General features: G+C 42.3%; 5 protein-coding genes across 6 annotated transcripts; 2 read left to right on the top strand and 3 right to left on the bottom strand.

The window, feature by feature from the left end:
- The first annotated feature begins 13311 nt into the window (after nt 1–13311).
- On the top strand, nt 13312–14136 carry LOC127775212 (ethylene-responsive transcription factor ABI4). Its single transcript, XM_052301539.1, has one exon. It carries the CDS (start codon nt 13312–13314, stop codon nt 14134–14136), a length of 825 nt encoding a protein of 274 aa, XP_052157499.1.
- A 22122-nt stretch (nt 14137–36258) lies between these two features.
- Nucleotides 36259–37544, top strand: LOC127774686 (transcription factor MYB77-like). Its single transcript, XM_052300970.1, has one exon. The coding sequence runs from the start codon at nt 36399–36401 to the stop codon at nt 37308–37310; it is 912 nt and encodes a 303-aa protein (XP_052156930.1). The 5' UTR covers nt 36259–36398; the 3' UTR covers nt 37311–37544.
- A 4259-nt stretch (nt 37545–41803) lies between these two features.
- On the bottom strand, nt 41804–53247 carry LOC127773191 (uncharacterized). Of its 2 annotated transcripts, none has more exons than XM_052299216.1 (16): nt 53050–53247; nt 51169–51699; nt 50635–50887; nt 49954–50252; nt 49516–49692; nt 48625–49362; nt 48462–48556; nt 48330–48383; nt 48158–48246; nt 47996–48061; nt 47220–47771; nt 46294–46368; nt 45872–45942; nt 45734–45791; nt 43003–43198; nt 41804–42810 (listed from the first exon to the last, which is right to left on the bottom strand). In XM_052299216.1, the coding sequence occupies exons 2-16, from the start codon at nt 51564–51566 to the stop codon at nt 42176–42178; spliced, it is 3756 nt and encodes a 1251-aa protein (XP_052155176.1). In that variant the 5' UTR covers nt 51567–51699; nt 53050–53247; the 3' UTR covers nt 41804–42175. The 2 variants fall into 2 exon arrangements, with proteins under 2 accessions (XP_052155176.1, XP_052155178.1); XM_052299218.1 differs by lacking the exon at nt 53050–53247 and adding an exon at nt 52615–52781.
- Nucleotides 53248–57484: 4237 nt separating this feature from the next.
- LOC127774866 (ran-binding protein 1 homolog c-like) lies at nt 57485–60231 on the bottom strand. Its single transcript, XM_052301158.1, has 4 exons — nt 59952–60231; nt 59687–59838; nt 59372–59497; nt 57485–58113 (listed from the first exon to the last, which is right to left on the bottom strand). The coding sequence occupies exons 1-4, from the start codon at nt 60128–60130 to the stop codon at nt 57905–57907; spliced, it is 666 nt and encodes a 221-aa protein (XP_052157118.1). The 5' UTR covers nt 60131–60231; the 3' UTR covers nt 57485–57904.
- A 4021-nt stretch (nt 60232–64252) lies between these two features.
- On the bottom strand, nt 64253–67782 carry LOC127774798 (ERBB-3 BINDING PROTEIN 1). The gene is made up of 10 exons (XM_052301089.1): nt 67636–67782; nt 67410–67506; nt 66331–66415; nt 66086–66235; nt 65856–66009; nt 65384–65599; nt 65164–65300; nt 64997–65088; nt 64599–64781; nt 64253–64492 (listed from the first exon to the last, which is right to left on the bottom strand). Exons 2-10 carry the CDS (start codon nt 67504–67506, stop codon nt 64425–64427), a joined length of 1182 nt encoding a protein of 393 aa, XP_052157049.1. The 5' UTR covers nt 67636–67782; the 3' UTR covers nt 64253–64424.
- Between the last annotated feature and the right edge of the window lie 4307 nt (nt 67783–72089).

The raw sequence follows: 72089 nt of genomic DNA, 5'->3' as shown, positions 1-72089 counted from the left end.
TTATTTCTTCCGTTTTATATTATAAGCCGTACGTTTTATTTTTTCTATTTAAACCTTTTTAAGTTTGACAAAAAAATATAATAGTATTTCTAACAAAAACAAACATATTCTCAAATATATTAAATGACAGATTTAATGAAACTAATTTAACGTAAACTTGATCAAATTCAAAAAGTTTAACTAAGAGAAAAAAAAGTCATATTAATAGAGGGTTCGGCATCAAGCTATTGCTGTCGCAACCGCATCAATAAAAAATCGCTATAACACTTGTTGAAAAACCATTTTTTCCAGACGACGGCATTTTTTTCCCAGGCGGGAATGCTTCTCGGAGCTAAATAGCCGTGTGCGAAAATGACAACCGTGAGGCGAGATTGTTGTCCGCCTACGAAAATATATTTTTGCAGACGGACCAAAACTACCTTTATTTTTTGCAGGCGCGGTCCGCCTACGAAATTTCCATAGGCGGTACCTTAAGCAAGGTCCACTTGCAAAAAGGTTAAATATGTTAAAACCACCACCTACCCACCAAAATGCTAAGTCAGAGCACTTCGCCCTCACACCTCTCCCTCCCTTCCCCTCTCACCTCACCTCACCTCACCTCTCCTCTCCTCTCCTCTTCCGCGTGGGATCCAGTCGGAGGGCGGTGGCGGCGGCGGCGCTTCCCCTCCCTCCTCCAGATTTGGCAGGAGAGGGTAGAGGGGAGGGCGGCGATGGTAGTGCGGTGGGTGGAGGAGGCGGCGGCGACTCCACCAGGAGGGGTAGGGTGGCGGTGCCAGTTCCCCTCCCTCCTATCAAATATGGCGGGAGGGGGTAGAGGGGAGGGCGGGGGCGGTGGCGGTGCGGAGGGTGGAGGAGGCGGTGGTGGCTCCGCTGGGATAGGGGAGGGCAGTGGCAGCGGCGGTTCCCCTCCCTCCTCCCAAATCTGGCAAGGGGGTAGAGGAGAGGGCGGCGGCGACTACTGGCTGTGGTAGCGTGGAGGGTGGAGGCAGTGGCGGCGGCGGCTCCAGGCGGTGGCGGCTTCCTTCCCTGGCACGGCTTCCCTCGCCTCCCTCCCTCCCGACAGTGGCGGCGCGGCTCTAGGTGCTGGCGGATCCCCTCCTCCCTCCCAGATTTGGCCAGAGGGGGGAGGGGCGACGGTGATGGTGCGGCCAGAGGTGGGTGGGTAGGGCAGGGGGTGGGGTGGCGATTTTGTTTTATTCGCCTAAAGTATTTTCACAGGTAGGTGGATACGACGCCAGTGAAGATAGAGGTGCCACCTGTGAAAAGATTTTCGCAAGCGGACCATTGGGCCGCCTGTGAATCAACTATGTGCGTAGGCTTATGCGTACAGGCTGGCCTCCCCCCCTACTCCGGCGCCGCCTGAGAAAATGATTTTTGGCCGTAGTATAAGCTGCAGCCACCGCGCTGCAGCAAAACTTGCATCCGAACACGTCAAAAATATTATGATATGAAATAGAGGGAACACGTAATAATTCTTAAAAAAAAAACTAATCGACAAGCATTTGGTTCATCGTCAACTAGACACACGTTTGCTCGTTCCCGATGCTTCTGTCTCATTGTCTATTTGTCCCTGCATACGAGCCTTTTGCTATGTCCACAAACACCGGTCACATATAACTCAAAACAGTCAACTCATTCGTTACAAACAAACTTGTTTTGGCCTAGCAAGCACAAACTCTCCATATATAGGTTGTCACATCAGATGAACGTACTCTTGCTTCAATTTAGCGAAGAACATACAGTATATTCTTAAACAAATGTTTGATGGGATAATATTTTAACTGCATGATACATTTGTTTTCAGAAAGCTAGCTAGGTCATCTTGGTTAGTGGCTGGCTTGACTGGCCGTATCCCTGACTCGGTTTCACTACTAGCTAGAGGGATGTAATCGCTGCAACTTAGTTGCAGTGTTGTACTCAAACTCTCTCCCAAATCTTAATAAAATAAACCAGCGTGCAGGTCATCTCATTTTCTGTTATTATAAATATCACACTGGTCTAAGGTTGTCTAACACTATAAAAAATGAGTTTCAAGCGTGACAACAAGCAAACTGAACAATGACTCAACTCGTAGTGTGGTTAATTCTTATTATAATTCAATTTGATTTTATCTTGGTTTTACTTGTTCTCGATTGCTTGCAGGAATATGATTGATCTGCATTGGCTATTAAGATCAAATACCCTCAAAGAGGTGTATCGATTGCTATGATTAGGTGTATCGATTGCTATGATATAATCAGTGGATGATTCAGAAAATCGATTCGTTGGTGTCATAACGTATCTATCGGTGTCATAGTATGCTAATTATGCTTAGATTATGGTGTTATAATATATGGATAAACAGTTTTGTTATAGGTTTTATCAAAAATCGTCGATGTATATTGTAGATCCACCCCTGGATATAATGAAATGTCTTATATAGTTGCAGTCCTATTATCACAAATTATAGTTATATTCACTAACTAAAAGACCGGGTCGGCCTTGCTTACATCAAGTATATATGTATATAGCTTGACTATAAGAGATTTACCCTGTCCTCTAGGAAAAGTTTCAAAAGAGTTGGCAATAAGAACAGTAGTCATCTATCCTTTTACCTTACTCTGCAAGATGGTTTACTGGTTTCCTCCTACTCCCTCCGGTTCCATATTAATTGACGTTTTGGACAAGGTTGAGGTCAAACTTTTATAACTTTGACTATCAATAACTTTAAAAATATTTAGTTTAAAAGAACTATAACAACATATATATAGATTTATCTTTTAAAGAACTATAATAAAAGTAAACATGCATTTATTTATTATATATATTATAGTAGAAAATAAGGTCAAATATATATCTTGTAGACCGTGTCATTGTCTAAAACGTCAATTAAAATGAAACTAGAGGGAGTACTACCTTTGTGCACAAAACACTTTAGGATTGCTCAGTGCAGTACCCGATGCTCAAACTTTTGCAGGCCAATAGGAAGAGATTATATAAAACAGAGAAAATAAGTAAGTTGTATTTTAATGAACTCAGTATTAGAAACAAAATGAATTCACAGAGGAAACTAGACAATATTAATACCTATAGTTACAAACGTTACATACAACTTTAAGCATTACTCTATTTTTCCCTAAAGTAGGCACATATATAGTTAGCGTCGTATCCTCAAAATGGATAATCTACAGTGGTTCAAGAACCCTAGGCAATTGCTTGGTCTTACCAATGGCAAAACAGTGGGATGCAAGCACGAGTGCATCTCCACATGTGACACCACCGAAAGATAGCGATAATGGGTTTCCGCAGGCTAATAATAAGAGGATTGAAATTGTTTTTTAGAAATATACAAAAGATTATTAGCCTAATAAGGATCAAAAAATCACATTACTATCCTCAAAAGAAAATTCACAATACCATAGGAGCATGTACTAACTTAATACGGAGTAATATACTCAATGTGGAGTATCCCGGGTGGACATAGCGTGTGTCGGACGGGGGAATATTTCCCACAATGGACGTCAGAGAGATGCCAAAGTGGCCTGTTTTGGTCATTTGGTCTGTCCATATGTGCATCTGCGCTTTTTTGGAGTATTCCAGCAGCAGAAAAGCATAGCTGTGTGGAGCATGTACGTACAGGGTTTGACAACGTTCGACTTCCCTTTCTAGGCAATATTAGAGCATTGGACTCTCTCAGTCTTTTCTACTCGTTATCTAAACAACGTTTGGGACATTCTTACGGTTTAGTAGTCATAAAAAAAATATAGTTCACAGTATCGTTTTTCCTTGATGAACTCTACTAGATTATCGTTTTAATTCATATGGTATTGCACATATTTGGCTCTTGTTTGAAAGTTTGATTACATGCTCTAAGATGACGCCCCTAGTTAGGAGGAAGTGTAATATGCTCATTATTAAAGTGCATGTACGGATCACGGAACAGTTGAAATAAATTTTGTTGATTTCATCGATGAGAATGATCCTTCAAGTTAGAGACAGGTACTCTGTAGAAATCTTGAAAAACAGAAAGCACGTGCAAGTTTCAAGATGTGAAGATGAGGATGGATCATGTACATTTTGCATCTTTGCTTCTTTGGAGTTGAGAGTGAGAAGCACATATTGTAATTAAACTATACTCCCTCCGTTAAAAAAAAGAATCTACCACTGGATATAATAAAATAAATTTGGACATACGTATGTCCAGATTCGTAGTATTAGGATATATCACATCCAGTACTAGGTTGGTTTTTCATGGTATGGAGGGAGTATATAAGAGAAGTTGTCAATGTTATAGATAAGACATACCATATTTTTGTGTTAGAATTGGTGGGGCTCACCATATAGCAAGTCTTGTACGGAATCATATATACCTCATATATGGAATGTGTTCTGATAAGGAAGGAGAAGAAAAGTTTTACTCTAGCACTGAAGAACTACTCGGATCGTATCCATACTTGGTTCCCTAGTTCTACTTGGACAAGGGATCATCCGATGGTATAAATATAAGACCTCCTAAGAGGAAAGGGGACATACTAACAGAGCAAAGACAAGCCAATACAGATGTAGAGAAACCTAATGTAAGAGCCACAAAGACCGACATGAGAGATCTAGACCTCCATACCGTCAAGCCAATAGAGACTAGAGTAGGTCATCCTAAATATTATACTCATGTGATACTGATATATAAAAAGTAACACCGGTTTCGACCAACAGGAGTAGGGCTATTACATGTTAGTTAAGGTGCCCGAATCTATATAAAAATCTCTGTCTCCCTTCTATTTTACCTCAATCTCGCGTATGCCCTGGTTCTAACATCTGAATTTGTATGTGACAATAAAAGAGTACTCTCTCTAGAGCTGTCCTCAGCATTCGGAGTATGGTACCCTTCCTAGCCCCCAGTTGTTTTTATGGAAAAGTCATTTTCCACAAAGGTAGCTTAAATCATATAACAAACCAAGCTGAAACTGACGAAATCCTAGCCCCCCGGTCGTGAGGTTGGGAAAATCAATTCCCGATTGCACGGCTTAGTTAATACACATCTAGGGAGTACTCTGAGATGGTCGTTTGGCTCTGAAGTATCTGACGAGGCCTTATCAGCTCTGGGTGTCCCCAGCCGAAATTCCCTTAGGTTTCTCGGAGGCTTTGTCAGAATAGCTTAAAGGAACAATAGGATCGACTTCAAGACAGGGTGATATAAGAAAAGAGGATCAACAGACAAATATTGCATATATAAACTCTTACATAAGTTGACGAATGGGATGATGAGATGACTACCACACAAGGTGAAGACCGAGTGTGTAGTTGTTCTCGATCACTTTGCAGAAGCAGTGGGAGAATCGTTGTGACTACTGGTCAAGAACCAGGTATATTGCCATATTCTAACCATTCAAAAACGTGGGTTCTAGAAATGTTACACCATTAGTCGAAGACCAAGCGTAGTCGTTCCTTGACCACTCGAGAACGTGGGTATCTAGGATCGCTACGCCGTTGGTCGAAGACCAGGCGTAGTCGTTCCTCGACCACTCGAGAATGTGGGTACCTAGGATCGCTACGCCGTTGGTCAAAGACCAGGCGTAGTCGTTCCTCGACCAGTCGAGAATGTGGGTAACTAGGACCGCTACGCTGTTGGTCGTAGACCAGGCATAGTCATTCCTCGACCACTTGAAGTTGAGGTGCGAGAGATCGCTACAACAGACTGGTGGACAACCAGGAGTAGGCATCTCTCGACCATGAGAAGTTAAGGTGTGAGAGATCGCTACAACCGACTGGTGGACAACCAAGAGTAGGCATCTCTTGACCGTTAGAAATTGAGGTGCGAGAGATCACTACATCCAACTGGTGGAAAACCAGAAGTAGGCATAACTCGACCATGAGAAGTCAAGGTGCGAGAGATCGCTACATCCGTCTGGTGGACAACCATGAGTAGGCATCTCTCGACCGTTGGAATTTGAGGTGCGAGAGATCACTACATCCGACTGGTGGACAACCAGGATTAGGCATCTCTCAACCATCAGAAGTTGAGGTGCGAGAGATCGCTACATCTGACTGGTGAACAACCAGGAGTAAGCATCTCTCGACCATTAGAAATTGAGGTGCGAGAGATCATTACATCCGACTGGTGGACAACCAGGAGTAGGCATCTCTCGACCACTCGAAGAGAATTCAGAGAGATAGAGGGATGGCGTCCTCTTGACCTGCGAGAACCGCCTCCTAACGACGATGATGATGTTGTGAGATTATCATAGTCGGGGGTTTGGCTCCTGGACCTATAGCCTCGTCCTCGGGCCCTCTGCAAGTCTGGGGATCTTGAGTTCCGTCGTCGTCGGGTGTTGTCGTGATGTTGTTAAACTCGTCCATTGTCACCTGATGTCGTCAGTCCTAGACGTTGTCGTCCTGGTGACTACGGTGACCCTGTCAGTCTCGGTTGTCGTTTCACAACCACGTCAGTTTGTCGTGTTAGGCGTCGAGAGATCACTATAATCGGCTGGTCATTAACCAGGAGTAGGCATCCCTCGATCGCCTGAAGGCAACTGATAGGTGGATTGCTACAATTGATTGGTCGAGAACCAGGAGTAGGCATCTCTCGATGACCTGAAGACTATTGATAGTTGGCGAGAGATAGCTACAATCGACTGGTCGAGAACCAAGAGTAGACATCTCTCAATCACCTAAAGGCAATTGATAGGTGGCGAGAGATCGCTACAATTGACTGGCCGAGAACCGGAAGTAGGCATCTCTCGATCACCTGAAGGCAATTAATAGGTGGCGAGAGATCGCTACAACAGTCTAGCCGAGAACGATAGGTGGTGAGAGATCGCTACAATTGACTGGTCGAGAACCGGGAGTAGGCATCTCTCGATCACCTGAAGGCAATAAATAGGTGGCGAGAGATCGCTACAACTGTCTAGTCGAGAACCAGGAGTAGGCATTTCTCGATCACCTGAAGGGGCGCTAGAGTTGGTTATTACATGTGCACCTCATGTGGCTAGCATGACTCTCACATACCCAACTTGTAGCATATCTGGATGTACGTTGGCAATTATGTCGGGTGATCAAGCCGACAGCGTTTGCGAGGAGTTATCCATTAACAACCTATTCTCAAATAGTCCAGCCGTGGCCGGCGCTATACATGAGATAACTTGGCCTTTGTTGGTCTTTGTTGGTAGGTCTGATCCGACAACTCGGCCTTTGTCGAGAACGTTCTCGATAATGGGGTGTACTTGACCACAACCTACTTGAGTGCTCAATTGTTCCTGAAAAATATTTTCTAGAATACAAGACATATATAGCAGAGAATATCGAGTATATACTCAAAAAAAATTGCATGAATCTTCTAGTATTATCAGGATATGGCGAGCGGGTTAAATATCGGGTATTATGTAAATCGTAAACAAGCATGATTTATATAATAGAAACAGAGCGAACCCCTAGTATTAAACCGTAGTCAGCCTAACAACGGAAACACTCGCACAATAGATATTGTATAAAAAACATGATCTAGGTAAAGAAAATAAATTACAGATCTGAGAATATTGTATAGATCTGAAAAATAGGTACGGTAAATTGCATATAAAATATTGCATACTTTTGTAGATACATGCCGGATGTATCTATGAAATTAGTAGATTAATTTAAAAAAACTAATCTACCAATTACCTTAACGCCTACCCGTTCAACATCATATATATTTGAAATCTTCTGGTGCGCAGCATGTTTTGGAGTTTGGATGATCTCGATGGATCAAATTGTTCACGATGATGATTCAGATCTCGTCGGAGGATGTACTCTGGTAGGGTTAGATCTCCTAGGGCCAAAGTAGTTGAAGTATCCCTCGTCGAAAAATCCACAGCGACAATGACTTGACGAAGCTTGATGTGATGAGGATCCCGATCCATCGGAAAATGCACATCGTTCGGGTCGGATCCCCCTACAGCCGAAGTCGACAAGTAGTTTGTTGTCGGAGAATTCATCTCTTAGACCCATCTTGTTGAAACCTTGAAGCACCAAAATCCCCTACGACTATGGTATTTGCATGGTATGAGGATCGTTGGTACCAGGGTTTATGCGAGATTGAAGTAAAAGAGATAGAGACAATGATTTTTATACAGGTTTGGGCCCCTACTTCATCATAATCATGTAATAGCCCTACTTCTGTTGGCCGAAGCCGGTGTTGCTCTTATTCATCAGAATTACACAAGTACAATATCTGGGATAACCTATCTAGCTGTCGTCGACATGGCGGCATGAATACCAACACGTAGCCGACGACAAGGTAGTCTTCCTCCTCGAATATGAACTCGGCGAGATCAGAGATGGTGCTAGATCCCTCTTGTTAGCCTCCGCAGGCACTAGATTGGGTATGTCTAAGCTGATCTTTGATGTCGATGAGTGGCGGCATGTATTGGTGTCTATTCTGACTATTCCGTGTCTTTTCCACCTCCGAGGGGGTATTGTATCTATACCCATAGATGTCCCCTTATCCAAGTAGAATTAAGGAGACCAATATGGATACAATACGAGTAGTCCTTATAGTTTCCATGTAGAACTATGCTTATCCTTCCTTATCCGAAACTGCTTCTATATACGACGTATAATTCCGTATAAAACTTGGTATATGGTGGGCCCCGCCAAGCTTAGTCAATCACTATTGGGTATAGGCCATAACCTTGACAGATTCCCATACTCTACAAATACCATAGGTGGGTATAGGCCATCAACAGAAGTAGCTTATGAAAGGATAGTTTGATGCCTAGAGGGCTTGGATAGGCCATATTAAAACTTAATGTGAAAGCGCAAAGCGAAAACTGGTCCAATTGAGTGCCACTACTACAGAGCACCACATATGTCACGTCTTAAACCAGCGCATGAGTGCATTTCAAGCCGCTAAGGGATCAAAGTTGAGAAACGACACATATACCCCTCATAGACGATGTCGGTTCTAAAGAAAAACCAGCACATATATAATATATTATTTTTTAAATAATATGTAATAAATATTATATGGGCAAGTTTTTTGCTGGCCCGACGGATGGGAAGGGTAGGAGGGGGAGGAGGAGGAAGGGGAGGTGGGGGAGGAGAGAAGGAAGGGGAGGAGGTGGAGAAGGGGGGTGAGGAAGAGAGGGTAGATCTGATCTGTAGGAGTGGAGGAGGAGAAGGGGGAGAGATTCGATTTGTGAGTTGCGATTGTGGAGGAGAGGATAAGTGATAGGGATTATATACTATGCGTTCAATTTTAGTCCTGATTGGTAATACCAACCGGGACTAAAGTGGTGATCTTGTCACCAACCGGGACTAAAGATCCTCGGCCTCCTGACATACATCTGACAGTTGGGAACCCCAACTGGGACTAAAGATCATAAAATGGCGGTAGGGTTTTCAACCGGGACTAAAGATCGTTTTTAGTCCCGGTTCTTTTTGGAACCGGGACTATTGTGGTTTTGAGTCGACCAGCAAAGATCATTTCTCTACCAGTGATATGTGGGCACACGTATGTGCTGCCAGTTCTTAATTAAAATCGGCACATATCAAATCACATGTGCTGGTTGATAATAAAAAAAACAACATATATGATGACGCCACTCGTATATGTGTTTTTACCTTTTATTATATGAAGTCGTATGAAGAGATAAACGTTATATGAGATTTGTAGAGGTTGACAGACTTCTTATTTGTGGTCATTTAGTTTTCCAAAAATGCATTATAAGTTCTCAGATTTATTTGGATAAGCAAATTTTTAAAATTTTCAAACACCTTTCGGATGAAGAAAAAAAACTATATAAAAGTTTTAGATCTTAACGAGATCTACAACAATATGGTTGACAACATTTTCATTTGGCCTTATCTATGGTGTCGAATATATATTATAATTTTTGAATGAGAGTAGGCAAAAGAATAGTATTTGATTCTAAGACAAGCACACTAACTATAGGTAAGGAGACTTTGGGTGGAAAGAGAGTTCCTGAGTTTGAGTCTTATAAACCACATGCGCATATATTGCGTGAACAATCAAGTGAGTTATGGGAACCAAAGTGTAACCTCAAATAGATGCATAGTAAAATATGATTTTCTTTTTTTTTGGTTTTTTACGCCTGTAAGAAAAGGGTACACCCCTATATTTGATGACTCTAAACTAGAATCGGCACCAATGATACCCTTATTAGTGTCAGTTGTACAATTGACACGAATGACTACCCTTCTCATTAATTCCACTATTATGGTGCTGGTTCCAAAACTAGCCTATGATGGGTTTGGAATCAGCACTAATAAGGGTGTTTGTACTAGTTTATTGGATATTCTGATCTAGTGTTAGGTATTCGTCTCACTCACTAGAACAGATCTAACATTTATGATGAAATTCTAATGATGACCAGCTAAAATGTCATTGGTGAATGATATTTTTATAGAAAATGTCATAAAGGTTAGCCTCGAGCGAGGAATTGAAATGAGCATAAAAAGGTCATGACGGATATTCTGATACAACTGTAGCGCAAACAAGCCAGCCACAATCTAAATCAACAGATTACGGGCCCGTTTGGTATAGCTCCAGCTCCATCCCCATCTTTCCTGGAGCTAGAACTCAACCAAATAATTGTGTCATCGGCTAAGCCCAAGGGATTAGGGATGGAAACGGTTTGGGTCAGGCACGAGTAGAGCAAAACCATGCCCGATCGACCCATTGCCCGATGCTGCCCGCTAGGGTTAGCGGGCAAAACTTCATGCCCATAGCCATGCCCGATGGGTACTTGTCGGTCTCACATGCATAATATCTCGATAGATATATAATTTAATAAAGAGAAACAAAATCAATAAGTTGCCAAATTATTAGTTGTCAACAATAATTTGAATTGCATAACAAGTTATTACCAGCTAGCATCACAAATGAGCCAAGAGAAAGGATATGAGAATTAACGAGAATTAACTATTAAGATATGGACCAAAATCTACTAATGGGTCATTTGGTTGGGGGGAGTTTTTAGGAAGGATTGGGAGTTTAGAGAGATGAGGCTATTAATTATTTCGTTTGGTTGGAAGACATGGGAGTTTTGGTGGGATGAGGATGAGGAATTGAGAGAGGAACTCCATCCTTTCAATATATGGGCCGAGGGTGGTAATTGGGAGGGAATTAATCCTTTACTTTGCCTAAACAATTCTGAACCATCCGTTTTCATTTAAGATCTAATCTCGAACTAAATTCCCTATCAATTCCCACCATCTCTACCAAACAAAAGATTGGAACTAAAAATAAAATTCCCATGTTAATCTCACTATCATTTCCTACTCCAAACTCCCAATCCTCTTTCCTCGAGTTGCCAAACAAGCCGTAATACCTATGTACCGGGTCGGGCATGGGTTACCCATGGGTAAAATGTAAAACCTGGTTGTTGTCCACTATATCTTCAGGTCTCGGACGGGCATACCCACGGGTAAAAAGTTACACCCACACCGGCCCGTGCCCATCGGCTTTGTGTATCCGCGGATACCCGGACCCATGAGCAAAATTGCCATCCCTACAAGGGATGGATGCCCTAACCCTAGGTCGTCTCTGATTATATTTATTCAGTAGCCATCATTGTTTAGAGTTGGGTTTTGATATATACATACATATATATATATATACATATATATATATATATACATATATATATATATATATACATATATATATATATATCAGTGTGTAACACATTTTGTTTATTATGGGTGGCATGCATGCAGCATTCAACTGGCCATCAGATTGAGGAGTCCGGCATTGGCTGGCACTTTGAGTGTTTGACCAAGTGGAAATACTCATAGCCATCAAATTTGGATTGATGGTAGAGAGATCTGGGTTTCGACAATCTGATATATAACGAGTTAAGATTTTATAGTTATGTTCATTATACTACTAATTAAGTACTTTTAAACTTCGTTTCACATGCCAATGCCATCTCCCTACGCTATACGCTTGGGAAAATCTTCGTGTCTCTCCGAGAGGATGTCCGTTCGCTCATTTTTCATGACACTAAAAATTCATCAAAAAACTATTATATGAAATATATCTCTTCATAAATATGCAACTTCAAATTAATAGTCATATTTATTTTTATTTTTATAAACCAAATTTAAACTTATATGTGTTATGAAGTACTTCTGTTACACTCCTTCTCCAGCTCCGGCGAGATGGCGTCGGCCTTAAAGGCATGGTTGTATGATGTGGCAACCTGATGGTGGGTGGCTAGGTGGCAAGGACAAAGCAAATTGAGTGGTTAGGAGATGGTGATGACTTCCTTTCCGCTAGAAACTACACTACGAAGAATGGGAAGGGGGGCCTCTTAGTTGCCAACTAATGAGGAGGAGAGGCGGAAATGGATGGTGAAGGAGGAGGTCTGGCAGACCTCGCCGGGGCTGCTCGGGCATGGCATGGTGGGGTAATAGCAGCGGAGGAGGCAAGGAGATCAGGCGGCAGAGGAAAGGGGCAGATCATAGTGACAACACATGCAAAATAGAGTTAGGTCGGGATTACACGAATCTGTAAGATTTTTTGTATGGAGAAATTTCATATGATTCAAATTTTATAAGATTTTTTTTCTATTTGGCTCTTTGATACAAATGATTTTACTAGCTTTCCAAATCCTATAAAACTACTATGGATTTGCTCTTGCATGTAGATTATGTTGAAGGAAAGTTAGTAAGAGCTCAAACCTCTTGAAAACTTTCGTCTAAGTCTATATTTCATGTGGTATATTCAAACAATTATTCCCATGTTTTTTTCATATTTTGCAATCTTCGGTTTAAATATACAATTCTACTAAAATCTTATATTTTTCAATTTCTACGTTTTCTCAAATCATGTATACGTTTCGAAGGGTTCATGACATATACTAGTATGTAGGCAGTCCCATTAATTATTCCAACTTTGAAACGTAGGCACATCGATTTGATATATACCATAATCCATCCATCCATTCACGATCTATCCATCCATCCATCCATCACGTATATGCGCGCACAAGAGATTTGAAGTGACCTTTCCATACCTCAATCCCCTCCTGTTGCATGCTAGCTGCTGTACACCACTGCACTGCTGCTCATAGTCACACTCTCTCTCTGCCTTCATCTTCTCTTGTACAGTACTAGAGAGTAGTACTAGCTTTGAGAGAGGGAGGGAGGGAGCTGTAGCTTTATATTTGACCACCGCCCCTCTCCACCAAGCACATCCTCCTCGACCTCCACCCCCTCCTCTCCCAACGCAAACCAAACCCCATTCCCCTCTCTCTCTCTCTCTTGCCCATCCCTCTCCGCTGCTCGCTCTCCTCCTCCGCTTTATTATACCTGCCGCTAGCTCCTCCTCCGATGGAGCCCAGCGACGACGCCTTCACGGTGGCGGCGCCAGCTGCGGAGACGGCGGCGAGCAGCAGCGGCGCCGGCGGCGGCGGCGGAGGAGGGAGAACGAAGAAGAAGGCGGCGGGGAAGGGCGGGCCGGAGAACGGCAAGTTCCGGTACCGCGGCGTGCGGCAGCGGAGCTGGGGGAAGTGGGTGGCGGAGATCCGGGAGCCGCGGAAGCGCTCGCGCAAGTGGCTCGGCACCTTCGCCACCGCCGAGGACGCCGCCAGGGCCTACGACCGCGCCGCGCTCCTCCTCTACGGGCCCCGCGCCCACCTCAACCTCACCGCGCCGCCGCCGCTGCCTCCTCCGCCGCCGTCCTCCGCCGCCGCCGCCGCCGCGTCCTCCTCTTCGGCCGCCTCCTCCACGTCCGCGCCGCCGCCGCCGCCGCTCCGCCCGCTCCTGCCGCGCCCGCCGCACCTGCACCCCGCCTTCCATCACCAACCGTTCCACCACCACCTCCTGCAGCCGCAACCGCCGCCGCCGCCGCCGCCGCCGCCGCTCTACTACGCGGCGACGGCCTCCACGTCCACGGTCACCACGACGACCACGGCGCCGCCACCACAGCTCGCTGCCGCCGCGCCGGCTGCTGTTCTTGTTGCAGCTGCTGTGTCTTCCACGGCTGAAACACAGGCCGTGGTGGCGACGGCGCCAGAGGACGCCGCGTCGGCGGCGGCGGCGGCGGCGGCGGAGGAGGAGGCCGCGTGGGGCTTCCACGGCGGCGACGAGGAGGACTACGCGGCGGCGCTACTGTGGAGCGAGCCGGACCCCTGGTTCGATCTCTTCCTCAAGTGACCGATTCCATGCATGCATGGGAGTTCTTGGCGAGCTAGCTTAGCTTAGCTTGGCGTTCCAGCTGAGGGGGGCGTCCATGGCGAATGCATCTGCATGCAACCTAGCTTGATCAGTTCACTAGCTAACTAGGGTTTCGATTTGAGATTCTACTAATTCATCTTTCTTTTTTCCTTATTATTTTTTGCTTTCTTCTTCGTAGTTTGTTTGGTGGGGTTCGCTTGGGGTAATGAGGTGGTATTGGGAAGATTTAGGGTTTACAATTGATTTAAGATTCGATTTTAGTAATTGAAAATCCATTTGCATGCAACATCAATGGATGCATGCTTAATTATGACAAGAATATGATATGTATTTTTTATTGATCTTTGTATATAAATGAGTAGCAATGTTTCAAAAAAAAAATCTGAGGTTACTTCTAATCCTGAACAATATTGTACTGTTATCTTTTTGGTGCAGTACGTAGTCTTTATGTATAGGCTAGAACTTTGTGTTCTAATTTACACATGCGATATTTAATTAACACAAGCTATACTAAACCCCCCACTTTGTTTTTTTCGATCTTTAATTTGATTTACATGATAAAGAGCTGTCTTTTATTGTTAAATTGTTGATGTTTTAAAGAACAATTGATGATTTGATTTCAGCAGCATATGATCTCATGCATGAAAAAATAATTATCTCCAATCTAGTTTGTGTTAATTTTATTATGACAATTGAAGCCATGTGTGCCCTACAAGTTATATTCTCTATTACTCTAAAATGTTGGGGTAGTTTCCTTCCATTAACAAGTGTGCCCTGTATCTTAAAAAAACGAACATATTGTCTATTTTGCTCTTTCACCATTCGCAGTTCTCAGGTACATTCCCGACCTCCATCTAATATATATGATAAAAACATTTAACTTATGGCCTCTTAAAACATATGGTTTTCCTGATGTTTTTACAATTTTATCCAAATGGATGTTCTGCCTTAACAATTGAGCATAATCATATACTCATATACATACTAGTTCGTTGGAGAAATTTATTTAAAATAAATATTGACGAATTTTTTGTAAAGTAAAAAAAAAGAATCACATTATTGCTTTTATTTCTGCTGATTTTGAAGGACTTGTATAATTCTAATTCTATAAGAATTTCAACAGATACATGATTCCTATTTTATTTCTCCACATAACTAATTTTGTCTCATTAATCAAGCAAGCATCATATATATCTGTAAATTACTGATTGCATTTCCCAATGAGATGATAAACCATCAGTTTTGAGTTGTGCCTTTACATTATTAAAAGTCATGACGGTGATCTTTGCAATCTTCGAACTCCTGATCGAGTTTCAAAATCTCCTAAATTGGTGTGCGCGCGATATTGTGCGAATGTACCCGCTACATGCGTATTGAACATTTTTTTGGTGTTTTCCTTGAAAGATTTGGTTTTCTTCAATAATATAGTACACAAAAGGAATAAAATTAATTGTTGCATAAAATTTACTTGTCTCATCTGGCCACAATCCAGGCCAACAGTACCGTTAACTTGCATGGAAGAGATGATCAACCTCTTCAGTTTCCTTACCTACCTAGGTATAGCTAGATTTCAGTGGCGTTGAACAAGACGAGTCATTAGTGTAGACTCCTTTCATTATAAAACCACTAACTTAAAGTAAGAATTATATATTAGGAGCTTCTCATTCGGATTATCCTAATAAATATAATACATATGCATATAATTAAATTAATACATATGCATATAATTAAATTAGAGATCTTGATAGTGGGTGATTTAAAAGCCGAATTTAAAGGAGGGCAGGAGTGCTCGTTAATTGCATACATGGTGCTATGAGATATTGAAAAACTGATTACGCGCCATATTTTGAAATGGAATGAGCAATTAATTGAATATTAAGTATCATAGATGTTTCATATATAATAGAAGATGTGTATGTATGCATGTAAGTAATTAGCACATCTCTTCTAAATTTGTTTTTTTAAATCCTCATCTCAAGATCTCTAATTTAATTGGTTGCACGTATTGTATTTGTTATAAAATAATTCAGACGAGTAGGCGAAATAATTATCTTTTGGTTTTTGGTTTTTGGGATAAGTGTATTTTGGAATGGAGGGAGTACTAATTTTTGTAGATGGTGAGCGGTGTTGACTTGTGTACTTAATGGACATTAATTTAATCTCGGGAATGAAAGTTTCTTAAGTGCGTGACTGGTTAGCTAGGGGTTGGATGTTCTGAATCTTCAATGCAAAGATCTGAGCGAAAGTGCTTGGGTTTTCCTATTTTCAATCAATCATCAGTACTGAGAAAAACCGTTTTCTTGAGGGGAAAAACCGTTTTCAATAGCAAAACGAAATAAATCTCAGAATTTTATATATTACTCAAATCATCTTATCTCTACTATTATAAAAATTAAAAATGGTTTTGCCAGTTCATTGGTATGTCATTCGTGTATGAATCAGTCTTTAAGTTCGTTTGCTTTTGAAAATACATATCCGTATTTTAGTCAGTTTTTAGATTCGTTCGTTTTTTGAAATACAGAAGGAGTTGTATAAGAAATCTCTTTCAAAAAAAACTCGCGTACTAACTTGAGATGATAGGATTCCTAAATTCCTAATTAAAGCTCATGATTTTCTAAAAACGTATATATTCAAATGAATTCTCACAGTGAATTTCAACTTAGCTAAACCATATAATAATAACAAGATTAAAATAGCTGTCACCCGATGCAACGCACGGATATTTTTTTCTAGTATTAAATAAAAACTCAAAAATAAATCTTAGTAATATATTTTATTTTCAAGACCGCACCTTTTTCCCTAACCATCCAAACCCGCTTGTAGAAACAACTCCTCCACACTATAGTGGTGTATGTAATGTAGGGCATGGTTTACACCTCCATTTTTCAGCAAAAAATTGGAATTTCGGTTGCCACCAAAGTTTCAAGAATTTTGGTATTTTTAGCCAAAATTATTTGAAAAATTAATAAATTGAATGAATTTAAATAAATTTTGATCAAATTCATAAAAAATATTTTAAAAAGGGAATTTTTTGGGTGGAAATACGTGCTTTCTGGTGGATGGGGGGAGGGCGAAATAACTGAAATTTCATAATTCTGTTCCGGAATTGCAATCCCTGATGTGACGTGGTGGGGGATGACATGCTGGCGGTTGTCGATCGGTCAAGTGAATCCGACGTGCGTTGCCACGCCAATCTGCTCAATCCTCACGTTTCACTCATTCAAATCCAACCCGAGCTTCATCTTCTACATCTTTCTGACTGTTTGAAAGGCATTTCCATACGCGGTTGCTCTCCCAGATATGAAAAATTAACATTTCAAGTTTTCAACACAAGCGATCGCCGATCAGAAGCAGTTGCCTAAACATCTGTCAGAAACCATCATTACGCCACATCCTCACACCTCTGACAGGATACCTGTGACGGGCAAACGATTTGGTCACTGGTGACCATCACCTTTGACGGGTCATACGGGATGCCGTCATCGGTGAGACATCCGGCCGCGGCCCGTCACAGATATCCCCTCACCTGTGACGGGCCGAAAGGAAAACCCGTCACAGGTATACCAGTGACGAGTTTTGCTTCCAACCCGTCACTGGTATCCCCTCACCTGTGACGGGCCGAGACATTACAAGCCGTCACAGGTGATGGGCCGCCACCTGTGACGGCTTTCATTTCTGGCCCGTCACAGGTGAGGGGATACCAGTGACGGGCCACTGAATTGAAGCCCGTCAAAGGTACGACTAATACCTTTGACGGGCTTTTTTAATCTAATCCGTTTGAGGTGTGTTGGGTCTATAAATACCCCCAAACCGCCAACTGCTTTCCATCCCGACCAGTTCACTGTTCACAAATCAGTTGGAAGGGCAAGGGGGGCGATTTTTTGCTAAAATTCAAGGTAAAAAACACATTATTCTCCATTCATTCTCAATATATCGACCATCATATATTTTTCTTCGTATGTTGTTGATTTCAGATGGATCGTAGATGGATGTACTATGCGCATCGTTCGTCTACCGAGTATAGAGAGGGGGTCACTGAATTTGTCACATTTGCGGATAATGACAGAAAAAGTAGGATGAGCATGCACATGTTGTGCCCATGTAGGGACTGTAAGAATGAACAGATGATCGAAGACAAGGATGAAGTGCATGCTCATTTGATAATGAATGGATTCATGAAGAAATATACCTGCTGGACCAAGCATGGAGAGCAAGAGGCGCCTGATGTCGCAGCTGAAGAAGTGTTGGATCAGGATGTAGAGAACACCGCCGCAGCTCGAGAAGGCATGTTCGTACCTTCTCCTTTAGGTGGAGAGACCATAGATTTGGACACTCAATGTCTATCTACAATGTTGCATGACATTGAAGACGTAGAGGACAACGACAGAGATTTTGAGAAGTTTAGTAAGTTGGTGGAAGATTGTCAGATGCCGTTGTATGATGGATGCAAGTCGAAGCACAGCAAGTTGTCATGCGTGTTGGAACTCATGAAGCTTAAGGCTAGTAATGGCTGGTCGGACAAGAGTTTTATAGAACTTCTTGAGCTGTTAAAGGATCTGTTGCCAGAGGGGAACCATTTACCACAGACGACATATGAAGCGAAGCAAGTATTATGTCCGTTGGGCCTAGAGGTCAGAAGAATTCATGCATGTCCGAACGACTGCATTTTGTATTACAAGGAATACGCTGACTTGGATGTCTGCCCTATCTGTGGGGCATCAAGATACAAACGAGCAAAGAGTGAAGGTGAAGGAAGTAAGTCAAACAGGGGAGGCCCAGCAAAGGTGGTGTGGTATCTCCCAATTGCGGAGCGCATGAAGAGAATGTTTGCGAATAAGGAACAAGCTAAGCTTGTGCGCTGGCATGCCGAAGAACGGAAAGTCGATAGTATGCTGAGGCACCCAGCAGATTCAATACAGTGGAGGACAATCGATATGATTTACCAGGAATTCTCAAATGACCCAAGAAACATGCGTTTCGCAATGTGTACGGACGGCATTAATCCTTTTGGTGATTTGAGCAGTCGTCACAGTACATAGCTAGTTCTGCTTGTTAACTATAACCTTCCTCCCTGGTTGTGTTTCAAAAGAAAGTATATTATGCTTGCCATGCTCATTCAAGGACCGAGACAACTTGGCAACGATATCGATGTGTTTCTTGAACTGATAATCGATGACTTCGAAAGGTTATGGAATGAGGGCACACGAGCATGGGACGCATATGCACAAGAGTATTTCAACCTCCATGCGATGTTGTTTTGTACCATCAACGATTATCCGGCCCTTGGCAACCTTTCTGGCCAAACTGTGAAAGGGAAATGGGCGTGTTCAGAGTGTATGGAGGAAACAAGAAGCAAATGGTTGAAGCATTCACACAAGACGGTCTACATGGGTCACAAGAGATTTCTCCCAAGGTATCACCCGTATAGGAATATGAGAAAGAATTTCAATGGACACAGAGATACAGCCGGACCGCCGGCAGAGCTAACAGGGACAGAGGTGCACAACTTAGTGATGGGAATAACCAACGAGTTTGGAAAAAAGAGGAAAGTTGGAAAGCGAAAAGCGAAGAGCACATCGAAGGAAAAAACAGAGGAGCATGTGGAAAAACAAAAGACAAAAGAGAGGAGCATGTGGAAAAAGAAGTCAATATTTTGGAGACTACCATACTGGAAGGATGGTCTCAACGCCCGACGAGATCTGGAAGATATGGGTGTTCGCTCGGAGCTACATCCCATAACCACGGAATCCGGCAGGGTTTACCTTCCTCCAGCCTGCTACACTCTCTCGAAAGAAGAGAAGATTGATTTGCTAACATGTTTGAGTGGTATAAAGGTTCCATTTGGTTACTCATCAAGAATCAGTAGGCTCGTTTCACTGCAAGATCTTAAGTTGGTAGGAATGAAGTCGCATGATTGCCACGTTCTTATCACACAGCTGTTGCCCGTTGCAATAAGGAATATTTTGCCTCCTAAGGTGCGACACATGATCCAGCGGTTGTGTTCCTTCTTCCATGCAATCGGCCAGAAGATCATTGATCCCGAGGGACTAGATGAACTACAGGCAGAACTTGTGAGAACCCTATATCATCTTGAGATGTACTTTCCTCCAACTTTCTTTGACATAATGGAACATCTTCCAGTGCACCTTGTGAGGCAAACAAAGTGCGCTAGTCCAGCATTCATGACGCAGATGTATCCTTGCGAAAGGTACCTGGGGATCCTTAAGGGTTATGTACGGAACCGTTCACACCCCGAGGGGAGTATCATCGAGAGTTACACCACCGAAGAGGTCATCGATTTTTGTGTGGACTACATGTCAGAAACATCTTCAATTGGATTACCACGATCTCATCACGAAGAGAGGCTTGATGGTGTTGGTACTGTTGGAAGAAAGACTATTAGGTTGGATCGGAAGGTGTACGATAAAGCTCATTTCACGGTACTACAGCATATAACTGAGGTGGTGCCGTACGTTGACGAACACCTTGCAGTTATCCAACAAGAGAACCCAGGCCGATCAGAGAGTTGGGTCAGGAATAAGCACATGTCTTCTTTCAACGAGTGGCTAAAGAACCGAATTGCCAGGTTGCAGAACTTGTCTAGTGAAACACTTTAGTGGTTGTCACAGGGTCCTGAATGGAGTGCCACCACCTGGCAAGGATATGACATAAATGGATACACGTTTCACACGGTAAAGCAAGACAGCAAATGCACAGTGCAGAATAGTGGGTTACGCATCGAGGCTGCTAGTGACGGTGGTCGTCGTGATCAATACTACGGTAGAGTTGAGCAAATATTGGAGCTAGATTACTTGAAGTTCAAAGTCCCGTTGTTTCGTTGTCGATGGGTCGATCTTCGCAATGTAAAAGTTGACAATGAAGGTTTCACCACTGTCAACTTGGCTAACAATGCGTACAAGGATGAACCGTTCGTTCTCGCCAAACAAGTTGTTCAAGTGTTCTACATAGTTGACCCGTGTAACAAGAAACTACATGTTGTTCGTGAAGGGAAAAGGAGAATTGTTGGATTGGAAAATATTGCAGACGAGGATGACTACAACCAGCACGTCCACGGCATAGGTCAAGAAATACCTCTAGAAGAGGAGGAAGAAGAAGAAGAAGTTCAATATGCACGTGTCGACCATGAGGAAGGATTATTTTTGTAATTTATGTACGTAGTTTATGTGTACATGTCTGTTATCTGTATGACTCTAATATGTTCGCAATATTCAATAGTATATTGCTTATGAAATAGTCAAATAAAATAATTAAGTGAAGCACCCACTAGAAGTGAAATAAAATAATTAAGCAAGTATAACCATTGGAAATAAAATAATAAAATTAGTATATTAATGAAGTGCTATTACTACTGTTAGTGAAATAAAATAATTAAGTATAACAAAAATATATAGTGTATGTGGAAATATGTTAAGGAAAATAAAAGAACTAAGTGAAATAAAATAAAATAAAATTGCTGTAGGCAAACTCACCTGTGACGGGCTCTATCTGTGGGCCCGTCACAGGTGACCTCACCTGTGACGGTCACCTGTGACGGCTCCACAGTTGGTGCCCGTCACAGGTGAGGCCACCTGTGACGGCCCCATAGTTGGCGCCCGTCACAGGTAAGTTTGACTAGGGTTGACCTAGGGTTGGACATCTTCTAGATCGATCTAGATCCGACACCCACTCTCACTCACTCACTCGACCGCCGCCTCGCCTCACTCTCTCGATCCAGATCCGCCGCCCTCCTCACTCACCGCCGCCTCGACCTCTCCACCGTCCTCCTCACCGCCTCAACCTCTCCGCCACCCTCTCCTCCGCCATCTCCGCCGCCCTCTCTGCCGCCATCTCTGCCCTCTCCGCCGCCCTCGCCGCCTCCCTCTCCACCACCGCCTCCTCACTCACTCTCTCGACCATCTCCGCCCTCTCCACCGCCCTCTCCACCGCCGCCATCGCCGCCGGTCGTCCTCTCCGCCGTCCGTCCATCGACTTCCCCGACCTCCCCGACCCCGACCTCCCCGACGCCGGGATCCACGATGCCGGGATCCACGACCACCGCCGACCACCGCCGACGCCGGGATCCCCGACGCCGGGATCCACGACGCCGGGATCGCCGCTGCCTCTCCGCCGCCGCCTTGTACGACTACGGCCTCTCCATGTACGCCGCTTCTCCAAGTACACCGCCACCCTCCCCCATTCCTCCTTTTTTCGATGGATGAATTGCATTGTTTAGACGAATGAAATGTGATTTGTTGTTTCGATTGTTGGTGCTGCTGTATAGATGAATTAAATGTGATTTGTTGTCTGTGGATGTTTTGGATGAATGTAGGGGCTAGATTTTATATACATGATTTTGGTGCAGTGAATCTTAGCATCAAAATACAAAATGCATGGGGAATTTTGGTGGTTTGGTCAGTGTAGACCACGGACAGAACCGACCTACACACCAAAATTTTCAATGCATTTTGTTTTCTATAATTCTTTGATAATTAAGGACCTTTATTAGGTGTAGGGCTTGAAATCTAGTTACAAGGGAAGAAATGATAGATTGGCCGCAGATTTAATGTAGTTCCGAGGTTATCAAACCATCACAAAATACAAAATGCATGGGGAATTTTGGTGGATAGGCCAGTGTAGTCCATGGACGGAACCGACCTAGACACCAAAATTCTCCATGCATTTTGTTTTCTGTCATTATGTGATGATTAAGGAACTTTGCAGATTATCTAAACTTGTTGATTTATATACCCTTTTGTCTATCAATAGGTCAATTGCATGATTTGTTGTTTATATACATGATTTATATACCCTTGCTGCTGCTGCCACATAAATGATTGTGGGCTATTTTATTATCTACACTTGCTTGAATTGAATGGATGAATTGCTGTTTACATGAAGTTAGTAGTACTGTCTCCTTTTTTATCTACACCCCTGCTACTGCTGTTATTGTGGGCTACTTGTTAATACACCTGTTCCTTGTTTTATGTTGTTGCTGCCCCTGTGGAGTATCTTTGCCCCTGCTTCTGCTGCCCAATGTGTTCCTTGTTAAATGGCCAGTGATGAATTGCTCAATAAGAACAGATTATCTACACTTGTTCATTTTTTTATCTATTCTTCTTTTTGCCCCTGCTGTGGCTCAATAAGTGATGAATTGCTCAATAAGAACAGTTTATATGTACCCTTATTGTGGGCTATTTTTTAAATTTGCATGGTTATATAGCTCTACACTTGTTCTTTTTTCATGCATAAGAACAAATTTTCTGCACTTGCTATTTTCTTCTGGATTGATAAGAGGAGACTATCTAGACATGTTGTTTTAGTTAATTTGCCCCTGTTGTTGCTGCCCCTGTGGACTATCTTTGCCCTGCTATTGGTCTTACTGTGGCTACTTGTTCACCTTGCTGTTTATGTGAATTTCCCCCTGTTGTTGCTACCCCTGTGGCATATATACTCCTCCTGCTGCTGTTTTATGTCAATAACATTCTATCTGTACCCTTGCTGCTGCTGTTTTTTAAATTTGCATGATTGATTCAGTGGTTATATGCCTCTACACTTGTTCTTTATGGATACTAACGCTACATAACCACTGCGCAGGCGACATTGGATTCTCCTAGTCATTGTACCTAAGTGGAGTAGGGTTACCTACCTTAACTCCAATAAGTCCAAAGATTATGATTTCAGTGAAATCACCAAGGCCTTAAATATGGCTTGGGGCCCATATGTGGAAAAGGGTGGTAGGCACAAGGAGGGTAAGGACGAACTTTACCATGACACCAAGTTCGCATGCGCACAACAGATCGGAGACCAATGTGGTTTCCACGTGTGCCACAACATGTCAACACTTCTAAGAGAGGTGAAAGATTTCGACCCTGAGGTTGTTGCTAATGGCGAATAAGCTCATTTCAATACCAACATTGCTATTCAAAACGTGCTAACATCTTGTTTATTAAACAGAAAGGTAGAGATGGCCTCAAGATCTCACCCATCAACCCCCTGCTATCAGAGGCGAAGTGTGCGCCTTCATTCTGGCAGAAATAATGAACAAGAAAGGACGTTTTCACGTCAAATAGACTCATGAACTTGGCTAGATAATTTATTGTGATGTAAAAAAGATGTTTTCATAATTTCTTGTGATGTAAAAAAATATGTTTTTCTGGAGTGCAATGTAATTTACTTTCATATGTGCAATATTTATGGTAGTTTACTAAAGTGTCATCAAATTTGATCACCTACTATTTACGTTGTACTATTCATCTGTTTTCTCCTTTTTTTTCCTTATTGACAGGTTGTGGAGGTTCACAACGAACAGAATACAAGAAATTTTGGTAATCATTTGAGGACTTTCATGGGGTATGAATTGTTTCATGGGGTATGAATTGTGTGCTATAATAAATTAAATTGTTGCAGATGTTGTAAATTGTTGCTTTGTGATGGATCTGTGGTATGTGATGCATCTGTGATGTTGGGCAGTTGGGGAATATGTGATATGGAGGGGGGGTGACTGGCATCTGTGATGTTTCTGTTTTTCAGAGGGCATGGCTAGCAATTCCTGAGGCTAGCCAATATTTAGCATTTATTTTTTTTCTGGAATTAACTCATCAGTGACGGTTCGGAAGAAAAATCCGTCACAGGTAACCTCACCTGTGACGGACTCGCAAACGTCGGACCGTCACAGGTGACCCACCTATGACGGGCCTTTACTTTCGGGCCCGTCACAGGTGGGTAACCCTGTGACGGCTACTATATACCGGAGATCATCACCTCTGACGGGCCTTTATTTAGGGGCCCGTCAGAGATGAGACACCTGTGACGGGTCCTAACTGGCCCAAGGCTAGCTGAGACCAACACCTCTGACGGCCTTCTATTAACTTGCCCGTCAGAGGTGGATGTCACCACTGACGGCCGGCCACCCGTCAAAGGTGACTGGACTCACCAGTGATCACTGATCACTGACCAAGCCCAAAGCCGTCAAAGGTGAGGGTTTGGGCCCGTCACAGGTGACCTTGACCAGTGTAGTGCATTTTAGCCACCTATTAAAATGGTTTTTTTACAGTGAATCATAAAAACACCGCCACTTGGCAATTAATATTTGCTCTACATTGTTCATGTACGATAATATTTGCATATATTGCTTGCCAGTTAGAGTATCCGATGGTACGAGGCACCGGCCGCCCTTCTGGCCCACATATATCTCAACACTGCGAAAAAAGGAAAGGTCTCTTAATTTATCGGTGAGCCTGAAATTCATCCATGAATCGTAATACCAGACATGACGCGTCCCTCAATTCTTAAAACTAGTGCAAATAAAATCTCAAGATGGTTAGAACGGTGATTTCGGCTAACATGATGTGGCGTTGACGTGGCACTTAAAGTACCAAAAACAGTAGAACCCACATGTCTGTAAGTGTCTGGTTAAAAATAAAAAAAATTGCAATGGGACCCACATCAACATTCCCTTTTTTCCCTCTTCTCTCCCATCCTCCTCTCTCTCCCTTTCCTCGTCCATGAGCACCCAAGGGGGAGAAGAAGCCGCCATGGTTGGCGGTGGCGGTGTCATGCACCTTATCACTTTCCGCCTCGTAGTCGTCGAAGGGCGCAGTGATAAAGGGCGAGACTGGGAAGCCGGTGAATTCCTACACCATGACACGGATGTTGGAGGTGTTGGTGATGAGCACAAAGTTGGGTGGTCGGCAGGACACTCTCCAGCGCTTCTTGGGCTTCTTGGATGGCACCAAAAGGGGATGTAACATCCTGGCCCAATTAGTATTTGGCATGTGTGGCCCATGAGGGCTTTATGGACATGTTTAGTACCAACTTGCTAGTTTAACAAGGGTGGAACCAACTTACAAGGTCTATTCCCTCCAACCATGCCACTCCTAGGTTAATCCTTTTACACGAAGCAATAACGAAAGTGTAAATGGGGTGGTATGTGTAAAGTGGGCCCGCCTATCGGATGGGCTGGCTACACGCTTCTAGAGCGAGGGTTGTTACAGTGTTGTTAACACCTAATTTGGCACCTAGGCACGAAATAGGGAAACATAGCCAAATTTGCGAGAGGACTGGGTTTCCTATGGAAGGCCGGTCTGACTGCCACCATCGAGACGGTCAGACTGGCGGTTGGAGTTGGTTTGACCAGCAGCATGTGGTCGGTTAGATCGGTTGAGTTTGACTCTGAGTCCAATTTCGTCAGGTCTCAGGCTTCCATGTTTAGGACTGAGGCTTTTTTAGTCCTAATTGATCTCTAAGCCTAATAGGACGTGGAAAAGGTCTAGTGGAGGCAAGACCAACCCATTTATAAGGGCTATGGCTGGTTCGATTCTAAACCACCGACGACAACCCCTCTTTGGTTTTGTGATGCACCAAGGACAAGCCCAATAGAACGTGGAAAAGGTCCAGAGGAGGCAAGACCAACCCATTTATAAGGGCTATGGCTGGTTCGTTTCTAAACCCCCAACGACAACCCCTCTCTGGTTTTGTGATGCACCAAAGACAATCAGGAAACTTGAGGGCAACACAGGAGCTTCTAATTTGAAAAAAAGAAAATCAAGAATCATCATTTATCTCCTGGAACACAACTAGAGCCGAAATGGATATCTTTTGGCTTATCTCGCTTTCAAAAACGGAGGCTACAATGTATTCAAGCCAAAGATTAAATGAAGACAAAAGCCGAAGACGTGAGGAACGAAACGTGCAACAATTAAAGCCTCAAAAAATACCTAGGCGAGTGAGGAGACCCAAAGAAGGAAAAGTTGAATGACCGGTGATTTCCAAGAGTAGTGATGAAATCAATTCGTTGAGAAAAGAACCATCGGTCATTAGAGATGAATCACTTCCACATGATTCTATGGGGGTTAACACAATGTTTATCTTACCTTCGAAATCGTGCATTCAACAAAGCCGATTTTGCTTGGGGGCAAAATGTTAATATGCTTCTAAGGAAATTAGGAGACACGAACGATGATAGGTACGACCTCACATCTTGAAGTCGCCGTTTGTTGGGTCTAAGTGCAAGGTGCTCGGTGAGTAATTATCTAGTTGGAAATATCTATACCAAGTTGTGTGAATCGTTCGTAAGAAATTATTGATTTGTTAGGATATTACAAAGAGATTGATTTACTAAACACTTAGAACCTCATATGGCCGATAAAAATTATTGCCCTGAGACCACATGTCCTATGCTTTTCGGCTCACAAGTTCGCCAAAAAGGCAGGGGTATGTGTTAACGCTTAAATTTGACATCTAGACACGAAATAGAAAAATATTGCCAAATTTGGGAGAAGATCAGGTTTCCTATGGAAGGCCGGTCTGACCGGCCACACACCGCCGATCTGACTGGCCCAATGGCAATGATCAGATCGGCTGATGACTCTGAATCCAAATTTCGTCGGGTCTCGGATTTCCTTGTTTGGGCCTGAGGTTTGTTTTAGTCCTAAAAATGATCTCTCATCCTAATAGGACGTGGGAAAAACCCTGTGAGGCAAGAATGACCTTTTTATAAGGGCTATGGCAAGTTGGATTCTAAACTCCCAACCACAACCCCTAAAATTAATCGAACCGTTTTTTTTTTTTACCTTTACTTTTCAGCATATCTTCTACACTATCCTAGTTTAGTCCATCTTTGTTGATTTGTGTCATAAATTTTTCGCCTTCACTACATGAGTGCGATACCCCTTTGTAGCTTTGTCTTGTAAACCTTCTGTTTCGCCTACGAGACGGGTGGTTATCTTCAAATCGATCAGCTCTACTAGCTGGTTAAATCTTCAAAATCCATCTTGGTTTAGAGTTTTCTAGATCGAGATGATTGGCGACTCCGTTAACACCGCAAATCTTTAAGTGAGTCTGTGTTGGTCAGAAAAAGCGCCAACAAGTGCGACGGCAGTGCCTGCGAGGGAGACATGACGGTGATGGATGAGAAGGCTGAGGCAACAGTGCTTGCACGTTTTGGGAGCTGAGGGACACGTCATATCTGCTATTGCGGATTATAGATTAAATTCAGACTCTGCGACAAATTAAGGGACCTAGAGTGAACTTATTCCCAAAAAATTCATTTCGGCCCATGAGCATGTAGTCCCAATTATCGGGCCCCAGCCCTAGCTCTATAGGACCGCTCCTGTCCACATCTTATCAAAAAGTTCTGTTTGTTCTTTTTATCTTGAGACGGATTAAGGTAGAGAATTGATAATTTTTATATCTTTGTAATTCGCGTACTTGTAAATAAAGTTACAAGAAGGAGTTCTACCATTTTCAACGAGAACGATAAAATAACTCTGGAATTGGGCCGAGATACACATACTCCCCTCTTTTGTAGAAAAAGTCCAATTCTAAAAATAGACAAGTGCTTGTCCAGATAAATTCTTAGAATTAACATTTTTTTTAATACAGGTAGGTTTGCTCGTTGTTGTTTGGAATTAACATGCCATTGTTTTAATTTCACCTCTCCAAAAATTGTACTTCTTATTTGATCCTCCAAATGTTCTTAAATAAAAAGGTCATCAATTATAACATTTAACAATTGTAGATTTAGTTAAGCTCTACAATTGATTGTGATACATATTTATCTAAGGTTATTTGAAACATAGATATGAGATTTTGTAAAAATAGATCTATGATCTTGTAAGAAGTATTTGAGCCTATAAATAATTTCAAATGAAAAGGTTGTCAAGTATAATGTTATAGATCTTGTCCAGATATAAACTTTGTCTTGTTTTTTCATTGATTTTCACACAAGAGTGGCTTAGGCCACCCACATAAAAGAATAAATTTTCACATGTGGAAGCTTAAGCCACCCGTGAAAATGATGTCATCTTCATTAGCAGGCGGTTTAATCATCTGCATGTAAAAATTGGTAATTACAAACAACGATGGACAGTAAGACGCATGCGGTGACTTTGTCTATCTCAAAATATATCAATTTAGTCTCACAGAGTTGCTCATAGTGATAGTAATGGTCGATATAACCCAACTCCCGAACAAGTCATCAAGATTCCTTCTATGCGTCTCCACTACTAACTACTATGCTAACTATTGTCGATGCATGTAAAACATGGTTCACCACTTAAAGAACGGTAGTCCAATAGAAAACATTATGTCATTCAGTCACAAGATATCGTAAGGGCATTTCTAATAGACTCTCCAATATAAAATTTAGCCAGTTTGATGAAAAAGTGCACTCCAACAGCTTTGCCAACTGGATGGCCGAGCCATCTAGCTGAGCAAATTGGTTCCCCAGCTAGCCAAACTTAGCCATCCTGTACGACTGGCCAAACCAGATTGCCAACCATGGGCCCCAAGCCGTCAGACACCCTTCTTCCCCTCTCTCTTCCCGCACCCACACAGAGGAGCATCGCAATCACCGGTCATCGTCGAGGTCGCCATCACCATCCACCATCCGTCATCCGTCGATGCTGCCGAGGTCTTCGTCGCTAGCCACAGCCGCCGCCATCTGTGCCGTCGCCATCCGCTATCGCCAGCCTCCGCCACCTTCGTCCGCGCTGGATTCGACCTGAGCAGCATGGATCCAGGGGGGACGCACGCGACCTCTGCCCCTCCATGCTCGCCGGATTTGGCCGGCGCAGCATGGATTCAGGGAGGGCGCGACCTCCACAGCCTCCATCGCCTCTGTGCGGGGCTGCGGTTGCCGTCGTCGTTGCCATCTGCCACAACCGCGGCTCTGATTGCTAACCATCCGCTGCAGCTGCCGTCGTCGCCTTGGTCACCGACATCAGTCGTCGCCGCCGTTGTCTGCGCCATGGCCAGCCGACGTCGTCTGCGCTGTCGCCGCTGAAGATTAGAAGAGGAAGAGGGGGAGAAAGAGGAGGAGAAAGAAGAAGGGGTCGTAGAGACTGATATATGGGTCCCAATGTAATAGGCTCAGAATAGATAATATAGATGGAGAGGTTATTGGAGGAAGCAATGAGTTCGACTTGCCAAATTAATTGGATAGCAGATTATATGGATGTTTGGAGAGTCTATATATTTTGAATAGAATGTTGGAGTCTTGGAGATGCTCTAAGAAGTGGTCGCCCACTTGACAACGTTATTAGGCGTTAAAGCTCAAGGGCGTCAGTGCGACAGTGCATAGGGATACGATGTATCTGTACCTTTATATGACAAATATGAGACGAGTGCGGCTGTGTTTCGCAAAAGTAGAGGTAGTTAGCCATAGCGCACCGTGCGTAAGGTAGGACGTCCTCCTTGAGCCGACGCAGCTCTGACTTGTGAGCAGCGAGCGGCTGACCTGAAATCTAACAAGAGTCGGTGTGGGCCAAGGCTGGCAGCTATGGATCTCAGTTCCGATCCGGCTGTAACCAACGATGAAATTCTTCTTTCTTTTCTCCGACTCCACCATCACCACCACCAATTAAACCGACCCCACCTGATCTGACTGACTGACTGACGAATTGACTGCCCCTGCCGTAACGGCCGATGCAGCCGTTGACACCACGCGCGTCGCCTGCAAACACCTGCACGCCTAGTCGCCTCGTACGACGTAACACACGTAGGAGTTGTACGCGACCAAAACGCCAAACGCCAACGGTTTGGTGCCCTGTCCGTCCCAGGCAGGCAGGCAGCACAGCGAGCCCAACCGCCGCGCGCCGCGCGCGTCGTCGCCCGCCCGTCGGCTGATCAGCCGTCGCGTCCACCCTCCCCCGCGCAGCCAGCTGATGTCTCACCGGCCGCGCGCGCCACCGCCCGCCTGCCCGCCCCGCGCGCGGCGCGTCGTCGTATACCGGTTGCTGCTGATGCCGCACACGATTATTCCCGGTCCCGACCCGATCGAAAAATGTGAAACCCGGCCCCTTTTTTCGTCTCTTGTGTTTCTCTGTTTTGCTTGTATTATCTATCTTGTTAGTTTAATTTTCTTTTCTACGAAAAGCTAACGTATGGTGTGTTTGTTTTGTTACTATATAGGTAATAAAGAGGATTAAAGTTAATATTAATATCACCGCATAATCCTAATTAACCGTGGGGACTAGAGATATGAACGCATCATTAATCTCTAGCGTATATTTATCACAGGAAGTTTGCGATATATGAAATTTCTCTGTAGGATTACCCAAGATAACTACTCCTAGCTAGCTAATTTTAGTTACGGGAACGGAATTAATTAACTGTATACTCCTACCTACATTCCGAGTAATTATATCAAACATAGGGATCAATCGATATTGCCTCATAATTTCTAGCCATCCAACCAACATTATCCCTACAATCAAATTAAGCACACGCTAAAGGTTTATGCATGTTTGCTAAAAGAAGAATAATGCATATTCCAATTTCCAGTTAATTAAGCAACAACTACTAATGACAATCACTTTCCTTGCCGGTACATGACAAGAAGTGACATGGCATGCATGGGCAGAAGCAGTAGAGTTTGCCAGTTGTCCAAGTAACCAAGCTAGCTAGCAGAAGGTTTGTTACACTTTTGTTTCATGCGCTTTCCATGAACCACCGGCCGGCGGTACATACTGAGCCAAACCGAACCGATATAGATGTGACAGTGAAGCTCATGCTTTGGGCCATCTCGTCCATGCATGCTGCTAAACTAACCCTGACAGTTCACAGGTCACATACATGGCGTACGTCTCCATCTCGATATATCTGTGCCTGTCCGTCTACAGCAAAAGGATCGATCGATCGATGCCTATCGCCAGAAATATGCGCGCGAGCGATTCCTCTCATGGCATTCTCATGCGTGGTTTCTTCGAACCTTGTCATGACAAGAGGATTAAGGCTTCGTTCCGAATGGATGGTGCGCTAGCTATTGGGCTGGGATTTTCGTTGGCACGTAAAACGATACAAGTCATATTATATGATTAATCGGTTTATTGGGTAGAAAAAAATTTTATATAAAATAGGAGTAAACCTTAAACCGTTCGGAAAATGTGCTCACCGAGCACTACTACATAATCTTTTTTTCATGCCGTCAAAACGTGTCTTCTATGTGTCTGCGGATACACGGATTTTTCGCATACGGATGGTCTAACCACGTGCGAAAACAAAATATCGCAAGCTACCCTCTTAAGGTGTCCACTTGCGAATATACATTATCGTAGTCAGTCACGTTAAGAGCCCCGCCTGTGATAATCATTTTCCCATATGGCCTACAATACATTGGCCATTTGGAAAATAGTGCCCACTACCTAATTAAATATTTTCTGTAATTTTTAATCAAATTTTAAAATGTTTTTTAAAATTTCTGTTTTATAGTGGTAATATTTTGCACTACACATAGGACCTATCCAAGAGGTCGTTCTTAGCAAATAGTAATGCATAGTAATTAAAATCCTGCATGCACAAATAAATATGTTTCAATATATAAAACAGAAAATATTTATATATTTGTACATATAAACATATGTTTGTGAACTATATTACAAATGATCGATCTCGTTTATGAAATAGTATACTTTCAGTTCACATATTCTATTCCCCGCTCTCGAAGGTGATTCATTTTGTCTTCTGCATTCAGTTGGCTCTCATTGTTGTAAAAAAAAGACCTAGTGCATTGCAACAGTCATGGCAGATGAAGTAACACAAGCCAATGCGAATGTTCCAAACCGTTGCCATGTTGAACTTGTTTGCAACATAAGGGATTTGATGAATTTGCTAAAAACTAACAATACATGTTAGGAAATGAACTACGGATGAAATACTCTGTATAGAGAATAATCTCGGGACTTACATTATCAGGGTTTGATTTGTACTTCTCATTGACCCTAAGCATCTTGCACACATAATACATACATAGTACATAGTAGGGTGCTTGGGGGTTGTTTGAAACACTGCGAACATAATAATAACATTGCTCGGTACAAATAAGTAATCATTTGAAAATTTCTTGTACATGTCATGTGTAAGTACCAGCCAACCCGTTTTGATGTATAGCTTTGGCTTTTGCTCCTTTATTGCCATTCCTTCTTTAACGTATATCCTATGTGTATCGTGCCGATAAAAATATTTCTTGTTGAGTTACTTTAAAATTTTCAGAATAACATTAAGGTACTCAGGGGGTATTTACTTCCAAAGTCAAAATAGTAAGGAACTCTATGTAGCTATTCTTGTCATAGTTTGATGGGTCGAGCACTATGACCAAGTAAAAACACCACCAGATATACTAGAAATAAAATGTAGTGGTCACTGCAAATAAGATAGATGAATTAGAGGCGATATTTGCTAGTAATTATGTAGTATTGAACACTAACCACGTAATGAAATAGAAGAGTTGCTGCTTACTTAAAGTTGTATGGGAAAATTATGACATCTTTTGTCTTGGTGTGAGCGCATTGCTCGTTCCAAGTATACCACTACCTCGTACTTCTTTCGCTTGTGCATTTTTTTTGATATATGATTCCTTTTCCTTGGCTATCTTACCTTTAGTTCCATGCAATTCACATGCAGCTCTATAGTATGTTGCGTCTTGCAAATCTTAATTAGTTGGGTTGACATAGCCAACCGGTTGCCTCGTCCTATAGAATACAACTTAAATCAACGGATATTTGTTTCCTACATTTATGTAGAACATACAAGAGTAAACACTTACAAACAAAATGTGGTAGCGAGATTGACATCCATTTTCTCTAGTTTGAACAATGCATGTAGGTGACACAAATCGATTATGAATATCCTATTGAGTCCACACATGAAAGCATCAAGCGGGACCTTGACACTAATAAAACCGAGGCCCTTTCTAAATGCCTTCATATAAAATTCATGTAGCGTCCTCATCTATCATGGTAGTTCCTCTAAAAGGTGCCACGGTAAGAATGACTTATCATATTTATAATCTCTCCAAATCCTCCTTGGCCCATGCGAATGCCATTACGGGCCGCCTGGAGCCTGGAGCCTGGAGGGAGCCTCATCCACAAAAATCCATTCTGTATTAGTGGAGAATGATGCAATAGCCGCCCCAAGTAGTTGTTCATACAATGCAACCTCAGTAAGCTAGCATGAAATACAACTAATTAGTCATGCTTAAGATTTATAGCAGTATATTTCCCCCTTTTTTACGTTAATGATACAAGTTATTGCCTATGTTCAAAATTATATAATGCAGTTGAATTTTTTTTAACTATTCGTGTTTTGAAGGAATATCTAAACTCATTTACTTTAATTGTAAGATAGAAATAGAATTCCATTAAACTATACGATCAACACGATAAATCACTTGCCACCAGATCGAATAGAAAGTTCAGGTTTCGTTCAATCAAAACATAAGAGCGAGTACAATAAGACGATGTAAACAGGTTATACAAGTCCTTAGGAGTGGATCTAGGCCCCGGACCACCCAGGCTGCCATCCGAGGCGTGAAGGTCTCATTTAAACCCATCTAGTTTCATCATGTATTAGATGTTTGGGCTAAAATCACTATGGGCTGGGCGGGACCCGTCCAAAGTCCGGGTCCATCCATACATACAACGTCCTTGTCCGCCCTTAAATAACGGTAAATAACTCTAGTATTTCACAAGTAGTAACATCTTCTCCAAATAACCATCAAAAGTTATACACCCTTTTGACCATACACAACAGTTTAACCCATCTCCGGAATAGTTTACTTTTGAAAAGTTAGAAATGAAGTTTCCTGAAGCTATATGACACAATAAACCACCTTAATTTTACAAGATCAAATGAAGTTTCATTTAAGTTAAAACCTATCACCATCATAGACTCGAGCTAAAACAAGCTAAATAATGGACCAATTCACTATTGCATACATGTTGACACACCGATAACAAAACATATTTCAGAAAAAACTACAATTACACGAAGTACATATTCAACAATAAAAGATATATAATATAAAAATGTAAAATTAAAAACAAGCTATCTATAATTATAAACTCACTTTTTTTTTTTGCTATTGGTCCCCACAACAATCACATACATTACGACATCACACACCCAACGCAAGGTGCCAAACCCTTTTAACAGAAGGAAGACGTAACAGATAGCCGCGCTCCGCAGTTCCATCTCCCATGACACGTCTCACGCCAGCGACACGCTCGTCCTGAAAAAGGCCAGCAAATCCTCCACCCCCACATCATCCCATGCATAGGCATGCGTGCGGCTGTAACAGCGAGAACTGCATGTGCCAACGCTGGCCGGGGAAGTGCTGATCACTTGACTTGTAGTCCCCATCAACACTACCAGCCCAAACATGGCAAGACACACGATGCTCCTGCCCGTACTTAAATGACGGTTAAACCGCTCCAGCATTTCGCAAGTAACATATTTTCCCCCGGTAACCATCAAAAAGTTTTACATCCCTTTTACTATACAAGACGATTCAGCCCCCGTCTCTAGAATGGTTTACTTTTGGGGATCTAGAAATGAAGTTTCATAGGTTATACGACACGACCAAATACTTGTTACTATATTAAATGTATATTAAATACAAGATATGGGTTTTCGTGTAAGTCAAAATATATCACCTTCATACACTACAGCCAAACCAAAATCGACCAATCTATTATTACATATTTTGTGGACACATAGATAAAAAATATATATATTAAAAAAATTACAATTACAACATGTACACATTTAATAATAAAAATATATGTATATATAAGTAAAAGGAAAAGAAATCTACTCTCACTATAAACCTATAAACCTATGTATCACTGCCGGTCCTCACACACGACACACCTAAACAGATCAACACGATAAAAAGATCCCACAACACACGCACACCACGACTTCCGTTTCTTTGAGAGAAAGAAGACGTAACAGCCAGCAGCGCAGCCGCGCGCGCTCCAGTTCCACTTCCAACGACACGTCCCGAAAAGGCCCAGCAAATCCCCTCCCCCCGCACACACACACACCCACATCACCCCCCGTACATGCGCGAGCGTGCGCCCGTAACGGCGGGGATGAGAACCGCATGCTCCAACACCGGACTCCGACGAGGAAAGAGAGAGAGAGAGAGCGAGGAGTTGGAGCTCGTCCCCATCCAACCGTGCGTGCGTGCCGCCCGCGCGCGCGCCTGGCGGTTGGTGGACCACGACCTCGATCGTCCCGTGTCGTCCAACGCAACGCATGCGGGGGAATGGAAAAACCACCGCGAAAACGCCCAAGAAAACCTCGCGCCGGAAACGCCTCTCGCGCGCCCGAAACTGTAAAGCCGCGCGCCCCCGCCCCCGCCCCGTCCACCTAACGCGAACAGACGACGCACGCGCCGCGGGCTTTATATCCTCCCGCGAGCGCGAGTCCCCATCGCGCGGCCGTCGCCGATCGACGAGATGCTGATTCACGGGGAGGGCTCGTCGTCGTCGGCGGCGGCGGCGGGGGGGAAGATCAAGGGGTCGTGGAGCCCGGAGGAGGACGAGCAGCTGAGAGGGGCTGTGGCGAGGCACGGGCCGAGGAACTGGACGGCGATCAGCGAGGAGGTGCCCGGGAGGTCGGGGAAGTCGTGCCGGCTGCGGTGGTGCAACCAGCTCAGCCCCGGGGTGCACCGCCGCCCCTTCACCCCCGACGAGGACGCGCTCATCGTCGCCGCCCACGCCAAGTACGGCAACAAGTGGGCCACCATCGCGCGCCTCCTCGACGGCCGCACCGACAACTCCGTCAAGAACCACTGGAACTCCTCGCTCCGCCGCAACCGCAGGGCCGCCGCCGCGGCCGCCGCGGCGGCTGCATCCGTGTCGTACCAGTCCATGGATCTCACCGAGGAGGCCGACAACGACGACGAGGGCACCAGCGACGACTCGGTGGCGATCCCTGCGCAGTCGTCGCCGGCGGCGGTCGTCGCTGGTGTCCCTGTGCTTCCGCCGCCGCCGCCCCCGGCCAAGAGGCTGTGCGTGGCGCCGCCCACCGGCGTGGAGCACCGGGCTCCGCCGCCCGACCCGCCTACGTCGCTGTCGCTCAGCCCGCCGGGCGCCGCCGCCGCCGCCATCTCAGCCTCCACCGTGGTCGGCGGGTCGTCGGCGGCGCGCGCGGAGGAGGAGGCCGTGGCGAGGGAGAAGGCGAGGATGGAGCAGGACCCGTGGCTGATGGCGATGATGCGGCAGATGATCACCGAGGAGGTGCAGCGGCAGGTGAGCGTGGTGTACTCGCTGGTGGCATCCTCCGCGGCGGTGGCGGCACAGACGGGCAACGCCGGCGGCGTCGGCCGGAAAGGGCCCGACGGCCGCCCATCCAACGGTCAGGATTGATTGATCAACCGATCATAGATCTCTAATCTTGATTCATCTTCTTGTAGTTGTTGCATTGCATTTACATTGCAAAGCCTTTTCCATTTCCAACTCAAAACAAACTTGTTGCTGTTGGTTAGTTCATCAATTACTCCATTTCCATCCTTTTGTTACTCAAATAATAATATATAGTTTATTAGCTTAGTTAGCTTATTAATCTCATGTAATTACTTGAGAATTTTGTAAGGCTCGGTTTTTTTTTCTTGTGTGATTAAATTAGTTAGAGCCGGTTTGATGTGGGTATTGAGCCGTTTGGTTTTTCAGTTGGGCGGTTCAGGTTTGGTTGGGTGGATAGTACTCCTGTGTATCATCCCTTCCTTGAACAAAGGCGTCGTGCGTGCGTTCATTCAGTGGCAGCGGCGTTTCCCAACTGAACCGAAACCTCGTCGCGCGCGCAGCACTCGCCGTTATCATTTCGTTTCGTTCATCACATTCTTTTTTTTTCCCGGCAATAATATGTAGGAGTACCGCTTTAAGGGTCGTTTCGTTTGGTTTGAAGGATTTTGTTGGAGAAATAGACGATCAGATTCCTATAGAAATTCACACTATTCGTTTAGGGAGAACTGGAGAAAATTCTCCTTTGCCATAGATTCCAATTGAAAAACAGGAAAATTGTTTTAAACCCTTGAGTACTTGTCTGAAAATCATTCAAGTAGTTATGAAAAAAATCTAAAAAAAGACTGACAATAGTCATACAATGTATATATATACTCCTTCCGTCCCATAATATAAGAGATTTTATCCCTTCTAGTAGTCTCACAATATAAGAGATTTTGCTTCACTGCTTGTCACATCCATCAATTCTAATTTAAATTTCTACCTATTTTAACCCTCAACTACCCACTCACCACAACCAGAATCACATTTAATATGGGTATTGTAGTCTTTTCTTCTCATCCTTAATCTTTCCCAAAAGAGAATAATCCCTTATATTATTATGGGTGTGTTTAGTTAACGCCAAAATTGAAAGTTTGGTTGAAATTGGAACGATGTGACGAAAAAGTTTAAAGTTTATGTGTGTAGGAAAGTTTTGATGTGATGGAAAAGTTAAAAGTTTGAAGAAAAAGTTTGGAACTAAACAAGGTGATAGTGCTCCACAAAATCTTATAGGTCCAAACTTACACATTGATACATGAAAAGAAAAACAAATTCAGCAAATGAATAGTAGTACTATTTATATTCGAATTTGTCTTTTTTTATCATTGTTTAGGTTGAATTTGAACTTGGTTTTTTCGCGGAGTGCTAGACGTTACTACACTCTACATTGTCAATTTTTTTAAAAAAATAACTATTTGCATTGAATTTAAAAGAAAATGGTACACAAGAAGACATGTCCTCAAGAGAATAGAATCCATTACTAGAAAAAAGTTTAAATTTCAACATCTATTAGAGCATCTCCAGCGGTCTCTCCAAATGCCTCTCCAAGCTAAATTTTAGCAAGTCAAGCAAAAAAGCATACTCCAATAAAGTTGCTAACTGGATGGCTAAGCCATTCGGCTGGCCAAACGTCCCCACTGCCTGGCCAAATGTGGAGAGGCAAACTCACTGGCCAAATGGCGGGCCCCACACCACTTTGTGTCTCCGCCTTCTCATCCGAGCACAGCAAAGGCATCAGTTTGGAGCAGCGGCGGCGGACGGGGATGGAGCTGAGGATCCACCGTTGGCATTGGCGTCGCCACTACATCTCGATGGTGTGAGCAGCAGTAGTAACAACGTCGTTGTCATCACCAATTTCTGCCGCAGATGCCAATTTCCACTGCCACCTCCGCCGCCGTCAGATCCACCCGCCCGCCCGCCCGCTGCCTCCCTTGTCGGCGTGAGTAGCCGCAGCCCACGGCATCGCCTCCGCCTCTCATTAGTGCGAGCAGCAGCAACGTTGTCACCGTTGCCGCCGATTTCCGTCGCCGCCAACACCTTCGTCAGATTTGCCTACCTACCCGCCCACCGACGGCACAGGGGAATCGACGAGGGACGTTCACGTCGCCGCTTCCCACCCATGTCGCCGGCTGCCGCCTGGATCCGCTTGCCGCCATCGAGCTCGTCAACCGCCAACTGTCGCCTGCTCTCCCATGCTGTCTTGGAGCGTCGGTGATAGGTGAGGGGAGAGGTTGTGCAAAGAAGGGAGGAAAAAAGGAGATAGGGACTGATGTGTGTGTCCCATTGCTAGAATGGAGAGAATGTTGGAGTGAAAGGCAAATTTGGCTCACTAATTTTTTAGATGACTGGCCAAATGAGCATTTTGAGAGCTCAAAATAGTCAATCGGTTGGAGATGCTCTTGCAACCTACTCTCTCTGTCCCAAAAAGAATTCAATCTGAATAGAGGGAGTATTTATTATTTTCCTTTGCCAAATCTAAGATAAACCAATGCTCGAAGCTACAAACATCACATCCCACCTCCCCATATTTTTAAACCCTCTTTTTTTTTTCATATGCGTTTCTATACTATTCCTATTTTTTTATAAATCCTATGTTCCAAAAGTGCCCATAGTGATTAGGATCCTACCTTCAAAACCCATGTCTCTAACGTTGAAGATATAGGATATTAGGATCCTGTCCCAATGTCCTCACCATTATGTCTAAGTATTTTGCTATGTTTTTATTTTGTAATGGCATTTCTTTTTTTTTCCCTCATTTTACTTGTTCATTGTATTTGTACTAAGTTTTTTTACTCTTATCCAAATTTTTATGACAATGGGTTACAACATTGCTAGAATTTTTATTTTTCTAAAATATGCCATGTCTTAACTTGACCACATTCTAGTTTCTATTTTAATAGGCTATATATATGTTCGGTTACTGTTTTTTTTTCAATCAATTTATTCTAGTTTCTATGGAGAGTTTAGTTCCAAACTTTTTCTTTGAACTTTCAACTTTTTCATCACATCAAAACTTTTCTACACACACAAACTTCTAACTTTTCCATTACATCGTTTCAATTTTAACCAAACTTCCAATTTTAGCGTGAACTAAACACACCCTATGAGAATAGGTTGGGCTGCTGCCTATTTCAATCTGTCAATTTTGACTTTTTTGAGTTAGTGGTAGTGGTGGTTCACACTTCACCACCATTTCCGTTACAACTTGAAATGGAAGGGGAGGTTAGGTTAGGTGGGTGTGCTCCGTTATCGCTTAGTCGCTTGTCTCCTCGGAACCAATATTTCGTTAACCTGTCTTCTGAAATTAATAGAAACGCTGCTAGCCACACTTAGCAATCATATCAGTTGAGCTTGTTACCCTTGTTTGAAGTCTTGATAATGACCAGCGTTACGATTGATTCTTAGACTATGGACATACTTCCTAACATCTTATGCAAAGCCATTGGACTAGAATTGAGAAGCATATGTTGATCTTAAATGTGTGACAATTTACCGTCAGAAACCGTGTGCTTACCTTGGTGACTACTGACTAGGCTTATTGCCAAGGCACAACAACCGAAACCGACCGATTATCGACAAAGTTAAAAAAACAAAAATTAGATTTTTTTTCATGTTTTCCTCGCTCGGTAACCACAATTACTAATATTACCATTGGGGAGGAGCAACAACCCCCCCCCCCCCTCCCCCCTCCTTCACTCTCGTTTTGAAGCCATAGCTAGCACCATCGGCCTATTGTGTTGAGTTGTGATCCAAATTCATTTACACTTAATAAAGGTCAGCTTCTGCCGGAGCGAAATGGAGACTGAAGCTGGGCCATTGGTTGTGCATTTGGGGACGTCCGGGGGTTGGGGGCGGAGCCCCCGCTGTACGGATCGTAATACCTTTTAGGGTTTCATCTCATATATATATATATATATATATATATATATATATATATATATATATATATATATATATATATATATATATATATATATATATATACCTCTTGTAAGCCGCCGTGCGGCGTTGTAACCTCACCCCGATATAGTAAAGATATTTTGCTGGCTGACGCCCATGATTTTTTTTCTCCTACTTTGGGAGGGTTTTCCACGTTAAATCTTATCTTATATCTTCAGTGATTAATCTATTGTTATTTATCGTTTGTTTGCCTATCAGTTCCTCACATATAACATATTGGACACCCCCAATGCATGGTCGTGTATATTCTTCTTCCGTGTAACCATATAGAAATGAAAAACACGCTACCTATGTACTCGCACATATATCACCTGAATATGGTACCATGATCAGATATATCGCTTGAATATGCTACCATCAAACACGAGACAATGACTGATCAATTTTGTACGTGGGAGTGGGATACCCCACAAGACTTGAGAGGCATGCAAAACGTGGTTTCAAATTGGGATGGGGAAGAGGGTGCCTGACAGGCAGCAACGAAATCGTGCGCCAACTGTTGTGGGAGACCGCAGCTAACAGGTGACGAGTAAATTAAAGCTATAACTGGCGTGGCTTTATTTCAGCATTAGGGATGACGATCATATATAGACCGCAGCTAACAGGTGACGAGTAAATTAAAGCTATAACTGGCGTGGCTTTATTTCAGCATTAGGGATGACGATCATATATGTACAGCCTTTTGAGTCACATTTCTCTGGATAAATGAAGCAACTAAGCCACTCTACCTCGTACCGTACCAAAATAGATATGTACACCACAGAGTAACATACGGCACAAGGTAGGGAGGCATAAGTACACGCTGATACAGAGAGGAAGTGGGAGAGTGGAATGTGAAGAGGTCTCTATAAACTTTACCAAAACTACCTGGAGCCTATCTGGCCTTGTGTTAAACTTGCTGGGGTTGGTGGTTATCTTGAGAAAATCACCTGTTACCTGTGCACTATAGGAAGCTTTCTATGGGGGGCCCGTAGATAAACAAGCTACGGTTATATCATGAGATTAATCTCATTGATGTCGTCCATGGGGATCTCCAGGCCCATCAAGTCTAGATCCTGGAGTCCGTCGTCGTCTTCTATATTCAACCAGCCGCCGAAATCAACATCCATTCCTGGGAGCTCCAGGTTTGACAAGTCCGGCATTTCTGCGTCATTCGATGCATTTGCTGGTTCCTCATGCCTAGCACTAGCAGCAGAGGTATTGTCCCTGCCGTTGCCAGAAGGCGTTATTTTGGCCTGCGACTGTGGATCCCTAGTTAGAGCGCTGCTGACAGGAGCAGATATGTTGGCTGTCTTCTGTTTGGGTTTTGTTTTATTCTTCCTTTCTCCTTTTGCATTGGATGATGACGGGCGCCCAGATCTGCTACCATCTCGGTTGTGCCCCTTCCCTTCCCTCTCGCTTCTCTTTCCTTTTGTGTTGCTCACAAGGGAAGTACCAAGGCCAGACGTTTTCAGGGTTCCTCCTGTTATGCTACCTACAACTTCATCAAGCAACAATTCCCGTTGTTTTACATTATTTGTCCAGGGATCCTCCTTCGAAAATGACAGATCCGTAAGGTGACTGCTTGCTCGAGAGGCATCTGATGTACTAGCCCTTTGGACTGATTTTGGTACCGTAATATTGTCTGAAAATGAAATGAGAGTCAGATCAGTAGTGTAAATATCGAAGACAAGGCAAAACAAGAATATACATAAACGAATTTTATAACTTCCCAAACAAGTATGGCTTTGTTTACTCCATGTTCAGCTAAAACAGAAAGATGCATGCTCGGTAGATCACAAAAGGCACAAAAATATTATCTGGGGGACCATAATACCTTGTGAAGCAGAATCTGGGTCGCTTCTGTGAGAAGTTGCTGATACAAACATATCCTTGAAAGGGGTCTCATCAAAGCAGCAAGCTCCTGACTCCTCATAGTTCTGGCAACGTGCTATTGTTCGTTTAACAAAACTTAGAGCAGCATGTTTGCCAGCTCTATTTACATTTTTGCTACTTGAAGAACCACAGAAGGCCTGTAGTTTCACAGTAACAACAATCAATTATTTAATAAGTATCAAAAAATAGTGAACTTAAAGTCCACAAAGCAAACAAGGTCATCAACAGAGTAACATATCAATTGCCCAACAGAAACATAGTTGCCAGACAATGCAAGACTACATGAACTTAAAGCACTGGTCAGTGTGATAAATTCAAAATATGAAATGATTTACCACGTAGAGGGAGTCAAGTTTCATCTCAAAAAAAAAAAAAAAAAAACAGAGAAGGGACTCCAATTAGGTTAAAAAGCTACTGCAAAGTCACCATAACTGCAACAACATTATAATGGGAAATTTCAGCTGTTGCCACTAGTGAGTGTCCACTTCTACATATGCTACTAATTTTTGCACCGTCTCAAATTTTATTTTCAACATCCAACTGTTAGAATACTTCTAAAAATGTCACCATCGCCCCAATGTCTGGTTAACAACAGCAATTAATAGCTGGCCAATAAAACTGCCAGCTTGGCAATTTCGATGACATGAATAGAAAGGGGGAAGAGACAGGAGGGACTGTCTCTCTGCAAACATCGATGCGAGGCACAATACACGAGGGAGGAACCCACTTCGAGGAGAAAATAGGTGTATCCATGATGCTGATGATAAGATTGAGGCCCATTAAAATGAATAAAATATAATAAGTATTAATTGGTAGAGACCCAACTGTTGTATGAATTATTTTAGATGGCAGGGGCTCTTGATGACACGGAAGACGAGAGGAATCATTAGCAAATAATTATTTGAGTATTAATTATTTTAAACTTGAAAAGGGATTAAATATGATTTTTTAAAGCAACTTTCCTATAGATTTTTTTTTTGGCAAAAAATACACCGATTAACAGTTCGGAAAGCATGCGCGGGGCAAACGTTGGAGTTTTCTTCTCAATCTCCTCATGGCGAACACAGCCCTGGTGATTGTGCTCAGTTCAACTGATGGACATGCCCTAATGCCCCTTAGACCTAATACATGTCATGCAAGGAGGGCATGGTAGTGGCTGATGGCTCCTGTCATGTCACCTCCCTTGACCTTTATGATTTCTACTTTTCAAGATGAGGTTATGAGTGGAACTACCACATATGACATGCTTCATGATTTCAAGATGAGATTAGAGTTGAACTACCAAATATGAAACGTATTAGATGAGGTCATGTCAATACATGCGGTAGCTCAATTCATAACCCCTGGAGAGTAATTTGAGTTGCACCTTTTCAGATGAGGTTAGAGGCAGGCTAAGGGTGTGTTCTTTTCTCCCCTTTCCCAACTTCTACTTCCTCCTTTTTCACGCATACGCTTCCCAAACTGCTAAACAGTGCAGTTTTTTGCAAAACAAATTCTATAGGGAAGTTGTATTAAAAAATCACATTAATCCATTTTTCAAGATTTTTTTAGCTAGTACTTAATTAATCATGCACTAATGAGCCACCTCATTTTCCGTGCGGGGAGAAGTTCCAAACTCCTCCCAAATGCACCCTAAGGCTGCGTTCTCTTCTTCAACTCTAAACTGCAACTTCCACGTTTTCGGTTAGCACGCTTTCGAAACTACTAAACGGTGCGCTTTTTGAAAAATAAAAAAAGGAATATATAGAAGTTTCTTTCAGAAATCAATAAACCCAATTTTTAAGTTTGTTATAGTTGATACTCAATTAATCAAGCGGTAATGGATTACCTCGTTTTACGTGTCACCGAAAAGCTAAACCAAGTTGCAGATTCAAACTAGGCATAAGGCTAACTCTAAGCAGTGTACAAGTGTCTAATAGTATTTGATGCAAGCACTTCCCACTTGCCAGGCATGAATTGGAGGATGGGAGTCATACAAGTTATATGCATGTGCTAAATTGTCAGTGAAAATACAGAATGCAATACTATTGTGACGGAGCCACAGCACGGAAATTTTTGTCCCACAGATTAATAACTCTTAGAATGGCCCTCCGTCCCAAAATAAGTTCATTTTTCAACCATCCCACACATACCAATACAAAACTAAAAAGACTAGAAAACACCCCACTTCATCAAATCCTAATGCAATTATTACTCTCTTTATATAGTCCCAATGCATTTATACACTACTTTCACAATGCAATGATTGTTCACAACCGAACTTATTTTGGGACAAATGGGAGGGACCAAAAATGAACTTACTCTAGGACGGAGGGAGTAATACATAATTGCTCATACAACTAAATTCGATTATTTACCTATGTATTTGACACTGAACAATTTGCAATTTATATCGAAAGACGATGAAAGATAGAAACAGGAGTTTTAAAACTCGACATTATACATTCGACGGATAAATAGAAATCATTACTAATAAAAAAAAGAAAATTCACAATATAGACATCAAGCCTCAAATAGCGAACATTAGCAGGCTTAATCAGAGTTAGATTGTTAAGGCTGTGTTGGCAACTAGGAAAACTACATAGTAGACACTGCACCTTAGCTATTGACCCAACCCAACAAATAAAACAAGAAACATCAATCAGCATGTATTTCTCGCCCAGAAGACTTACCATGTATTTCTCATACGCTATCAGCAAAAGCCTTTCCATGGCACGCCGTGAAAATTCCCTGGTTACAGGGTAACCACATAGATGTAAGGGCTTGAATCTCAAGAAATAGTTTCCCAACAAAACAATGATGTGAAATACCTGTGCTGTGACTCCTTTTTAGTTCTAAGAACGCCATCCAGCTTCCGTAGCAAGTTTTTCTTATCTACAACCTTTCACATCATAAAAACACTAAGATTAATTTTCACATCACTCCCTTCAGTCATCACAAAAGAATGATGCTGTTGGCTTTCCAAAGTCAAGAAAATGCAACATTGACCAGTGAAATTTATTGTGTAATACAATGAGTGTTCTCTTTTTGACAAATTTATTCATGTTATTTCACTTATCCAGATAGACCAAAAGGCACATTATAGAATCTTTCACTGCAAATGTGCTCTAAGGTTTCTTCACCCTCTTGTGACAGGAGCATGTGACAGGTACTAATCAGATATTGAAAATAGTGAAATAGATCAAGGAGCATGCACATGCATCCAGCCGCACATAGTGAATATAAGTAGTACCTCTTTATGAAGTTGGCCTTCTAATTTGCAGATTTCGGAATTGATATCTTCATCTTCACTCTGGGCAAGATCAGGCTGGCACAATAGCAGTGTAGCACAATAAGAGCTAAAACATTATGAAAACTTTGATGTGCTATTTAATGAAACATTGAGATGTTGCAGGTTAAGATTCAAAGTTTATATGGTACTCCTAAGAACCAAATGTTTCAAAGAAAATACTCATGATGAAGCTTCTTGGAGATAACTGACATAAAACTATTCTTATCATGTGCTTAGGGATGTAGTGCAACATATATGATCCATTTTATTCACAAAACTGACAGAAATTGTGTACATCTTAAGAGGACATAGATAAATATGGAATTAAGAATTTCAGCTTGTAGTCATGAGCCAGTATTGCACAATAGTTTGTCATCCCTATATATAGAACTAAACCCAAATGGCCAATACCCATATTTAAACACTAAGACAACTATATCTAGCATTTATTTGTCATCCCCTATTCATATTCTTATTTGGATCGTGTACTCGTGCTACCAAATATAATATGGTTGTAGACTATATCAGGTCAGTATCCAATTTCTCCAAGCATTTTAACAATCACAGGAAAATCAGAGCCCATAAAAAGCAACAAACTACCTAAATAATGACAAGAAACCTGAAGTTTTAAATCTTTTGGACTATTTATATACTCCATAATCCATGATAGAAGAATTAGTATCAGCCTCTTCTGATAATCTCCAAGTTATTACCCAATTGGTTATTGCCCAAAAGCAACAGATTAAAATAAAATAATAAACTGTAACAAACCATGCATAGAAATGCAAAAAAAATAGTTTAACTCAAGCAACGCGAAATTCTATACCAGCCTAACAAAAAAAATTGTTGTACAGAATGATACAGTTGAACAGTGAAACAACACATACCACGGGTTCAATGGATACACCAACTTCACTTAGCTCAATGATGATCCTATCACTGAAGCACATCTCACTGTACTGAAACTCAGGCCACACCTTGGCCTTCTCCATGGCATTATTGCCTTTATGTGATAGTTCATCATGATATTTCCAATCAGAATCTAACATCAAACCATTAGAACCTTTCCCTGCAGCTTCAAAGTTCATTAAAGACTCCAACTTATAACCCTGTGAATGCGATTTCCATCCTCCTTCCTCGAAATGAATTTCATGTGTATCAAATGGATATGTTTCACTTCTGTAAATGTTGTTGGTAATATTATCAACCTTGTCTTCATCAATCAGAGCTTGCATAAGTCTTTGGCCAACTGATGCACCTCCTCGCGCCCCAATTCCTTGGACAAGTTGATCCAGGATAGGTTCAATGCAGCTTGTCTCCCATGCAATCCCTACATCATTATCTATCTCATTCAGGGTATACCCATTTTGAAGAGCGCTATGGTCATCTTTGTTGCTACCAGCCGGAGTTGATGGTTGCGAGATGTATTCAAGACTACCCTGCAAAAGCCAAAAATATCAGCATAATAAACTGAACCCAAAGAAAGAAGCAGATAGAAGTAGAAGAAAATAAGTAGTTATCCATGGTAAAGTGAGCATCAAGCCATCAACCACCCCATGCATTCTACTACTTCTATACAGTTTAACTATCTGCAACTGCATAACTAAGCAGACAAACTTCAGATATTCCTGCAGTAAAGGTGCTTAAAAGTAATATAAAGTACCTTGTACTTCCGACTTTCATCACCTTCAATTGACCTGCTCGCGGTGGAGTCATCCGATAAATGGATCTAAGCAAATGAAATATTGATCAAAAACTACCAACCGCTCTACTGCAGAGAAAATTAGTACATCTTCTGATACAAAATAAGATGACCCTGCAATACCTGCTGACTTAAATAGGCTATATCTTCTGTTGTCAGATAACTAAAGAATGGTTCAACCTGCCGCCAGAATGGACTTGAATTAGCAGATCCTGTAATAAACCAATCATTATTCAAATAGTTCCAGAAAAATATATCTAGATAAATGGAAGGATGTCATAAGTGAAACCAATACTTAGAGCAGAATTTGCTGCAGCAAGGAGCTCCTCATGATCATCTTCCGATTGCACTGAAATGTTAACAGTATGAAATCATCATGATCACAAAGAATGGAAGCCATGTACATAATAGTACGGCAAGAACTTACCAGGAGAGTCTAACTGCGCATTGCTACTTATATGTCTAGGACGTGCATTGCCTTTGCGCTCCGACATCTTCTTTATCAGTGGTCTTCCAGATTTACTGAACAAAATAATCACAGTAAGAAAAAATGACAAGTTGATTGGAATGCTGGTAATTGAAGAAATCACCTTTCATTTCTCTCAGTGACTGTCCTAACACTTCTTTGTTTTGTAGTTGGAGCATTTTCAAGCTTGTCAATTGATGCAGGGGTGCTGGGCCTGGTTGGAGTAAAACCTCGTCCGATCCTTCCTTGTCTTCGTGCAGCATCTCCAACATCATCATCAGCAGATAACTTATTCCTTTTGGAAGGATGGCCAAGCATTGCGATCTTTTGAAAACCAGAGTGCCCGTCATCTAGTTCCCCAGCCCTTTTGCTTTTGTCCCTTAACTTTTTCTCAGCAACACCAGATTCATCACCCTCAGATCCAGTTGAAAGACCATGATCTCCCCGTCTAGTTTGTTGTGAACAATTTATAGAAGCACGCCTAGGTAATCCGGCAGACTCTTCATTGATAGAGGGACTTTCAAGCGAACCTGATACCGATTGACCATCAGTGTTTGTGATAATAGGGACTAAATTTGACTTTCTTGCTGAACGTGATATCTTCTGAGGCCTCTGCCCACCCCACTGGGTGGGAGGGGATAATGAATGTGTAGACTTTGTACGTTTGGGATTGCCAGATCCACTAGTAGAATTAAGCTTAGTCATGCCAGAAGGATGTTCCCAATCATCAGAATTAGCTTGCAATCTATGAATGTTTGGCGATGACTTCAGTAATGAACCAGAATTCGAACGGGGTCCCCTAGTAGACCCATTTGCCTTTGGTACTGCAGTGACATTGGCACCACCATCATCTTCGCTGGGCCTAAAAAACTTGTAGAAATAAGCACATACTGTACAAATATTAAGTCTTCACATGCAGCAGGAAATTACTACCTAAGCTTACTGTGACAACTGGCAAGCAATGAATTTAGACAAGATTGTAACATAGTGAATTTGGAGAAAGAACGCATCTTACTTGTTATGAGATTTTGGAGCTGATATTTCCTTATCTAAAACAGCTTGACGATCCCTTTTGTTAGTAGGATGGAATCCACTGTCTTGATCACTCCTGCTTAAGGATCGCCCAACCCCATTTTGTCCAGAAAGTAAATCTGATTTACTAATGCTCGAGACTGATGAGACAGTTCCAGACCTGCCCATATAAAAGTTACCCAGAAAGGAAACGCCTGGTCAGATTGTAAAACTTTATATACAAATCATTTTCTTATTAGCTGAATTGCTTAGTTTGAATGTTTGGAGAAAAAATAACTTGATAATATGTTTTTCAATCATCATGTCTATGCAATATGCAAGGTCAGATTGTCCATGATGTAAGATCAAACAGAATAAAGGACTGCATCAAAAGAGAATCAAAACAATAAAACATGCAGAAAAGGATGATAGAATCTCTGACCTAAAACTAGGGGAGTTTGTCATTCTTGCCCTAGCTTCATTATTAAATTTGTGTTGCATCCCTGGTTTCTGCTCCCGGTCTACATCAACATTTCTTGAAGGACCAGTCATTGAAACATCTGCCTTAATAGCAGAACGTTTTTTCTTCATCTTTGGCTTTTCCCAACCATCAATACCAGTTGCTAGCCCCCTAATTTTTTCTTCTGGGACTGCTGGACCACCACCGGTGACTTTGCCAGGATCTGCACTTCTATCAGTAGAGCCCAGTCCCCTTGACAGAACAGTGGTCCTTGCATCCATCTAGTAAACAAGTAATAAGTTGTGGTAATCAGTTTTAAGAACAATCCAAACTAGTAAAAGTTTTAAGAAATGGCAAACCATCATGATTATGTGCACAGTAAAAATGCTTATCATATTAAACATGCTAAAACTAATAGCTACAGGCTGCATGCTAAAACAAGAAAAACAGATGAATAAAACAAAGTCAACAATAAAGAAAAGCACAGATAAATACAGCAAGGCCAAAACAGGCCTATGGCTTAGCTGCAAGCAATACATACTACGTAAGATTCAATAATACTTTTTTACCTGAAAATTGTCGGAACTAACTTATTCAGAAGTATAACATCACATTATCGCAACAATAGTAACCTACAATGATACATAGAGATGTGAGCATAACCTCGGACATGGATGTGCGTAATCTCCTATTCTGTCCTGCATTCTTTATCCTCTCTTCTCCTCTCGGAGATACCAGTTCTGTGTCATCTGCATTTAGATGGCCTTGGGGGGGCATCTTGGATATAAGTCCTCCAGACAACAATGCAGTAGATCGTTCATTTGATGAACCATCTCCTCTGGAACGCTTCCGCAAAATATTCGGGCAACATCTCTCAATCTTTGTTACAGCAGCACCATAAGCTCTAGATCTTTCCCTGCAAAGATACTCATAATTGAAAACATGTTCTAACAGTTTCAAGCAAATGTAGTCCACATAGCCATCCATATGTACTGAGATTTTTTTCCCCCAATAATCTTCCCTTAGAAGGGTACAATAAACATTATCAAAGAATAGTAAATCACAAATAAAAGTTGCCTCTACATATATAATACAGATGGTTGCTCAATCAAGTACGTAGTGATGCAGTTGTTTGCAACCCTATCGCACAACTTAAGTTAATCTCACAAGACAATGTAGAGAGTAGTAAAATAATACCTAGCTTTGTTTGAGATGTCACTAAGATTATTCTTCATGCGTCTAATCTCTTCAAAAGGAAGAGATGAGTTCCGTCCTGTGCATGGAGTTGATGTAGACTCTTCAGGGGAAATTCCAAGAATCAAACTTATTGATTTTTTTACATCCAACCGAGATGTCTTTGGCTCCAAAGTTGTTGTCCGCAAGTCCATGGCAAGTGATTGAAGCAGAGTAGCAGAGTCAACTGCTGGTGACCTTGATGAACCTGATACTGGGAATGCTGCATAACTATCGCCACTCTCACGAAAACTTGCTGACCTTTCCAACGAAGCAGCTGAATACAGTCCACGTTGCCCACTGAAGTATCCATGCCCATCAGGACTACCAGACATCAAGTCAGATTTTGTACTAGACGCCATCACCCTGCTGGTGACAAACTTTTAGACCGTTAACAAGTTCAACATGTCTCCAGAGGATGTCAACAGCCTCATCTTGCAACCATAGAACTCAAATGTCCAAGGCACAGTGGAAAATCTCAAATCAAACAAATACCTGTCATTATAGAAGGCACAGTAAGTAGCAGATGAACTTGAAATCAATTTTTCAGAACAATCCAGAGTTGTCTGTATGACCAGAGTACGTTGCAAAATAATAGCTTTTACCAAACAAAACATATGGCTTTTAAAATTGTACCACCACTCTATTTCAATGTAAATGTTCGAGTACGTGATAACTTGTTTTGTTCATATTTTGCTATTAATACACCAAAAATTGTTTTCAGGTATTGATCAATTAACATAATTTGCAAAGACATCAAATGCATTCAGTAAACCAAATATACATAAATCAGGAAACAATTGAAGTTGCCAGATTCTACAGTGCACGTGTTACATTAATGCAATAACATTGTATTAATATATGCAACCAGCTCTACAACAGCAAAAGCAGCAACAGCATTTAGTCTCAAACAAGTTGCAATAAGCTAGGTGAAATGCGACAACCTCTATTCTTCCAAAATCTGACGAACTACGCGTGAATTACTAGAGGATATAAAGTTCGGCAAACATCTCAGTGAGATATCTACTTCATTGTCACCTTCCACCAAATCTGCTTAATCATGCCACAGATGACAACACATATGGCTGAGCAACGATCAACAAAGATACTAGCATCTCCTTCAGACTAGTTATAGCACCAAACAGACCACCTGCATCGCCAACTGAAATGCACCCACAAATGACACATACTAGTATACTACCGTGCTACAACAGAAAAAGGACAGCAGTCCGAATTGATCCAAAGTTCTGGGAACAACCAATTCAAAGCCATGATCCATGGCACGACCAACAATAACCTAACAAAGCTACCAAAGCTCAAAATGAAGCAATCAGAATTGCTCTCCACTCATCAAACCAAGCGGCCACCACCACCAACTGTTACATCGCCCACAGAACGATCGAGAATTACCTAAATTCAAAGCAGAACCACGGCTCCACGGTGCAGCTACGAGACCCCTAGCACGACATGGCCGATCCACGCACACCATCGCCCCCTCCTCACGGATCTCACCCGGAGATCCAGCCAATTCCGGCACAACCCAGCACGCACCACGACCTCTCGCACAGGCACAGCCCTCCCCCAAATCCCCAAGCTTCCCCAGCCGGATCCCACGCCCAATCCCCGTGCGCGGATCAGCACCCCCCAACCTCGGGGACGGGGTGGCCCCCCCACACCCACCGCCACGCGGCGCCGCCAAATAGACCCCAAGCTCCCTTCCCCGAAGCTCCAGCAGCCGCCCCCACAAGCGCGAACACCGGAATCGGCCCGGCAAGCTCGGCCGAATCGGATTGGGGGCCGAAAGGGGAGAGGGGGGTTGATGGGGGGAAGAAGCTCAGGGCTTACCGAGCGCGGCGGGGATCCGGATCTCCGGGCCCGGCGAGGGGGCGGCGATCGTCGGAGGCCGGCGGCGGATTCCGAGCTACCGGTAATGGAGGACGCGGAGGAGGAGGAGGTCGAGCCGGAGAGAGAGAGAGAGAGAGAGAAGCGAGCTTCGAGAAGCGTGGCTTCGGGGAAGGCGGAGGGAAGGTGGGGTCGGTCGCCGGTCGGTCTGAAAACTCTGAACCGGAGGGGGGTGGAACCAGTCCAGTTAAGGGCGGTGGGTCCGTGCGGATGACAGGTGGGACCTGAGCCCGCGTGGCAGTGGCTGATTGGGCGGAGTTTCTTTTTTTCCCCTTCTCTCGCCTCCGCCGCGGCGGTGTATGTGTGTATTATCGGTGTAGAGCAAAGCGTGTACTCCTAGAGTATATAGCGTTAGCTGCGGTACGGTCCGGATTTAGGTTTCCCCTCTCTAGTTGGGGAAAAACACGAAACTCGTGAAAATCATATTAAAATTTTCATTAATTTTACGAATAAAATTACTGAAGATAGATGTAGATATAAAATATACTGTTACTAAATCTTTTAAATCTTTTGTCTAAACTCAACTTCATTTTAAAAGAAACAAAAACAACAAATTCCACATGGATAATGTCATGTTACTATTCACCTCAGATTTGTTTATTTACTCCCAAATAGCATGTCATAGTGCTAGATCCGCCTGACATAGCCTACGCAATAATTAATACGTGATACAATTATAATATCAATAGTGACTAAATATCTTTGAATGAAAATATATTTTCTTTTAGAGGACACAAAAGACAAATATCAGGATGGACCCGAGTGACCAACTCAGTAGATAAAAGGTTTTGTCTTATAAACAAAAATTTTAATGGTTATATTTCCATGAAGTTGTAAAATACATGTTGTCTAAAAAGAAATGTTTCAATGAAGTTAGTCGATATTTATCGAAGTTGTTGTTTTCTATCATGATTGCATAAATGGATCACTAATACATTTTATTTGATTTATCAGGTTAATTTTCTACATGATTAATGAAATGCTTAATAAGGTCTTGAACAACAATGGCAGATGCAAGATATAGCAATGGCAACATGAATCTATGAAGGTAACTGAATGTGCAGAGATGTGAATAGGCTTTTCTGAAATTTTCTCAACAATCGTAGCGGTTAAATTGATAGGACCCGGAACCTCCTGGTGATGAACACCGGAACTTCCGGGCAGGATGAGTATCCCGAAACTTCCGGAGTTCTTGAGTCAGGAACTTCCGGGCAACAGAAAAAAACGAAATAGGGAAGTAAAACAGGTCCTAGCTAGAGACGATCAGGCACAGAGTTGCACAAGATGTAAATCTCAAGATACCAGCAGATTTAAACACAGATCATGCACAAGAGAGACAAAGGCGATTTTTTCCCGAAGTTCGGATCACACGGATCCTACTCTCCGTTGAGGTGCTCAAGAGAGCCGGGTCTCGATTAACCCCTTGCCTCACTTATGCAAAGATCCCAGAAGAAGTCCACATCCTTCAACTCAACACTTCTAGGTCATTTTCTAGAATTGAGTGACCACCTAGATCCAACTCACAATTCCTTCTAGAAAAGACCACAAGTGCAAGTTGCTCTACCTAGGACAACCTCTGAAAACTCAGCACAAGAATCTTTACTCACTTACCTCGTTTCCTTGCGGAGGTGAGGAAAACATTCACAAACTTTCCCGGGACATCCACAAGATCTTTGGAAACTCACGGGCGACACCTAACCATCTAGGAGAAGATCTCCAAGAGTAATAAGCCCAAGTGACAGCCCACAAGATATCCAAAGTGCTCAATCAAACCTAATCTTCAAGCCATCTCCAAAACACTCCTATACTCTAATCTAATATCTCAATCTCACAAGATAGGCTCTAGATTTGAGTGGAGGAAGCAAAGGAAGCTTGGGAGTGGCTAGAAAACCCTAGAACATGAAAGAGCTGAAGTGGAATGGCCAAAGGGTGACCTGGGGACGAAATCCATATATATAACGGCTAGGTGACGTCATCTAGCCGTTACTCACAAGTTTGAACTGGAAACCTGCCAGGAGGTTCCGGGCAAAAGTGCCAGGAACTTCCGGGCAGCACTTAGGAAATTTTTGCTTTTGAAATGGCGCCCGGAAGTTCCGGCCAGAACCTCCGAGTAGCCCTCTCTGTCCCGGGGAGAAAAATCATTTTTCAAAAATGATTCCAAAAATATTTTGACTCATGGAAATGACTAAGAGCACTTTGTATACCCTAGAACCACACTTGAAACCCCTCTTAATAGTACGGTTTTTCCTAAACTCAATTTCGAAAGAGAAAAACCTAGTCTAATCACCTTCGGTGTTTTTCGCACTTAGGAACATTCAAATTGGGGGGTCTCCTTGCATTCTTAGCCATCACAACTTGCTTTGGGATTAAACTCCTGTGAATAAACTTGATAAACACGTTAGTCCCCTTTAACCACCTTGTCATTAATCACCAAAACCCACTAGGGAGTTTAAGTGCACCTTCAGTAACAACTGCAAAACTTTACAATCAACTGAACAAATCTAAACCTAATATTTGGAAAATTCAGAAGTTACAAGGTTAAACATCACTCATGTACTTACGAATTAAAATTTTCAGGATAACATTTTTGTAGCATATGATCGCCTTTAGTTATAAAACATCACATGAAAGTACTCTTTGGACGTGAGGTGGCTGCAACAAGAAGTGAAGATGATGGACTTGAGCATTGCTGACAGCAACAACGGTAGTTTGATCTGGCCTAAGGGTTAGAGTCGGTTGAATTTTGCTGAGCTAGACGGCTGTAGTGAGTTGCAAAACCGGCGAATAACAAAAGGTTGGTTGGCAATGCCAGTGATGGTTGGGATGCAACACGGTATCTAGGGTCTCAAGTTTTGCTAGATCTGAGATGTTTCTACCTGAATCTCATCCATATAGCACTATATTGGGGCGGGGGGCTTCTATCTGATAGTCTGATACTAGATGAGTTGGCAAGCAAAAACTCTAGGGGCCTGGTTTTGAATCGAATGGATCTATATGATGATATGGGCAAAGTTGAGTAAGAGCAAGTTAGAGGTGAATCCGTGAATGGATCATGGATGAAGAATGCATGTTAGGGCTGCGTTTCAAGATCGATCCAGTGCGGTTCTTGGTGTGACAGGGCTCATCATGCAGTAGAAGATCAAAGCTTAGTTTTCTATTCTTTGCTCTTATGTATTGTTTACTTTGTTATTTCTCACTTCTAAGATACAATGTAAGTATTTTTATTCCATTTAGCAATTCAAAGCTATGGATTATCATGTCCTCAGTGGCAAACATCTTATCGATTATCGATAGCACCGTAGTACGTTTTTTAAGCTCTTACTATCGCTGTAATTTTTAAAACTTTCTTAATTGACATTGTGCTTTCGACTAATCCTCGTAAACTGAGTTCCGTCGTTAATCATCCATCGAGAATGCGCCCTTACCACGTGATCTGGCGACGTCCTCTCTTAGATTTTTAGCACAGGCAAAAAAAAAAAACTCTTTAGCACATGATTAATTAAGATTAATAATTATAAACTTAAAAATAGATTTATTTGAATTTTTTAAACAACCTCTATACAGAAAACTTTTTTAAAAAACACAGTTTCAAAGTGTGTTAATGAAAAACAATGAAGTTTAAGTTTAGAGTTGAAGAAAAAGAACTGAGCCTAAGACACTAACACAAACTAACATGTCTGTCCTAGAAGGGGTTAGGTTGAGTTTTTTTTTTGACGGAGGGAGTAGATAACATAAATCAACACATTTATCTAGCTACATAAATGTGAATCTAGACTTTCGGAGTAGATAACATAAATCAACACATTTATCTAGCTACATAAATGTGAATCTAGACTTTCGTTGTCTTAGGAGGGGTCAGATTGAGTTTTTTTTGGGACAGAGGGAGTAGATAACATAAATCAACACATTTATCTAGCTACATAAATATGAATCTAGACTTTCGTTGTCTTAAAAGGAGTCGGATTGAGTTTTTTTTTGGGACGGAGGGAGTAGATAACATAAATCAACACATTTATCTAGCTACATAAATCAACACATTTATCTAGCTCCAGCCTATATATTTCTGAACAACATCAATATTTTACCAAATAAAAAAAGAAAAATATGAATTATTCTGAAACTAAACCAAAAGGATCCAAATTTTAATGTGCACGTGAATCGTGAATCACTAACGCGTAAATATACTTCAAAAACCACTGTTACGTACAACATTTTTCCTGTACAGTTGCAGGACAACAGCTATGGCAAGCAAATCAACCGGAGGATTTTACATTTTTACGACGACAAAAAGATATACAGTTGCTGGACAGCAGCTATGGTGAGCAAACCAACAGGAGTATATACGAGAAGACCTTATAGAAATATGACAAATTGGACATAGAAATGAAATATCGTCTTTCCCATAGCAACTGGATTAGAGTTGAACATGGTATCATGTAATTTATATGAATAGCACGCATCCATAAACATCTTGCTGTCAAGATACTCGTAACTCGGACCCAAAACGTTCCAACTCGTCCTACTCATGGACTACATTTCGTGTTCTCGATAAAAGCGAGATCCGAACAGACCTGATCCAAAAGCCAACCTGCGACTCTAAGCAGAAACCATACACAAACAAATAAATAATAACAAGTGAACGCCCAATAGGTAAAGATGACCCTGACATCTTCCGACTCTGCCCAAATGTTCTCAACATAGCTCATGGCTAACGACTTTTAACTTCCATAGACGGGAAGCACTGACAAACTTACCCTTCCCACCGAGCACTAGTGTTCTGGAGGTAACACACTGCTGATTACTCTGAGGTGGCAGCTGATTTGGTGTCAGTCTCCTTGACTGCTTCGGTCGATTCCTCCTTTGTCGCCACTTCCTCAGACTTCTTTTCAGTTACGCTGAGTTTCTCCAGAAGGCCAGCGGCAGACGAATCTTCCTCGGTTTCTTTGCCTTCTGTCTTTGCAAGTGATTCCGAAATCTCTTCAACCAAATCCTTAAATTTCTTGCAATCTAGGAATTATATGATAGGAATCTTAGTCAGTTAAATTCAGATAGTTTTCAGAAGATTCAAATAACAGAATGAAATATGTGCAACAAATGGAACATAGTAGATGAAGAGGATGCTGCTCATGCAGATGCTACTAGACATAATGTTGTAGCTACATAATAATAAACACGTTCATTACTAATGGCAAAAATTATATTGTACTATTCAAGAAAAAGATGCCCCCACAAACACATGAAAGTTACAAAGTTCACTACTTCACCTTTACAGACAAGGAATGAAAGAATGTAATCTGTAACGACTGCTAAAAATGTGTTAACACAAAGAAAGCCTATTTTTTCTACCACAACAGTGTGTACCTAAATCATTCTACCGCAATAGTGCCTAAAGAAGCCAATGGCCAGCAAGAGCAAACAACCTGTGTTCTACCACAACAGTGTGCACCTGGATAGCTACACAAAAATATACATTGGGAATTATACATATCAAGTGTACTTTACCACATACTTCCTCCGTTTCACAATGTAAGTCATTCTAGTATTTCCCACATTCATGTTGATGTTAATTAATCTAGATGGATATATATATCTAGATTCATTAACATCAATATGAATGTGGCAAATATTAGAATGACTTACATTGTGAAACGGAGGGAGTAAAAAACAAAACATGAGGTAAACAGAATGTTAAATATCATGGACCAGTCTAGTTCATTATTATTCTGTACATTTTAAGTTTCAGTAAGATTGTTCTCCACATGACTAGCAAGTAGCAACATAAACAGAGAGACATCATGGTGTCCCATCTCCAGTTTACCTCATAGGGTCTAATAACAGAATCTTAAAATTGAACATGACAAATCTCAATAATTATTAAGGTAAAAATTAGATGAAAACTGTAATGACAGGGAAGACCAGGGGAATTGGTGCCCCTATGTTATCCCACCCATCCGATCCAAAGCGTGCGAAAATCCTTCAAGGTTAGCTATCCAACACTCCTCATAGAAACATCGTATGAAACAACCAATAGATTCACAAGTACCCCCAATTCAACATGTTCTTAAGCACAACTTTGGTTAAGCAAAAATTGCAACCCATCAACGTTCAACGGAATCTCAGATAGGAAAACTACTATTGCCACCATGAACAAAAGCAAACGGCATGATCCAACATAATACTACCAAGCAAGGATAACCACGCTACATAGTAGATACGACTACAACAGAACAAATTAGCCCAGAGACGACGGGAGCGAACAACTCACTTTCGACAGAGCCAAACCGGATTGCGAACATCTCCTCCTTAAGCTCGCCGTCGGCGAAGTCCGCCGCGTGCCAGACGCACGACTTGTCACTGCCCGCATGCTCCTGCATCTTCGTGGTCGAAGCAACTGCACACAAGACGACACAAAGCCTTAGCAACGAGGTTATTGGGCCACATGAATCTATACTACACAGGCACCGCGATTGCAACATCTGGAACCAATCCTCCCCCGAAGAGGAGAGAGAGAGAGAGAGAGAGAGAGAGAGAGAGAGAGAGGCGGGGAAATTCGGAGGAGGAAATTAGTTTGGGGAGAAACCTAGGTGGTTCGCGCAGATCTTGAGCGTCTTGGCCTGGCGCATGACGAGGCGGACCTTGCCGTTCTCCTTGTGCTTGAGGAGCTTGACGGTGCCCGTCCCCCGCTCCTTCCACTGGTTCCCCTCCTTGTCAAACCGGTAAAGCTTCGCCTTCCTGCAAACAATCGCGCGGATCAGCGCCACCAGATCGAACCGAAAAAAAGCACACGAGCTACAAGAGAGGGGAGAAGAGGAGAGAGAGCAAGCGGCGGCGGCGGGGGGGCTCACATGTCGAGGAGCACGTCCTCGTCCTCCTCGCCGGTGGTGACGGCGACCTCCTCGAGCCGCACGATGGGGGCGACCTGGGCGCCCGTGTCCTCCTCCTCGCCGCCCGCGGCGGCGGCAGCGGCGGCGGAGGCCTCCTCCTCGTCCTCGGGGCGGTCCACGACGGGCTCCTTGTCCGCCATCGGAGGAGAAGAGCTAACGTCTGCTGCACTCGGTTCCAGAAGTTTCGGGGGGGAGGGCGATCGTGGGGGGAGAGGTTGGTGGTAAGAAGGAGGAGGAGGGGGCGGCGCGCTAGGGTTTTTGTTAGCCACGGGAGAGGCGCCGCCACCGCCAGCGGTGGTGGGGTGGGGCCCGGTTGGAGCGGGGAGGCTGGGGCCACGGCTGCTGTGGGTCCCGCCAGGTGGTCTGCGTGTTACCTACGCCGGCCCGGGGCTAAAAAAAACAACTGTACTAATTTCCCTTGTTTTTGTAATTTTTGTTAGGCCCTCCGTAATAAAAATAATAATTATAACTTACTCAATTTTTTAATTTCTTTAAGAATAAATTTCATAAAACCCTATCTAACTATTATGATCCAAGTTAGACAAAATCACATGGATTTTGGTACGTGGCACGTAACATTAGATATTATGGTCCTAAAGTCTCATATATCAAATTGACGTACTCCTTTATCAAAATTTGAGATGTGGTTGTAGAACTTAAAAGCATGGTAAATCAAAGTTAAAATGATTAATATTGTGGTTTTGTGAAACTTTATGGCCATAATACCTGGAGTTATATGTAACGTGTCAAAAACTCGTGTGGTTTTGTGCAATTTAGACATAATATTTGGGTCTATGTGAAATTTATTCTTTTTTTATAAATGGTAATGAAATATTGTTTTTCCTACAATCAATCTTTATTCTAATTTCTTGTCCATTGTAATCCCAACCATTTATCTAAGTAGCTTTCTTTCCATGTAATGTAATTTCAAAAGCTAGCATTATATCTTTTGAGACAGAGGTAGTACTCCCACTATCAATAGAAAACAAACTTCTAGCTAAGTATGGATATAAATTAGATACATAGTCAGAAGTTGATTTTATAGGACGAAGGGAGTATCATATACTCCATAGTAAACATTTGTCTATCTCTTTTTCATCTTACAAGTTATTTTGACTTTTTTGAAGTCTAACTTTTCATATTACAAGTTATTTTGACTCTCTTGAAGTCTAAATTATATAAGTTTGGCCAAATTTGTAATAAAATGTAGCAATTTTTAATAGCAAATAACATAAAACTATAAAACTAAAATATATTCAATGTTCGATTTAATGGAACATTGTAAGAGCTGCTACATTATTCGATAAACTTGGTAAGCAGTTTGATTTAGAAAAAAAAAATCAAAAGCCTCTTATAATATAAAACAGATAGAGTATATCACTGTATTCCATTTAAATATCGTGGGATGGAGGTATACTCTGTAACACTTAATACTTAGCTTTATTATTTACCAAAAATCTATGTAGATTCTGAACTTTAGAGCATAATAAATAATGGTCTAGATCATCGCTACCAATACGATACTTAGAAGTATATGATGGTAAGGTAAGCAGATATTTAGAAACGCAAAGCAATGGCTAATTTTGACCACTCCATGGCACTAATGTTTCCGCTTGAGCTTTATATTAATATTAATAGAACCATTCAATACAGATTCAAATTATAAATTTGGAGCGCTCCTCGTATTTATAAGATTCAGATATCGTTTGTTTTGGCTATTGGAATGACCTTCTCTTTTGGTTTGTTTATCGTGAGTCTCAAGCTGCTAGACAATACTTCACCCGCTCTAAAATATAGTACTACGTAATTTTTAGAGTTGAGCACAATTATTAAGGAGGCGGGTAAAAACAACTATACTACCCCGCATTAATATGTCTTGGCTTGTTATAGAAAACAAGGCAAGGGTAGGATTTGTATATTACATAGTAAAAAGTGCACTTTTGAAGCTAGGTGTTATTTTGGGACATATTTTAGAACTTAGAAGTTTGCTATATTTTGAGATGGAGAGTGTATTTTTTTTAAAAAAAACTTTATAGAAGTTATTTTTAGAAACCAAATGAATCCATTTTGCATATTTATAATACACTTATTTGATCATGCGCTAATCACATGTCGCACTTCCCATATCACTAAGTACCTCAACCAATGTTCAATTCCAACGTTCGATAATCGAACAAAAAAAATAATTTTATGAAGTAGTATATTAGTGTGTGTGGTAAAGTGGGACACAACGGCAAATTGACAGTTGTTTCATCACTTTATATAGAAATATTTCATCACTAGACAAAATTGTAGCAAAAAATACAACATTGCCTAAACATAGTTGAGACATTTTCCTATCATCGGTGAAACATCAAAAACAAACATCAAAAGAATCGTAAAATCGTAAAATTGTACATATTTCAAACAAATGCAACATCGTTTTACCTCCAGTTAAAACCTTTTTCAAACACATGTGAAACATCAAGATATATTAGCTCAACCATAAAAAAAAATCAAAAAATATACCTACTTAGATCTAGCTTCTTCCTCATCTTCAGTGACTAAATCTCTGGCTTCTCCTTCTGAGCCAACCACCCAACAGTTACAAGAAATCGGTCTCCTCCCTTCCCCACTAGAGAAGAAAGGCATGCCACATCGCTATAACTTGTACCGCTATTGGCTGATGCGAGCCCACACCATGACAACGAGCACCTTGGCCACACCAGCATATCTTCGACAAGCTCCCATGCCTGATTTCCCACACCAAGCACTAGTTGGTGACCTCTCTTGCTCCCCTACACCATAGTGAAGTCAACCATACAACGTCAAAGATGTGTGGTGGATACTCCATCTCTCACATAAAAAACGAATCTAGAATTGAATGTGACACATTCTATATAATGAAGTGTGGAATTTTTTTATTTATACAATTTTTATTAAAATATTTACAAAATTAATTTTTTGTTTCGAAAATTTATAAATCTAATCGCTTGCCGCCCTTTGGGAGGGCGATTTTTAAAAATCGCCCTTCCAGAGGGCGGCAAGGGACCTAAATGCAAAATTTTTATTTGTGTTCAAACCCTTTCCATCGGTTTTAATTGCTTAAAAATTAATAATGCTTATTCGATACTCTAAATGATTTTAAATGGAAAAGTGATAAACTACAAAGATATAGATCTCATTAAGATCTACAACTTTTATATAAAGTTTATCTCCATTCAATATTGTTTGAAATGTAGATCTGAGATTTTTTAAAATATGTTTTATATTTTGTAACGAATATTTGGATATCTAAAACATATTAAATGAAAAAGTTGTTAACTACAAAGTACTTTGTAGATCTCCTTGAGCTCTACAATTTTGATATAAAGTTTTATTTCATCTGACTTTATATAATATAATTTTAAATTGTAAAATCATAGAGCTAACAAGTTGTGCTGGAAAATTTGCATTTAGATCCCTTGCCACCCTTTGGCACTCCCAAAGGGCGGCACACGATTAGATTTGTAAATTTTTGAAATATAAAAATTATTTTTGTAAATATTTTAATAAAAAAAATGTATAAATAAAAAAATTTCGTGAAGTGTGTACCTGCACTACATGGGTTGACAAATTCGTACGAGGGTGTGAGATTGTATTCTAGTGGGGAAGAAAGATTAACATGTGAAATAGATTCTGTTTAGTTTTCTACCAGCATAAGGACGATGTTTAGTTATCCACCAGCATAAGGACGACCATTGGTAGCGGTTCCTAAACGGTTACTGATGACTTATTAGCCGTTTAGGGAAGTCCCTCCCTGCGTCGAATACATGCAAGAAATGAATGGCAAAGCCTCTTGTTCCAAAAGAAAAGATGAACATAGAATTGGTATGTATGGTTGTCTGAGCTACTGACGTTCTTCAATCCTAAAGAAAAGATGATGAAAGAATTATGCCCGTCTCAACTAGATCAACGGACTCCTCGTCAGTCCTAAAGAGAAAATTAAACAATTACCAATGCAATATCTAAAAAATTGCACTTAACACTTTTCAACTAAGTGATTTTTTCCGACAGCGTCTTGACAAGTGACAACTCGTGTGAATTCATAAACAAAATAACGCAAATACTGAAATAGATAAAGCACCTATCATTTGCATCGAATACCATTAGCAATTACTTCATCACATTATTTGAAGCTGCAGCCACCTCTATGTACCAAAATACCGGACATCGCACCATACCTCGACAGTAGATTTAACTCATAGTTAGGCAGCAAAGAAGGCCAACAATCACACACATCATAGGTAATCATCATTTTGTGCTTTCATGTGACAATGAGTGTGCAGCAGGACGGATCATTTCCCAGGAAGTTTGAAAAAGTACTCGATTTTCCACAACTGAATGTGATATAATAGCATCAGATGCAGTGGAGCAAGTACAAAACTAACGGAAGCAATTCAAAAGAACAATCAGTTATTCTTTGTTTGCATCATTTGAACCCTCCTCCATAGGCACTGCTTCTGCTGCATCTCCTTTCTTACCTGTAGATGACAAAATGGTAGTTAGGTGAGTTGAAGGTTCCATCCAGGTGAGGCAACTTAAATACAAAAAAACCAGTAAAATTGTGTTACAAAGAACAGGACAAACCTTTCTTCTTTTTTCCACCACTTTTCTTCTTTGTTTTTGTCCCCAAAGCAAGCCATGCCTTGATCTCAGCGTTGTCTTCAATGGATTTAGTGGGCTGCAACTCCTGAAGTGAATGCGATGTTACCCTCTGTGAACCAGATGGCAGCAGAAGCACAGTAAACTTGATGTGTGCAACAAGGTCGCCTGCACAAAGAACCAACTATTAATACAACCACTAGAAACGAGAAATATGGCATGTAGCAGTAATCAACAGAAGCGGTTTGTACAAATAAACACAAATAATCTCAAAAGGAGGATACAGATTTGTACTCGCCCCAAGGCTTATCTCATAAAAAAACAAGGCAGAACAATTGCCAAAATTCTACAGTATTCAACACCTAGAGCGATGATATGTATACCTGGCTTCTCGTGAAGGACAGGGTACGGCTGCAATAATTCATGATTCATGCATTCCACCAAACCTAAGCGTGCACGCTTCTCTTCCAATGCCCTGTGACAATTCAAAATGCAAGTTACAATATAGTAAACAAAAAGGTGCGTCTGAAGTAAGCGTTATTGTAGCAACCTAGCAGTGAAGGGCATGATAGGAAACTTCTGGCTTATCTCACTGAAAATGAACCTAGATGCTTTCATCTTCAAGTGATAATTCTTGTCTACAGCTCTCTTGTAGATGGTGGTCTGCTTCTCATCCAATAACTTGGGCTGTGCGTCGTAATTAAAAAAAAATGTAAAAAAAAAAAAAGCAAACAGAAGACAATCCTTCAAACAAAAGCAGCTATTCTCACCTTCCCTTCTCCAGTGCTGGTGACAATATCAATTGCATACACTTCATTTTCCTCAAATTCAGCATCATCCACCTTCGTATCAGCATTGGACACACTAAGTACAACTTTGTTACCGTCAATGACAAACTGTTTCAGCTGATGGCTGAGAACTCCTTCCACAATTTTGCAGTCATAAGCAGCAGCAACTTTCTGAATCGCTTCGGTGACATCCTTGTTCTGCAAAAGAAAAATTGTTACTGGCAAGATCAGCATTCTAATACAAACCAAAGGCATGCAACTGAATTAATTCATTGCAGAGAAGACATACAGGTTAGCTCACTACCAAACAGTTTTTGTGTGTCTAGCAAAACATAATAGCATAGTAAGAGAAACAAGCACAACATTTGTGTGCACAGTTGACCTAGACACTAAATGTGAACAGCATAAATTGCAAAAAGAGAGCAAGTAAATAAAGCAACACTTTTCAATGCACCTTCTTCCCAGGTCTAACAAGCCTCAGAGCAACTTCTGCCGCTGTGTTGGCAGCAGCAAGAACATCTGCTGCTTTCCCAGTGACTGCTCCATCATGGATAACATGTGTATGAGCCACCACGGCAATAAAACCATCAATATGACATCCCATATCACTGTCAAATGAAAATAGAATCATTAAGGCTCAAAGTAGACTAAGAACAAGTTGAAAAGGTGAGAACAGCACAATACATTTTGACCATATCATTTTCCTCCAGGACTGCCTCATCAGTGGCTAGCGGAGAGAAATGGCAGACTGTGTTGTTCACAGATACACATGTTGGAAAAGCAACACCTCTTTCAATCTTCCTCTTCACATTCTTGTAGATGTTGCCAGTTTGCCTGATATCAATAAAGAAAAAAAATAAGTAATCAGTAAAACGAGAGAGAGAGAGAGAGAGAGAGAGAGAGCATTAACACAAAGTTAGATGCATTACTCTCTTATGTAAGAATCGCCCTTCTCACAGATGTCAACAATCTTGGCTTTCGGCTTGCACAAAGACACTACCAACTTAAGAGCATCTGTTCACCAATAAAAATCAATTTAGCACTACAATTCTAGTATCACCATAGAAGACAACATATTTGGCATTCAGGCACAATCGCAGAACAAAATGATATTGGCACTGTGCCAGCATAATTGAATGGACAAAGGAAAGAAGGGAACTATCTTAACACATATTACTCAACTCCTCTCAACTTATGATATCTGAAACTTATATTGAGTTGATACTACCTAACTATGAACATCACATATCAGACTTGCAAACTGGGCAAAAACAAATATCTTAGCAAAAAACAACCTTTTTGGCTCAACTAAATAGCTAAAGACGGCTACGCTAACAAAACAAAACAAAGCCTGTGGCAAATCTACCCTGGATAACAGAGCACCATTTTCCCCTCAACAAAACATAGAATAATCACCTCATACATGTAAGAGCAACAATAGCGGAGTGAGGGACGGGAGAACGTAGAGGAGGAACTAGTGATTCTGATAACACCAGACATCAGAACACAAGGCTAAACACAAATGCACATCCCTGTGCAATCCAGTGAGTGGCTCTGTGGCTATGCACATGATTTCTCGACAGGCAGAGACTCAGACATAATATTGCACTCATTGAATAGAAAGCCAGTGACAATACAGAAGAAGAGCATGCTACTAACCTAGAAAGAAAGCATATTACTCTTCAACGAAGCTGCTAAAACTAACACTAGAATCCAAACCGTGTAAATCGTCTACATCACAGAAATTCTTCCCTTACCAAAACATAGTCCATAAATAAAACAGCTAAACTCCCGTAGCTAATCTTTCCCAAGTAAGACAAGGTAACGCTAACAACACAGAGCATAAACTTCCCTAAGTAAGACAAGGTAACGCTAACAACACAGAGCATAAACTTCCCTAGCGTGCTTACGGATAACAAAACCACCGCCATTACCCGGCAAAAAGCAGACAATAATGAACTCGAGCACGACAGTAATAGCAAAGGTAAAATCGAGAGGCGTTTATTACTGTTGATGATATCGGCGGCGTCCTTGTACTTGGTGACGACGTCGGAGGAGGAGAGGTCGAGCTCCTTCTCCTCTCTGACCTCATCGTCCGACGACATCTGCAAAACGAGAGCGCCAAAAACCGGAAAAAAAATCAGAGAACGCGAAGGGAAACGCACGAGACGGCCCGAATCGAAGGCGAGAACGCGAGGAGGAGGAGGAGGAGGAGGAGACGCGCGAATCCTCACCGCTTCGATCCGAACAGGCGACCGGAGGCTGGACGTGGCGGTGGCGGTGGCGGTGGCGGCGGCGGAGGAAGGGGAGGTCGTAGTAGGGTTAGGGTTTGGAGGGGGTTTGGGGGGATTAGAATTGAAGCGAGGGGGAGTGAGGTTGTGAGGCGGCGGCGGGGGTGGCTTCTGTACTTGGCTAGGGCTTCGAAGCGCGCGGGGGATCACGTGACACTGACAGGTGGGTCCATGCTGAGACGCGTGGATGACGAGCGGGGCCCTCCTCTTGCCCGGCAACCGTGGGTGGGCCACGGGAGAAAAGCTTTGGCGCGGCCCGGGCGAGCCACGTGAACGGGTATTGCGGAAGCTGCCGGAGTTCGCTGTGATCCGTCCGATGAGACGATTGGTAGATCCAACGGCGTGCGTTGGTTTTAATCGTTTGTGCCTGAACTGGTGGGCTGCATTTCGGCCTGTTTTGGGTGTTGGCGTGATCAAACCGCGGCCCATCAAGACGGGTGCTTCTCTGCTTCCGTATCACCGGCCCAGCTAGTAGGATTGCAGTGTTCATACTGGGAATAAGTCCATTTTGACTCCCTCACAATATAGCTCCAACCTCATTCATATCCCTAAACCACAAAACCGGATATCTTGATACCCTTAACTATAAAAACCGGTGTAATTTAACTCCTTTAACGGTTTTTAAGAGTGGTTTCACTGACGTGGTGCTTTGACATGATCTATCCTAATAAGACATCATGTGGGACCCACATGTCATTCTCTCACTCATTTTCTTCTTTCTCTTCCTCTCTCTCCTTCCTCTTCCCGTAGAAAGCACGGTCCGGCACAGCCCATAAAATTGGCCGGGCTGGCACGGCCCGTATGTGGGCCGTGCCTGGTCCTAGACAACGGGCACGACGAGCGGCATAGCACGGCACAGCACGACTAGTGGGCCGTGCTTGGGCCGACACGACACGCGAACGGCCCGTAGGCACGACGACCGATGGCCCATGGCAACGATAATGGCCTATCAGGCCTAGCCACTAGGGCGCAAGCACATCGGCATCAAAGCTTAGCGGCATCCCTTCGTCTTCGTTGCGCCCGTGACCCGTGCCTCCGTCGTCGCGCATGCTCGGTGCCTCCTCTCGCTTCGCATCTCGTTCCGGGCCCCGGCAACAAGCTCGGCACCGCAGTTCGCAGGTCTAGGACGCATCTGAGCATCTCTGGCCACCCGTCACATGCGCGTATGAGTCTACATCTCTACGAGATGCTCAAAGCTTCTCCTGCAAGAATGCGATGGTGTCCGGCGATTCCCTTCCGCATTGGCGCAATGAATCGAGGCGTCGCTACCACTAGTCCATTACTGTCATGGTGAGGTCGACTGGTCGAGTACCGGGGATGGGGACGGCTGATGGCCGAACGGACGCAGCCATAGCGTCGCGCGGCGTCGGACACCACCTGCGATGTACCGCTAGACAAACGGAGAGCTCGGACTAGTACTTGTGATTCCCTTGCTCGGTTGCTCTTGCCCTGCCCCGCTGCTGTCCGTTCGTATCCTGGCATCACCGTTCGCCGCCTCGCCACGAGCCCACGACCGCAAGACGCCGTGGCAGGGTAGCGCCTGCCTTGGATTGAGATGGAGATGGGACGCCTGGTGGCAGAGAAGCATGGGCATGGCGCATGGCCATTGGTTGTGCGTCTATGTCTCCGTGGAGCCAGCAGGCAGCAAGTGTGTTTTGTGGTGTGTCTATGTGCAAGTGTAACTAGAAACAACTAGCTCATGAAGGCAATTTGTTCTATAAATTCCTCCTCCTCCTCTTCTTCCCAGCAAATAAAAAATGCAGCACAAATAAACAAAGCAAAAGCAATATAGTTATTTCCCTCCCACAACAAAAATGTGGGGTGATACTCGTCGGAGGTCGACCTCATCGAGACCCCGCAAAGGCTCGCCTGATCCTTCCCGTAGGTCGGTCGATCATCGCCAACTATCCCCGGGTATGGATGATTAAGGGATGGATGACCGCCATATGGATGGTCTGGAGGGACATGGGGATGATCCTATGGAATAGCCCATCCCCGAGGCCAACGACGACATGGTCTTGCCCATGCCGGGAGGCGAGGCCAAGCTATCTGCACCATCTGCACGGAGAGTGGAGTGTTGGCGGCACTTCAAAAAAATGAAGGTAATGGTGGACGATCAACTTGTAACACGTGCTACTTGTAAACATTATGGGAAAACTTTGTCTGCATCTTCTAGTTCAGGAACAGGACATCTCAACCGACAATATTTGACACACCTTAAGGATAAAGCAATGGTGGGAGCAAGGTAGACGCAACTGAGCTTCTGACCCGACGGTTCTATAAGTACATGGACCTATGAGCCATGAGTAGCTCAAGATGAAAATTGCTCGTTACATAGTTTTGGAGGACCTACCAATTAGGATGGGTGAAAGCAAAAATTTGAGAGGATGGTCCGGAATGCTTTTTGTCCACAGTACACCCAAGTTTCAAGGAAAACCACCAAAAACGATATTATTGTGTTATATCGTTCTAGGTTGGATGAGTTGAAACACTCGTTCAGTACTCTTCGTTTTTCTTTTGTTGTGACATCTGACATTTGAACATCCAAGCACCAAAGAACCTCTTATGTTACTATTGTCATGCATTATCTTGACAATAATCGCACACTAAATAAGAAGGTTATAAGGTTTAAAATGATGTTGTCACATACTGGACGAGCCACTGCTACCATACTACTAGATGTACTGCAAGAATTCAATTTAAAATCTAGGGTTGTTTCTATTACTCTTGACAATGCATCAGCAAATACAACGGCCATGATGATTTTGGAGCCAAATCTGCAAAGTACATTGGAGGTTATGTTATCCATTAGAGATGCATCTACCACATCATCAACCTGATTGTGCAAGCAGGTATTAGGAGTCGTTGAGAATTTATAGATTTTTTAGTGCAAATAATTTATCAATTTTAATGCATCCGTGACAAGGAATTTATTGTCTATGCAGGATTTAGTATTATTACTAATTTACTCAAAAAGATTCGTCAAGTTGTTTCTATCATTGAGAGTCAATCAGTGATGAAGGAGAGATTCCGGGACTATTCTTGAGCAAAGAATAAACTTGTGAGGATGCTTGGCATTGACGTGAAACATAGGTGGAACACAACATACCTCATGTTGCGTCAACCGAAAGGGTATGAGGAAATAATTTCTGTTTTCATCAATTCATTGCACTTTAGAAATAATGATATTGATAAGGATGGTGATGGTGAGATTTTGCTTCTTACTGAGGAAGAATGGAACATAGCAACACGTCTGCGTATATTCCTAAAGCCTTTTTATAAAGCTACAGTCCTGCTATCTAGAATTTACTATCGTACTTCTTGTAAGGTGCTTGAATGTCTTTGGAAATTGTCCCTTGTGTTTCAAAAAAACTGACATGATAGAGTTTTAGCTTCTGTTGTTCAACCCATGGAAGAAAAATTTCTCAAATTCTTCACTGCTATTCCACACCTTTATTATTTTGCTTTGATACTTGATCATCGTAAAAAGTTGGAGGTTGTGGAGACTGCTTTCTATCAATAGGTGATGCAATGAGTCTTGATTATTTTGAAGCTTATCAACATGCTAAAGATGAGTTGTTCAAGGTTTTCCGTCTGTACCAAACTAAGCTAAGTGTTGCTCATCAGGTGCCTGAGGAAACCCCACAAAAAAAGCAAGCAAATCAAGTGCAATGAATATGTGGAAGAAGATCAGGGGCAAGAAACAAGCCTCCTCATCAGGTAGTAGGTCAAATTGGAACCCAGATGCAGAGCTTAACCATTACCTCAACACCAATCACACAAAACATGATCGAACACTGGATGGTGAAAATTTCGATCTCCTTGAGTGGTGGAAAGAGAAAGAACGAACTCTTCATGTGCTAGCTCACTTTGCATAGGGCGTTCTATTGGTTCCGGTTTCCTCTATCTCTTCGGAGCATGCATTTAGCGAGGTTGGAAGAATTATTGAAGAACAGAGGTCATGCCTTGCACCTGACACAGTTGAGGCAATATTTTGCCTTAAAGACTGCATTAAAGCATATTATGCAAGGACACAATACCGGTTAGAGGATCCAAAGATTACTGATGAAGCGGCAGACGCGTTGATGGAATTTGGCATCACCACTTATGGCAGCGGTGCCAATCGAAATTAATAATGCAATTTCTGTAATAGTGTAAGAAAGTTGTACTCTTTTCCTTACAGGGGAACCCTACTCTAGGGTGTAAGGTTTTTAATGAGGCAACAACTTTGTAACCCTATTATAAATAAATTTGTTTCCCCCCCAATTTTTACGTCTCAAGTTATTTGTAGTCGGTTTGAGAACAAAAAAAGTAGTGCATATTTTTATATGAGATAAATCAATTATTACAGAGCCGGTTGGGCAAAAAAGAGTGTGGCCATATCGTTTTCCCTACTC

This window comes from Oryza glaberrima, chromosome 5, assembly GCF_000147395.1.
Source record: "Oryza glaberrima chromosome 5, OglaRS2, whole genome shotgun sequence".
Taxonomy (NCBI): Eukaryota; Viridiplantae; Streptophyta; class Magnoliopsida; order Poales; family Poaceae; genus Oryza; species Oryza glaberrima.
This window is presented reverse-complemented; position numbering and strand designations above follow the sequence as displayed.

Excerpts from the sequence above, each read along its gene's own strand:
- LOC127775212 (XM_052301539.1), top strand. The coding sequence starts at position 13,312 with ATGGAGCCCAGCGACGACGCCTTCACGGTGGCGGCGCCAGCTGCGGAG.
- LOC127774686 (XM_052300970.1), top strand. The coding sequence starts at position 36,399 with ATGCTGATTCACGGGGAGGGCTCGTCGTCGTCGGCGGCGGCGGCGGGG.
- LOC127773191 (XM_052299216.1), bottom strand. The coding sequence starts at position 51,566 with ATGGCGTCTAGTACAAAATCTGACTTGATGTCTGGTAGTCCTGATGGG. Across the intron at positions 49,363-49,515 it reads GCTCCAAAATCTCATAACAA|GCCCAGCGAAGATGATGGTG; the intron begins GTAAGATGCGTT and ends CAAGTTTTTTAG. Across the intron at positions 45,943-46,293 it reads AAGGCCAACTTCATAAAGAG|GTTGTAGATAAGAAAAACTT; the intron begins GTACTACTTATA and ends ATGATGTGAAAG.
- LOC127774866 (XM_052301158.1), bottom strand. The coding sequence starts at position 60,130 with ATGGCGGACAAGGAGCCCGTCGTGGACCGCCCCGAGGACGAGGAGGAG. Across the intron at positions 59,498-59,686 it reads GATCTGCGCGAACCACCTAG|TTGCTTCGACCACGAAGATG; the intron begins GTTTCTCCCCAA and ends TCTTGTGTGCAG. Across the intron at positions 58,114-59,371 it reads CCGGTTTGGCTCTGTCGAAA|ATTGCAAGAAATTTAAGGAT; the intron begins GTGAGTTGTTCG and ends TATAATTCCTAG.
- LOC127774798 (XM_052301089.1), bottom strand. The coding sequence starts at position 67,506 with ATGTCGTCGGACGATGAGGTCAGAGAGGAGAAGGAGCTCGACCTCTCC. Across the intron at positions 66,416-67,409 it reads CGCCGCCGATATCATCAACA|ATGCTCTTAAGTTGGTAGTG; the intron begins GTAATAAACGCC and ends ATTGGTGAACAG. Across the intron at positions 65,089-65,163 it reads ATCATGCCCTTCACTGCTAG|GGCATTGGAAGAGAAGCGTG; the intron begins GTTGCTACAATA and ends GAATTGTCACAG.